We start from the raw sequence: 72089 nt of genomic DNA on the forward strand, positions 1-72089 counted from the left end.
GAGTGATCATCAGGCTACCACCTTTTATTTAGAACTCTTGGTATGACATATACATTGAAAAATATATGAAAAAATGAGAGTATACAAAAATTAATCAGACACCAATAGAAGAAAAATTTTAAATTTTAAAATTAATTTAAATTAAAGAATAACACATAACTATTTTTATTAACTAATAAAAATTAAACAATTTTTGTCTCATTTGAAGAGACCTATATTTTTTCTATACCTGGAAAAAAATGTGGCACTTTTTCTTCCCTCAAAGATTATAAACATTTTGCTATGTCACCAGGCAAGCAATGATTAATTGATTTAAGTTCAACACTCCACTGTGGAATGCATTGTTGCATACATTAAAGCTGATTTTCTGTTACCTTGTAATTTATTGACTAATTCCTTCAATCAAGTCCATTTAAGGGCTTTACTAGATTTCTAGGGTAGTTTAATGATCTTTGCCAGTGCCCTCCTAGAATAGTACTTTTTTTAAAGCATCCTTTTAAAGCTTTATAATCATTAATTAGTTAGTCTTCACAATACTCCAATGAAGTTATATGAGAATTACTCCATTTTTATGCAAGACTTAGTGGAGTGACTCTCATAAAAGAGTGCACATCAAAATCACCAAGGTTACTTGTTAAAAGTGAAGATTCTTGGGCCCCATCCCCTAGAAAACTTTGATTCAATAGGTCTGATTGAGACTTAATACCCTGTAGTTTAAGTAAACAGACCTGATTTAGATGGTAGAGAGCAACATTTTGAAAAATACTATCTTAACCCACATATCTCTGGACAAGAACATCTATTGTTTTTCAAAATATGGCAGACTATCTACCTTGACTTCAACCTCACAAGATTACTTTCATGTTATATTGTTAAATAGCTTTAGTGCTGGCTAATACATAACACAACTTTTTTTTTTTTTTTTTTTTTTTGCAGTACGTGGGCCTCTCACTGCCGTGGCCTCTCCCGTTGCGGAGCACAGGCTCCGGACACGCAGGCTCAGCGGCCATGGCTCACAGGCCCAGCCGCTCCGCAGCATGTGGGATCTTCCCGGACCGGGGCACGAACCCGTGTCCCCTGCATCAGCAGGAGGACTCTCAACCACTGCGCCACCAGGGAGGCCCATAACACAACTTTTAAACACAGTAAGTCTGAGGAGAAGTTAAGGAATACCTAAAGGGCAGCACTCAAGAAAATGAGAACTGAAGAGGTAAATGAAGAACTGAAGCCAACATCCATCTTGAAAACCAGACCAGTGGATTTTATTCTCAGTTTTCACACCCTCAGGGAACACAAGACCCAGAGACAAAAACCAGGGCCTACCTAAGGTGGGAAATTTTTAAGAGACACCTCCCTTATGCTAGGATCTAAAGAGGCTATACTGTCAGTGCAAGGGTGAATCAGAAGTAAAACTGTCCTCACCCAGAGTGACTATGAGAAAAATTGCTGACTCACACTGGCTCTGGATGGAGAGGAGGGAAAAAACTACCCTGAAATTCATAACCACATGGTAGTTCTCACATGGATTTTCAGCCCAAATTCATACTACCTGTATAGTTTGAAAAATCTCAGACTTGGTCTTTTTAAAAATTAGGTCCTAGGGTCAATCTAACAAGAGGATCCAGTACTTGTAAATATTTATGCACCCAACACAGGAGCACCTAAATATATAAAGTAAATATTAGCAGAACTAAAGGAAGAAATAGACAGCAATACAATAATAGTAGGGGATTTAGCACCTCACCTCTATCAAGGGGTAGAGCATCCAGACAGCAAATCAATAAGGAAACATCAGACACATTAGATCACGAGACTTAACACACATATACAGAACAATCCATCCAAAAGAAACAGAATACACATTCTTCTCAAATACACATGGGACATTCTCCAGGATAGATCATATATTAGCCAACAAAACGTCTTAATAAATTAAGAAGACATATAAAATTAAGCATCTTTTCCAACTACAATGGTATAAAACCGGGAATCAGTTATAAGAAGAAAACTGGAAAATTGACAAATATGTGGAGATTAAACAACATGCTACTGAACAACCAGTGGGTCAAAGAAGAAATCAAAAGAGAATTAAAGAAATACCTTGAGACAAGTGAAAATGGAAATACAGCATACCAAAACATGGGATGCAGCAAAAGCAGTTCTAAGAAGGAAGTTTATAGCAATAAATGCCTACATCAAGAAGAAGGAAGATCTCAAATAAACAACCTAAATTTACACCTCAGGGAATTAGAAAAAGAGGAACAAACAAAGCCCAAATTTAGTAGTCATAAAGAAATAACAAACATCAAAGTAGAAATAAATTAAGACTAAAGACAATAGAAATGATCAATGAAAGTAAGAGATTTTTTTTGAAAAGATAAACAAAATAGACAAATCTTTAGCTAGAATCACCAAGAAAAAGAGAGGCCTCAAATAAATAAAATCAAAAATAAAAGAGGAGATGTTACAAGTGATACCACAGAAATGCAAAGTATTATAAGGCTACTACTAAGAACAATTATACACCAACAAATTGAACAACCTAAAATAAATGGATTCCTAGAAACATACAACCTACCAAAAGTGAATCATGAAGATATAGAAAATCTGAACAGACTGTTTACTAGTAAGGAGATTTAATCAGTAATCAAAAACTTCCCAAAAACAAAAGTCCAGGACCACACGGCTTCACTGGTGAATTCTGCCAAACATTTAAAGAAGAATTAATACCAATACTTCTCAAACTCTTCCAAAAAAATAGAAGAGGTGGAAACACTTCCAAATTCATTTTATGAGGCCAACATTACCCTGACACCGAAACCAGACAAGGACACTACAAGGAAAGACAATTATATACCAATATCCCTGGTGAACATAAATGCAAAAATCCTCAACAAAATATTAGCATATCAAATTCAACAATATATTAAAAGGATCACACACCATAATCAAGTGGGATTTATTCCAGAGATGCAAGGATGGTTCATATATGCAAACAAATAAATGTGATATACCACATTAACAAAATGAAGAATGAAAATCGTATGATTATCCCAGTAGATACAGAAAAAATATTTGACAAAATTTAACATCAATTTATGATTAAAAAAAAAACCTCGTAACAAAGTGGGTATAGAAGTAACATACCTCACCAACATCAAAGGCCATTTATGAAAAGACCAGAACCAATATCCTACTCAATGGTGAAAAGCTGAAAGCTTTTTCTTTAAGATCAGGAACAAGAAAAGGATGCCCACTTTAGCCACTTTTATTTAACATAGTATGGGAAGTCCTAGCCAGAGCATTTAGGCAAGAAGAAGAAATAAAGGCACCCAAATAAGAAAGGAAGAAGTAAATCTGTCTCTATTTATAGATGACATATTAAATATAGAAAACACTAAAGGCTCCATCAAAAAACTGTTAGAATAAACACATTCAGTAAGGTTGAAGCATACAAAATCACTATATAAAAATTGGTTGGGTTTCTATATGCTAATAATGAACTATCAGAAAGAGAAATTAAGAAGACAATCCCATTTACAATTGCATCAAAAGGAATAAAATACTGTAAGTCCCCTACATATGAACAAGTTCCCTTCTGAGAGCACATTAGCAAGTCCAATTTGTAAGTCCAACAAAGTTAGCCTAGGTAGCCAATTAACACAATCAGCCATATAGTACTGTACTGTAATAGGTTTATAATATTTTTCACACAAATTATACATAAAAAACAAACACAAAAAATAAAGAAAACATTTTTAATCTTACAGTACAGTCCCTTGAAAAGTACAGTAGAGCAGTACAACAGCTGGTGTCCAGGGGCTGGCATCGAGTGAACAGGCAAGAAGAGTTCCTGACTGGAGGAGGGAGAGGAGGTGGGAGATGGTAGAGCTGAAGGATCGTCAGCAATAGGAGATGGAAGGCAAGCTGCAATTTCACTCACGCCTGACGTTGATGGCACATGTTCTGGTTCCTTGATGGATTCAATTCTACCTACCCTCTTGAAGAAATGATCCAGTGATGCCTGGGTAGTAGCTCTTTTTTTCTTGTCATAGATGACATGGTAGCACTGGATTGCATTCTGAATGGTTGCATTTGTGTACTGTTCTACATTCAGGTCCTGTGCCTCAAAGACTAACAGTGCCTCCTCAAATAAAGAAAATGCCTTTGCCATTCCCTGTGTTGTGAATCTCTTCAGTTCTTCAGTTACTTCTTCTTCCTCTTGTCACTCCACTCTCTCAAAATTATTATTATTATTATTATTATTATTATTATTTTGGCTGCATTGGGTCTTCATTGCTATATGCAGGCTTTCTCTAGCTGTGGCGAGCAGGGACTACTCTTCATTGCAGTGCACGGGCTTCTCATTACAGTGGCTTCTCTTGTTGCAGAGCACAGGCCCTAGAGCAAGAGGGCTTCAGTAGTTGTGGCTCGAGGGCTCTAGAGCGCAGACTCAGTAGTTGTGGTGCAAGGGCCTAGTTGCTCCGTGGCATGTGGTATCTTCCTGGACCAGGGATTGAACTCATGTCCTCTGCATTCACAGGTGGATTCTCAACCACTGCGCCACCAGGGAAGTCCCCCACTCTCTCAATTATTTTCACTTTTGTTTCCATCGTTATCACTTGGTACTTCTTAGCATAACAGTACCAACTACATCACCGCTGCTTTTATGCTTGCTTCCAGACATCCTGGGCTTGAAATAAAGATACTGTACTACTGTACTCTGTACAGTACTCTACAGTAAAGTACACAAAAGCACAACCACTTGTAGAGGATGCACACATGTGCAAGGTACACCAGACACATGAACTAACATGTGATTGGACATGCAAATGCACGTTCGCATCTTTGAAAGTTTGAAACGTGAAGGTTCGTATGAGGGGACTTACTGCACCTAGGAATATTTAATCAATGAGTTGAAAGCCCTTTACACTAAAAACTATAAGACATTGATGAAACAAATTGAAGAAGACACAAATAAATGGAAAGATACTCTTTGTTCATGGATTGGAAGAAATAATATTGTTAAAATGTCTATACTACCCAAAACAGTCTACAGATTCAATGCAATTCCTAACAAAATTTCAATGACATTTTTCACGGAAATAGAAGAAACAATCCTAAAATTTGTATGGAACACAAGAGACCCCAAATAGTGAAATCTTGAGAATCTTGAGATAGAAGAACAAAGCTGGAAACATGACACGTTCTGATTTCAAACTATATTACAAAGCTATAATAATCAAAACACTATAGTATTGACATACAGATACATAAATCAATGGAACAGAATTGGGTGCCCAGCATAGATGGACCTAGAGATGATCATACTAAGTGAAGTAAGCCAGACAGAGAAAGACAAATATTTTATGATATAGCTTATATGTGGAATCTGAAAAAAAAAGATACAAATGAACTTATTTACAGAACAGAAATAGACCCACAGACATAGAAAACAAACTTATAGTTACCGAAGGGGAAGGGGTGGGAGGGATAAATTAGGACAATGGTATTAACATATACAAACTACTATATATAAAATAGATAAACAACAAGGGACTACATCAAACTAAAAAGTTTCTGCACAGCAAAGGAAATGATCAACAAAATGAAGAGGCAACCTACCAAATGGGAGAAACTATTTGCAAATCATATGTGTGATAAGTAGTTAATATCCAAAATACACACACACAAAACTCATACAACTTAATCTGACTTAGAAATGGGCAGAGGATCTGAACAGACGTTTTTCCAAGAAGAAATACAAAGGGCCAGCGAGTATATGAAATGATGCTCAACATCATTAATCAGCAGGGAATTACAAATACAAACCACAGTGTTAGAATGGCTATTATCAAAAAGACAAGAAATAATAAGTGTTGGCAAAAATGTGGAGAAAAAGGAACACTTGTGCACTGTTGATGGGAATGTGAATTGGTGCAGCCACTATGGAAAACAGTATGGACTTTCCTCAAAAAATTAAAAATAGAGCTACCATATGATCCAGCAATTTTGCTACCGGGTATTTATCCAAAGGAAACAAAATCACTATTTTGCCAGATTTATGCCTCCCCCACCATGTTGACTGCAGCATTATCTACAATAGCCAAGACATGGAAGCAACCTGTGTCCATCAATGGATGGGTGAATGGATAAAGAAAATGTGAATATATATATATATATATATATATATATATATATATATATATATATATATATATATACACACATACACACACACACACACACACACACACAACACATTCAGCCATAAAAAAGAAGGGAATCTTGCCATTCACAACAACATGGATGGACCTGGAAGGCATTATGCTAAGTGAAATCAGTCAGACAGAAAAAGACAAATGATGAATGGTCTCACATATGCAGAATCTACAGAAAAGCAAAAAACAAAACAAAACAAATTCATAGGTACAAAGAATAGACTGGTGGTTGTCAGAGGCAGGGGGTGAGAGGTGGGCAAAACGGGTGAAGGGGGTCAAAAGGTATAAACTTCCAGTTGTAAAATAAGTAAGTCCTGGGCACGTGATGTACAGCACAACCACTATAGTTAATAAGACTGTGCTGTGTATTTGAAAGCTGCTAAGAGATAGAAAAGCTTTCATCACATGAAAAAAGAAATTTATAATTGTGGTGAAGGATGTTAACTAGACTTATTGTGGTGATCATTTCACAATATATATGCATACCAAATCATTATGTTGTCTACCTAAAACTAATATAATGTTATATGTCAATTATTTCTCAATTAAAATAAAAAAAGGTTCTGAGTTGATAGTACCCCCAGGCAACTGACAGATACAAACCCTTCCTGGAGAAAACCACTTTCAAAGGAAGACTCAAAGAATTTCCACTGCTAAAATCCATCATTTATGAGGTCACAATAAAAATACCATTTAATACCAAGGAAATAATTCTCCATGAGACAGATCCAGGAAGAAAACAAATAGCAGAATCAGGTTCATAAAAACTTGTAAAATTGGAATGTTTATTAGACACAGAATATAAAAGCATATATATAATATGTTTAAAGAATAAATATTTTGTATGACCAAGGTTTAGAAAATCTAAAAATACAATAATTGAAATTTAAAACTCCATGTTGAGTTTAACAGCAGATGGGATACAGATGAAGAGGAAATTATAGAATGGAAAATAAACCTGAAGACAGTATGTAAAATGAGGTATAAAGAACAAATATAGAAAATTTAAAAGAAAGATTAAGAGAAAGGTTAAAAGAGTGAGAAGGACTGACAAATGTATATTGGAATTCCAGAAGAAGAAACAGAAATAGATTCAGAGGCAGTATTCAAAGTAACAGTAGCTGAGAATTTCTAAAACTTATAAAAGATAAAAATCCTTAGATTCAAGAATCCCAAAGAATCCTAAGCAGGATTCTTAGACATGTCAAAGTAAAATTGCAAAATACCATATACTCAGGGTCAGCAAACTTTTTCTGAATAGGATTAGTTAGTAAAAATTTTAGGTTTTACAAGCCAAACTCTTGGTGTTACCACTATTCAATTCTGCTATTGTGGAGTGGAAGCAGCTACAGTACGTAAATGAGTGAGCCAGGCTGTATTCCAATAAAACTTTATTTACAAAAACTACTGGTGTGTCAGATTTGGCATGCAGGCAGAGTTTGTTGACTCCTGACATAGACTAAAAGATCTTAAAAGGAACTAGAGAGAAAAGACAAGTTGCCTACAAAGGAATGACAATTAGATTTGCATCTGACTTCTCAATAGCAAAAATGAAGACAGTGGAATAATGTCCTCAGCATGCTGAGAGAAAAACCACCAACCCAAAATTATACCAGTCAAAATAACTTTCACAGATGGAAGAGGTAAAAATGTTATTTCTTACAAATAAAAATTGAAGTTAGTCACAAACAGACCCTTACTTCAGAAACAAATTCTGATGGATGTATTTCAAGCACCAGGAAAGTCATCCCAGATGGAAGGTCTAACAGAAAAAAAAAAAGAAATGATGAGAAGCAAAGTTGAAAAAAAAATGGTGAGCAGTATGACGAGATTTGTTAGATGGCTTAGCATATGATCTATTTTAACAAAATTTTCTTGGGCAATTGAAAAGAATTCATATTCTGCTTTTATTAGGTGGAGTAGGCTATATGCACAACCTAGGTCAAATCTTAGGTAGTTGTATTATATATTGTTGCATGACAAATTATCCCCCCAAAAATAAAGTTTCTGAGAATCAGGAATCTAGGAGTGGCTTAGCTAGGTAGTTCTGGCTGAGGGTCTCTTACGGGGTTGCAGCCAAGCTGTTGGCCAGAGTTTCTGAAGACTTGGTTGCAGCTGAAGGATTCAGTCCCGAGCTCCATCACAAGGCCATTGGCAGAAGGCCTCACTCCTTTCCATGCAGGTCTCTCTACAGGGCTGTTCACACACTGGCTTCCCTCAGGGCGAGTAGACCAAGAGAGGGAATGTGAGCCACAAGACAGAAGCCACAGTCTTTTATAACCTAACCTTAGACGTGACATGTCACCTCCTCTGCCATGTGACATAGGTCTCAGATCAACATTGCATGATGTGGATGGGGGCTACCCAGAGGTGTAAATACCAGAAAGCAGGGACCAGATCTCAGAATTGTGTTGTTCAAGTTTCCAGACCTGTACCATTTTGTTATGGTGGTGGTTGCTTGCTACTGGTTCTACCAATTACTGGGAGAGGAATGTTGGCATTTCCAACTATGATTGTGAATATGACTCTCTCTCCTTTCAGTTCTATCCTTTTTTGTTTTATGCATTTTGGAGCTGTGTTGTCAGATGCATACACACTTAGAACGATTACATCTTCTTAAGATACTGACCCCTTTGTTATTATAAAGTCTCTCCTTAACCCTGGTGAAACTCCTGGCTTGGAAATTGGCTTTGTCTGATAATAATATAATCACTCCTGGGCTTCCCTGGTGGCACAGTGGTTGAGAGTCCGCCTGTCGATGCAGGGGACACTGGTTCGTGCCCCGGTCCTGGAGGATCCCACGTGCTGCGGAGCAGCTGGGCCCGTGAGCCGTGGCCGCTGAGCCTGAGCGTCCGGGGCCTGTGCTCCGCAACGGGAGAGGCCACAACAGAGAGAGGCCCACGTACTGCAAAAAAAAAAAAAAAAAAATATATATATATATATATATATATATATATATATATATATATATATATATATATAAAATCACTCCTGCTTTCTTTTGTTGACTGTTCTTATCCATTGACTTTCATCCTAGAAATGACTTGATATTTAAAGTGGGGTCACCCACATTCCCTGGCTTGTGATTCCCTCCTCCGTTTTCAAAGCCAGCAACAAGGGGCAGAGTCTCTCTCATGCTGCCATTTCTCTGCAGCCAGGAAAGGCTCTCCACGTTTATGGACTTGTGTGATTACACTGGGCCCACCTGGATAATCCAGCATCAGTCTCCCCATTGCAAGGCCCTTAACCCTGAGGACTTTCATCCCTTCAAGGAGCTTTACGTGTGACTGATACTCTCACCTTCGATCTGTCTGAGGAACTAGCAAACAGTTGTACAGCTGCTGCCTCCATTTACCCACATTTGGAAGTCAACAGCCTCAGCTCTAGGTAGGCCTTTAAAAAGTTATAATGTTGCACATTATCTGGATTTTTCTCATGAGGGTAGGAGCAACTTGGTCTTGCAGCTTTCTGCATCCTAAGTAGCGGTGAAAACTCTACTTAACATTTAATAAAGTATTTAACTAAATATTTAATAAAAACATTTTTAGGGAAACAAGGAAAAAAAAAGAAATGACATTACTGATGGTGAGATAAGCCAGGGTAAATGCTAATCACATAACTGAGAAGGTGGTTACAAGACATCCAAATGCATAAGGGAAAAAGATTAGGCCTGCAGTAATTTTCTTTTGATTTAAACAATTTCAGGCTAATACACAAAGATATAATTTCTGGTTAAGCCATCCCAATGCCCTCTCAAAGACTGGCATATTTGATACCATCTAGTGAGCAAGATAAATGTTCTCTGGAGTACACTTAGCTCAGTGGACCTTCATTATCAGAATTAGCAATGGTATGATCATAGATTAACACACAGCACATCCTTCCACCCCCATCCCAAGGTGGGAGACAAAGTGACTTCAGCATTTACAATAAAGGACAGTACATGCTGGCAGCCAGCCACATCTATCCTGATGGGAACCAAAGAATCTACCTCCCCTGAATCCTGATTCTTGCCCCTGAAAGCAGATAAAATATAACTTTATAACCTAGAAAGGGCAGATATTTCTGTCACAGAAATAGAGTTAGAAGGCACCCCAAATATAGCTCCCTCCCCCAAGCAAAGCCAGCATAAATTGGTTTGCAGACTTATCAAGACAGGGAACAGTGCTTTCTATACATACAGAAACAGTGAATTTGGTCCTCCTTTGAGTCTGGGATGAGTATGTGTGTGGGGAAAACTATTCATTTTTATGGCATCTTTTCCTGTTATTTTTCAACATATTTAATGGAAATAAGTAAGACTTCTATAAAAGATTTCAGTTATTACGTGACCTCAAGTCATTTCTACATGGTGGGGACTTTTTTCTTTTAGAACTTCTGAGACACTGTTGGGTCAAGACAAGGAACAAAGAAACAGCATAAAAAATTAAAGAGGGAGTTTAATCTCTTCCAAGCACACTTCTTTCATACAAGTCACAATCAGGGGGCCCAGCTGTCCTGAAACCCATAAGTGGTTCTCTCTCACTGGTGTGGAAATTGTTTATTTCCCTGGCATTTATGCTCCTGGAGAAACCATGTAGCAAAGTTCTCTGGGGGATAAGCGTTCTGAGCGTGTGTGTGTGTGTGTGTGCGCACGTTTACAAACTTGAGGTCAGCCAAGGATGGGGGTATTAGAGGTCATTTGTGTTTGTGCACAGTAATAATGGGAGGATGTGTTTGGTTCCACAGTTTTGCCTGTTGGTCTGGCCTTGCATGGGAGTCTCAGAGGAGCAAAAAAAAAAAAAAAAAAAGGCAAGAAGATACAAAAAACAACATTGCATCATTACATCCATGCGCTGCTGCTGTCCAGTGTGCTTTGCCTTAGCTATTTGACTCCCTGTGACTACCACATGTGGTCCAGGGCTGTGGAAAGGATGTGTCCATGTGGATGAGTAAATGCAGAGCGCCAGAGCTGCCCGCTCCATGCCAGGCACCATGCAAGGTCCAGACGTGTCTGAACTATATTCTAACTCAACCCAGCAAGAGTTACATTGTATCCCCACTGGATCAATGCAGAGGCCAGCTCAGAGAGGGTAAGTAACTTGTACAAGGTTGCACACCTAGTAAGCGGCCAAACCAGGATTCAACCCTGTTAAAGCCCTGCCTCCCTTCAAGGGCACCAAGTGCTTCCATCCTGAAGAAGTACATTTCCACTTGCACCCCAGGAAGCAGCTCTATCTGGCAGGGAGGAAAGCTGCATATAATCCTGGATCAGCCTCACTGGGCAGGCCAGATTTTGCCAGGGCTAGTTTTTGGGTTCTCTAATTATGGTCTTCATCTGCCCTGTTTGAGACACCCTGTCAGTCAATGATTCTTCAGAACACGTGAAGTGCCAGCTTTGTCCAAACTCTCAATTAAGAAGTGAGGTTTGAACGCTTTGCCCAAGGTCACCCTGCTTTCACTGAGAGCCCTGCCTGGGACCGAGACACCTGAGCCCTCAACACAGCTCCTTCTGTGCGCACGCGGCCCATCTGAGGACAGTCAGAGGCTCAGCATGGGGCTGACTCCCAAAGGATGTTGAGTGTCCATCCCAGACTGAGTTAGAAAACAATGTCCCTTCCAACTGGAGACATTGCATGGTCCCCGCTGGGAAGTTCTCCGCTGTGGTCGAGCTGCCTGGAGGCTGGGGTCAGGGGTGGCCAGGGCTGCCGACCCAGGACTGTGCCTCCCCTCCGGGAGTGGGGAGTGGGTGTGTCAGCGGCACCCATCTCCACAGCATGGACCAAACTCCGGGGCTGACTAGGGGAAGCCTCTCCCAGTCTCTCCGCCTACCTGAATCCTGCCCCTCCTTCAGGCCAGGGTCAAGTTTTGCCCCCTCCTGATGTCCTTGTGGATTAGCTGGGATTTTTCAGAGTGCATCCTCCGTCCTCTGAAATGGACACACCCTCCTGGTAGCTACCATCCATGTGACAATACATCAGGCCCTTCCGTGGTTGCCATGGCTCTGTTCCCATCACCTGAGACTGCTAGGTGGTCACAGCATCCCTTCTTTTTTTTTTTTTTTTTTTTTACATCTTTATTGGAGTATAATTGCTTTACAATGGTGTGTTAGTTTCTGCTTTATAACAAAATCAGTTATACATATACATATGTTCCCATGTCTCTTCCCTCTTGCGTCTCCCTCCCTCCCACCCTCCCTATCCCACCCCTCTAGGTGGTCACAAAGCACCGAGCTGATCTCCCTGTGCTATGCGGCTGCTTCCCACTAGCTATCTATTTTACGTTTGGTAGTGTATATATGTCCATGCCTCTCTCTCACTTTGTCACAGCTTCCCCTTCCCCCTCCCCATATCCTCAAGTCCATTCTCTAGTAGTTCTGTGTCTAGTGAGGGTCACGGTTACGCATTTGGGCCCTGCCGTTCCTCACACACGGCTCCCACGGGGAAGCCCTTGCTTACCAGCTCCTCACCATTTCACTTGGGCACCTAATCCAATACATCAGCTCCCAAACATCAGGCGTAAGAGGAAGGGTGAACGGTGGCATGAGGCTTTGGCGTGGCTCCCCCAGCTGAGGATCTGTTATGTCCTTAGAGCCAGTGGCTTGGCCAGGTTGGGAGGGGCAGGGCGTGGTGAGGATGAGTCCAGCTCTGGCTCTCTGGCTGCGCAACTTTGGGACAAGGCCTCCTTTTCGTGTCCTCATGTGTAGGCTGTCGATACCCACATGCCCACCTCACAGGCCTTTCAGGGGTTGAAGGAGGTCATGCATGGACGTGACCTGCACAGAGCAGGTTAGCTGCTTTGATTTTCCTTCCTGGTACTTGTCATCATTTGCTGTTGAATATTCATGTGTGTGATTACTTGACTAAGAAGTGTCTGCTCCACTAAAAGACACGCTCAGCAAAGCCAGAAGCTCTGTCTGTTCTGCTCGTCTCTGCACCTCAATGACTCCCAGCCCCCTCTATAGCACACAGCACATAACTGATAAACGTTTGGTGGATATGTGAATGTACAAGTGAATAGAAGGCACTGAATAAGGGTTTGTTGGATCATAAAAGAGCAAGGTGTGCCTGGAAGGGCTGCTAATGTTGTTTCTTGACCTGGGTGCTAGTGACGTCCACTGGCAATAAACCCGAGTTTCAAAATGTAGGTTTTAGGGGGCTTCCCTGATGGCGCAGTTGTTGAGAGTCCACCTGCCGATGCAGGGGACACAGGTTCGTGCCCCGGTCCGGGAAGATCCCACATGCCGCAGAGCGGCTGGACCCGTGAGCCATGGCCGCTGAGCCTGCACATCCGGAGCCTGTGCTCCGCAACAGGAGAGGCCACAGCAGTGAGAGGCCCGCGTACAGCAAAAAAAAAAAAAAAAATGTAGGTTTTCGTATCATTCAGATGCGGCCAATACAACAGATCAGGAGACGACTGCTATCGGAAAGATAGTTTGCTAGTCACAGTCCCAAGAGGAAAGAGCAGACTGTGCCATGGCGGGGGGCGGGGGCAGGCATGGGAGGAGGGCACCAGGGGGGTCAGGAGAGAGGGGGAAACGCAGGCAGGTGCCTGGATTGTGGCTTCCCTGAGAATGAACAGATGAGGTAGGGCCAACAGGATCAGGACTGGCCAGTCAGAGTAATTTCAGGGCTCTGGGTGTAGGGTCGTCCTTAGTTGTCTGGTACCTGACCCTGGGTCATTAGGGCAGGGGGACAGTGGCCCCAAGTGACAGCCCCATAGAGGAGGTGGTGGGATGTGGGCTCTGGGTTGATTGGTTCGTATACGAAAGGCAGGCTAGCAGACGAGTTGTTTCCTATCTTTAGGAATCAGCTAGTCCTGGGGGGGGGCGGCGGGCAGGCCCTCCAAGGTCATCAGGGCTCCAAGATGTCAAAACATCAGAAATATAGAAAATAAAAAGGCAGGATGGGGCTTCCCTGGTGGCGCAGTGGTTGAGAGTCCGCCTGCCAATGCAGGGGACACGGGTTCATGCCCCAGTCCAGGAAGATCCCACATGCCGCAGAGCGGCTGGGCCTGTGAGCCAAGGCCGCTGAGCCTGCGCGTCCGGAGCCTGTGCTCTGCAACGGGAGAGGCCACGACAGTGAGATGCCCGCGTACAGCAAAAAAAAAAAAAAAAAAAAAAAAAGGCAGGATGGATATGACATACAATCTCGGCACCATCCTGCATGTATATTATACATCAATAAAAAGTGCACAACGTCAAATGAGTACGTTAGAGACTGTTTTTAAAGCCCCTCTGACATCCTCCATTTCTCAGGATCCCAAATGCACCGACAGGGCCAGCAGGGCTGCAATTTCTAGAGGGGAGAGAAGGGCGCCCTTGGCAGGGCTGGTGGCTGAGGCCGAGGTGGGTCCTGGAGGGGGCTTCTCACTCCTTATCGCAGGGAGGGGACCACTTTGCTGCCTCTTTTACAGCTCCAGTCTCCAGGCCCAGCCCCTCCGTCCCCATACCTGCTCCCTGCCACTGCCATCTTCCTGAGCTGCCTGCTTTGAGGGGCTCCGCCTGGGAGTGTGGACATGGCTGGGGTGTTGACCTAAAGCTATGCCTTCTCTGGAGGATGCTCTTCCCGGCCAAGACCAAAGCCCACCTGCCTTTGGCCTGCAGGGGTCTGAGCCATGGGGGGCCTCTTTCACTTGGGTGGGTTCCATACGTGCCTTATCACGGTCGAATCTGGCAAGGGAGCTGCAGCATCGCATTGGGGCCATGCAGCCACAGCTGAAGTCCTGGCTCTGCTGCTTGACCTTAGGATGAGTTTACTAACCCTGCTATGACCCAGCCTCCTCATCTATAAGTGCAAGTTATGATATTAAAATGAATAAGGCCTACCTTATAGGGTTACTGTGAGTCTCAAAGGAGTTATTGTATCTAAAACATGTCCAGAACGTAGAAAAGGTGGTGGAAATGTTTGTTATGCTTGTACAGCCCTTTATTGTACTGCCTAGTAATTAGGCAAAAATGACTATTAGTTAAAAAAACAATGGTTATAATTACTGTTAATTGCACACAAGCTGATCAGGTTCTTAGTTTTTCTTTCTTCTGTCTCAAACGTTCATCGTCAGACCCTTACTGAGCACCCCCCTCAGTGCCAGGACCTGAGCCAGTCTCTGGAGATTTCTAAACCAATGTGTCGGTAGGAGACAGCGGTGATCCTTCGTTGAAAGTTTGCTAAACGTCAGGTGGCATGTTAAACGCTTGGCACAGATGAGCTGACATAACCCTGCCACATCATCACAGGATGGATGTCATTGGTCCCATTTTACACACAAGGGACCTGGGGCTTGGGGGCACCGCACTTGCCCACATCGGGAGCCATGCGGTCTGACCGACCGCTGACCTGGGAACACACAGCACGGTGAACCCAGACGGGGAGAGAGCACCTGCAAGGTTTCCAGGAAACATGACTCCTGACCTGAGGTTTGAAGGGTGTGCAGCAGTTATCCCAGCCAGTGAGGATGAAGGTAGTCTGTGCAGAGAAGAACCATGCACACACAGTGGAAGTGCTGGGCAGGTGCACTCCTGGAAGACCCCAGTGTACCTGTGAGATGCGAGGGATGCTGCTGGAGAGGTGCCAGGGGCCAGGCCATTCTCTAGAAGGTTCCAGAAGAGTCCAGAATTCATTCTCAGAGGTCAAATTCTGTACACCCTGGCCATTTGAAATGGCCAAAATTCCAACCACAAACACATGAGACAATTTCCCATCACCTGTCCTTTCAGGTACCAGGGGTCAGATCTTGGAATAAGGCCTGCCTTTGGCTTAATGGAAAAATCCAAAGTGCTCTGTCTCTGTGGGACCAGTTGCTCATCAAATCTGACCGCCTCCCCCAGCTGCACTGCTCGCCAAGGGGCAGGGACAAAGGGAGGCAGGTGGCGGAGGTCACCCCGGCCCCCTCTCCTGCTGCAGATTAACCCAGGCATCACCATGCCTCTCACCGCCTGGGGCCGCCCTCAGCAGCTGCAGCCAGTTCATCGGGATGGCACCTCTGTCCTCCTGGGGCCCCCCGGTGTGACCAGCAAAGGGGCAGATGAGCGTGTGTCTGTGCCCGCCGGGCACGGTGGCTGGTGCTGCCCCTTCTTCCAGCTCTGCTTCATCATCCGCCTGGAATTGACGAGGGCCTGCCTTCCCTGAGCAGCGGAAGAAAGGGCTCCAGACAAGCTCTCAGCCCTGGCCACCCAGTATATCCTGGGAACTTCTGATTCTGAGAGACTGGGTGAGCCGTGCCCCTGGGTGTGCAAAGCTCCACCGCAATTGGAAGCACAGCCAAGACTGGGGTCCTGGACTCTCTCCAGCTGCCCTGCGCTTAGTCTCTGATAGGATGCCCAGGAGGGAAGCCAGCCCCTTCCAGCCCCTGTGAGCTAAATACAGCTCTTCACATATCTCAGGATGACGCACCTTATAGAAAGCAAGGCCAATGACAGTGACCACATTTTCATACTGGTCTAGACACACTCTCTCTAGCCTAACTCCAAATCCTAGGAAGAGACATTTGAGGACAAGTATTCACCCATAAATTCCTCAACTACGGCTTAAGTAAAGAACAGTAAGTGGCCTGTATTAGCTGCCTTTTCCTGGTCCAGTAACTGTAACCAGGGAGACATGATCACATACAGCAGAGGTAGCTACAGGAGCCCACCATGGCTACTGTGTGGATTTGAGGGACAAAATAGCAAAAAAACAAGAGATATCTGCTATGGTGAGTGTAAAGCATCAGAATATAATCGATAACACAGTGTACTAATGGTCGGTGGTAAACACAGAGGGCTACAAGACCCTGTAAGAGGGGCCCTAGCATCTACATAGTAGGGACAGAGAGGGAGACACCATATTGAATAAAGCAGCTACACACAAGCTTGGGCTATATTTTTGTTAGTTTATTTTCTAAAGCCAAAACCAAGACAGTCTTAGCAAGGTGGTGATGGGAAACTCAGGAGCTGAGGGCAGTCCAAGGGAGCCAGAAAGATTCACAGTTCAAGTTCACAGAACTACTAACTTGCAGGTTGAGTTCTGAGGCCAAGTCTATCCAATTCCAAAGCCCATGCTCTTTCCCCTACTCATCTCTACAGCTGTTCGGGTAGAAAAATATTTTGCCAGTCTAAGCAACTATGAAAGAAAAAGCTCATAAAGTTATTCATTTGTTTGTTTGCTGATATAATGACTTGGTTTTATAAAGTTTCTGAGAGGTGCATAAAAATACATAATTTTCAAAAATTACTTATTAAACATTTACCATGCGGCAAATACACGCTAAAGTTTTTACCTACACTATTGCATTTTATCTGCAATAACCCTTTACAGTAGGTAGTATTATTATCTCCATTTTGGGGGGTGAAAAAACTGGGATTTAGAGAGACTTCAATTTGCACAAAGTGATACAGTTAGTATGTGGTAAAGCTAGAATTCAAATCAGGTCCGAGGCCTTAAGGTCTTAACCGTTAGGAGAAATAGCTGAGAAGTCAAGGTAAAGGAAAAACATGATTAAGAAATTACAGCCTGACTACCCCCTAGAATTACATTCCATATCAGCCTGATTGGAAGTCAGGAATGAGTCAAAAATACTAAAGGTTCCTAGCAGACAAAGCAAAAAAGAAGAATACTAATTATGAGTCACAATATGCTTAAGATAAAAACTGGGAACTCCCTGGTGGTCCAGTGGTTAGGACTCCACTGCAGGGGGCCCAGGTTTAATCCCCGGTTGGGGAACTAAAGGTCCTGTAAGCCACCCGAGGTGGCCAAAAAAAAAAAAAAAAAAATTAGAATAGCCCCATTTTTTCTGATACTGCGAATTTTACCTGTGAGTCTTCACAAAGAGAATAAAACTGTGTGAAATCATGGATAATGTCCTAACCACGTCTTTACAATAAGTACAATGACAAGATTTATACGTCATACACTTGCAATTCACACGCTTCATCGCAATCAGGATAAAACAAAAGAATGTGTGAGTTTAAGAAATTCTGCGTGAGGCCAAACAAATGCAGTCCAATTCACAGCTCTCTGAGCAACTGATCTGAGCCAGGGTATGTGTGTGTGTGTGTGTACAGACTGTACTTCGTTCAGGGAATCCTCCATACATATTTGAATAGGAGTTATACAGGGAGCCCTAGTTGTCATTTCTGTTAAAATTGAGGAGCTAAGAAAGGTTTACCTGGGTGGATGGTCACCCGATCTACATGGAATAATTTGATTTTGATCAATATTATCACATAAATATTATTTTTCAATATCAATAGGTGGAATTCTATGAAATGCTATGTAAAATTATTCTAAGAACAATATGTGAAATACAAATTCATATGCCAATACTATTTTCTGTTCTCTCAATTGTTTTGAAAAGAAAAGCAATGATTCTTACTGTTTAATTCTAAATAGAAAAGGACTTTAATAATCAAATAAACAATGGCCAGTGTGCGCAGTTGGATTATAGATGGAAGCAAATGAGGGGGCTCCCTTTAAAGCACAGCTTTGATCATGTAGTAAAGAATTGTTGTTTGAAAGATTTTCCTCTCTTCTTTATAACGGAAATAAAGTGCCTTATAAATGAAGTTTTCATTAAGTATTGAAAGAAAGCAATGAGAACAGAAGGAACTTGGAATGAGCTGGAATTGGTGAGGAAGACGTATTAGTAGAAAGTACATCAAAATATATGAAGATGTCAAATAAAATATGACTTGGAATGTCAGCCAGGTAGTATTCAGCATACAGGTTAAAATTGGAAACAAAATATTCTGATGTTTCTATTTAAGTCTGGAATAAAATGAAAAACTAATAGGCCTAATACCATGAAGTGAAGAATTCACAATTTGGCTAATCAAAAAGGATTCTTGGATTTAAACATAAAAGAAAACTATTAAATTCACTTGAGAATCACCTGTGATAGTTTTTGCTCATGATGTGGTTTTCGTAACACAGACTGAAGTAAATGGTGGCTAAGATCCAGGGCCTCTGCAAAAAATGGATGGAGTGTAAATCTTAATGAGAAAAAAATGGGATGATGATTAGCGAAAATGGGCTGATGTCTTTATGACACCAGTTACAGAAACCAGAAGAAGTTCTCTGAAGAAAAATGTGGACCTGTACCAACTTTTTAAACATCTTTATTGCTGTGACATACAGTAAAGAAGTTATATGTTGATGTTTAAGTTAGGATTCAGATTTTAGGCAAATTCCTCCATTTTAGTTTTAACTAGAAGGAAAATAATTTGGTTAAAACACTTTCTTACAGCCTCTCTCACATATGCCTTTGCGATCACAGCTGAATGGTACGTTGCTGCCCGTTTGCATCACTGGGCAGACTTGTCTGTTCACTTCACTGTTATACCCACAGCACCTAGAACAGTGTGGCACACAATTACTGCCCAAGAAGTATTTGTTAAAAGAATGAATGCTTTTGAATGAATGAATGAATGTCATTTAGACACAGAAGTAAATGCCCCCTAAACTTGGAAATAAAGTTGCTTCTGGGAATGAAATTAATAATAAGATATACTAAAATACCATAGCTGTAAAAATAACCCCAAATATTGCCTATACATGTGAGAATGAGGAGATTTGGGACTCCTAAGTATAATCAAGTTATGGGGTGTAGTATTAGGGAGTTATGATATAACGTGATCACAACCAAGAAAATAAAAGACATTTTTATACGTTTCTGGAAAAACCTAAGTAACAGAATGGAATCTGGGAAATAAGGGATCAATGATTAAGAATTTTTAATTTCTCTGACTCCCTTACTAGTGAGAAAATAAGCTCCACGGGGGCAGAGACTTTTTTCTTTTTTGGTTTGGATGGGTGGATGGAGGGATGGATGGATGGATGGATGGATGGATGATGGATGGATGGATGGATGGGTGAATGGGTGGATGGATGGATGGATGGATGGATGAATGGGTGGATCGTGGGAGGGATGGATGCAGGGATGGATGGATGGGATGGATGGGTGGATGGATGGATGGATGGATGGATGGATGGATGGATGGATGTGTGGATGGAAGGATGGAAGGATGGATGGATGGATGGATGGATGGATGGATGAATGGGTGGATGGAAGGATGGATGAATGGGTGGATGGAGGGATGGATGGATGGATGGATGGGATGAATGGGTGGATGGATGGATGGATGGATGGATGGATGGATGGATGGATGTGTGGATGGAAGGATGGATGGATGGATGGATGGATGGATGAATGAATGGGGTGGGTGGGTGGATGGATAGATGGATGGATGGATGGATGAATGGGTGGATGGAAGGATGGATGGATGGGGTGGATGGGTGGATGGATGAATGGTTGGATGGATGGATGGATGGATGGGTGGGTTGATGAATGGGTGGATGGAGGGGTGGACAGATGATTCATTCATTCATTTATTCATGTAGTAAAGAATTGTCCGTGCTAATCCAAATGGTAAGTCTTAGACTCACTGCGTCTCAGGCCTCCTGTGGATCTGTTCCCCACACCTGCGTCTCCACCAGCTCCATCTGTGCTGGAGGAGAGACACAGAGGCTGGAAGGCTGAGCACAGATGTGTCTCGCTGCCAGGGAAAGGGGTGCATGAGGATGTGAGGTGAACTGTGACCCCTGGCTCTGCAAGCACAGATGGACACTCAAGTGCACCACCTAGCTCTTCTGCCTGGTCACCTGCTGGCCCCAGAGTATTTGCCTTGTCTACGTGGCTGCACTCGGGCAGCAGGAAAAAGAACCCATTCCCTCTCCTCCTGGAGAACGACAGGGCAGATGCGCACTTGACTTCCACTCGTGCCCCACTAGCCACGTGGCCACACCAGGTAGGCTGGGAGGCGTAGCCTTTATGCTCCGTGGCCACATCCTGGTGAATCTCTTCCTCGTCAAGGGGAGGACAGACACTGAAGGACAGCGTCTGTCCTTTGCTGCTGTGGTGGGGTCATTTGTAAGGTATTTGGGGGGTAATCGGACACCAGTAAAAGTTAAAGTATTGATGTTTGTAAATGAGCTGTTGCAATTTGCAAATTATATCTCTCCTTGACTGTCTTTCATTTCAATACCACTCTGAGTGAAAAGCAAGGCACAGAGCTTCGTCGGGCACAACTGCGTACATGAGCATGGCTTTGGTGGCCCCCAGACTTTATCAGGCAAGCATGTCACAGGGGGTGGGGGAGAAAGGCACAGACCACAGTGTAATTAGGGAGCTGAGAGTGCCGCAACCTGGGCTAGAAAGCCACGTGGGAGCCCTGCAGCAGGTCGGCATTGCCAGCATTTGAAGCTCGGGAGGAATGATGTGGAAAGACCCACGTGAGGTGTCCTTAGAACCCTGCAGATCCCTTTACACAAACATCATCCTCACCAAGCAAACCCCGATGAGAACCAGTTTCCCAAGGACTCTGAAACTGAGTAGGGGTGCCTTTGTTAATAGGTCAAATATGGCAGTCACCATCAATAGATCTTGTCCCCTGTAAACCTCTTTCAAGTTTGGGGATCATAACATTGTGAGTTAACTCAGAACCTAGCTGATGCTGGGCTCACTGATATGGTGAATGTTCCCAAACTAGTGCGTGAATGCAGGTCACCAGAACACAGGGACCCTGGGTGAGGGGCCCGGCCCATGGCGAGCACCCCCTCGGCGTTTCTATCACCGCATGACTCATGGCAACAGAATAAGCCCAACACCATGTATGTGGCGTCATGGCTTAAACATGCATGTTTACACCAGGATGACTGCCTGCCAACCAGAAGATGCAACAGGATGGCAGACCTGTCCCTACAGCCACCCATGTGAGACACAGGTGCTACTCTAGCCATCAAGAATCACAGAAACTGTCAGGGCAAATAAGCACAGAAATCCCTAAATGCCTTTTTCCCAGCACTAAAAAAATTAGACCATTCCAGTATTTCTGATTTAACATGGCTGATTTGAGATTCATATACAGGGGAAAAAAAAGGGACAGATCGCTTGCCAACTGCTACAATGGAAATAAAATAGCAAAACTTTACAAAAAGCCCAAATCAGAAATACATTGTAAATATAATCAAAGGTACATAATGCCCTGCCTATCAATTTGCGTAAGTGATCTTTTCATTTTCAGTGAAAATTATAGGCACAGCTATTCTCAATAAATGTGCAATTTGGATGGAGAAAAGCCCAGAGCAAGCGTAAAATTCATCTCTACCAGTGGGTGTTTAGCTGTTTCTAAAATGAAATAGAGCAGAAACAATCTCAAAGCTCCCAGAAAATGAGCGGGTCCAAAGAGGTAGCAAATAAAAAGGAAACACCTGCAAAGCCCACAGCGTCCAGCCACCTCGGAGGATGTTCTGATTCCAGTAGACTGGGTCCACTTTAGGAACCCAAATGTCTTTCTCTTTCTGTGTCAAAATATCCTTCATTGCCTAGAGCTAAGGATACCAATTCAAGTCTGTGACTCAAAAGGCAAGGACCACAAAGAGAATAATGGCTAAGGTCAAGGCTTTTCTTAAATTTCATTATGTATTTTATTTTTCTGGTTCTGTCATAAACCCCAATTTCCGATACTTCCGAGAGCAGCTTAAGTGTCCAAAAAGAAAACCCACCAAACCCTAACTTCACGCAAGGTGATCTCTCAACATAAAAGTCCTTTTCCTGTGCCTCTCTGTACCAGGGATGGGATGGATCTTGTCTGGTCACCTAGAGTTTCTCAAACCTCAGCATCTTAAAATGTCAGCATCCCAATTTCCAGTGGAATTCTGGAAGTGCCACATCTAGTAACAAGTGCCACATCTAGTAATAAACCCCTCTTAAGCTCCCTGAGTTGTCCTCATCATAAAAAGAGCATGGGGCTTCCCTGGTGGCGCAGTGGTTGAGAGTCCGCCTGCCGATGCAGGGGACACAGGTTCGTGCCCCCGTCCCGGAAGATCCCACATGCCGCGGAGCGGCTGGGCCCGTGAGCCGTGGCCGCTGAGCCTGTGCATCCGGAGCCTGTGCTCCGCAACGGGAGAGGCCACAACAGTGAGAGGCCCACGTACAGCAAAAAAAAAAAAAGAGCATGCCCTTCAACATCTAGTTCTTGCTTATCTTTAATAATAACAGTTCCTAAGACTGTCTCTTATGACATTTTGTCTGGTGATGGGGGCAGAGAGCTGTTTGGTTGCTTTTGTTGTGAGACCCAATCCAGGTTCAAGGAGTGCTTGTTTTACCTCAGTAGTTTCCTAATCTAGAACATCCTCTCACCTTTTTCTTTTTTTCATGACATTGACTTTTTTGAAGAGTTTTCTAGAATGTATCAAATTCTTGTTTTATCAGATTGTTTCCTCGCAGTGTCATTTACGTTGTTCCTCCATTCCTCAACTTTCTGAAAGTTAGGTCCGATAGAAGTATGGTGTGTGCCACATATGTGATTCTAAATTTTCTCATAGAAGCCCATGCACCTCAACAAAGACCAGCCCCCACTTGCCGCAACTAGAGAAAGCCCGCACACAGCAACAAAGACCCAACGCAGACAAAAATAAACAAGTTAATTAGTTAATTAATTAAAAAATAAAAAGTTAATTAACTAAAAAAATTTAAAAAATAATAAATTTTCTCATAGCCACATTAAAACATTTTTTAAAACAGGTGAAGTTAGTGTTAATAACATACTTTACATAACTCACTATACCTTAAATCTTATAATTTCAACACTTAATCAGTACTTCTTAAATTACTAATATTTCATATTATTTCTTCATATCAAGTCTTCAAAATTTGGAACATATTTTGTACTTAGAGCACATCTCAAGCACATACGGCTGGCTAGTGGCTACCATATTGAACAGTACAGGTCTGCAGGCTTGACTGATTACAGGTAGTCATTTTAGCACTTAGGTGATGATGTGTAAGCAGACCACTACGTAGTGGCAGTATGTTAACATGGCCAGATCTCTCTTTGGTAAAGACCCCTTCCTCCCTCTTTGTACTCAGCAAGTAGTCCTCGGGGTGATACTTTGGCATCATCAAATATTCTTCTTGGGATGACTGGAAAAATTTAAATATAGACTGACATTAAATGATTTTATGGAATTATTTTGACTTTTCTTAGGTGTGATAAGGGGATTGTGGTTATGTAGGAGAATGTCCTTATTATTAGGAGCAGGATAAAGTTTTAGGAGTGAAACATCGTGATGTTGGCAACTTCCTTTTACACTGTATTAGCAAAAGTTTTATGTATGTAGATATATAGATAGATAGATTGATATATTTACAGAGATAAAGCAAATATGTCAAAATATTTACAAGTTTTTTACCCAGGTGCAGAGTATATGGGTGTTTATTGTGCTACATTTTCAATCATTCTATAATTTTGAAAATTTTTACAATAAAAAGTTGAGGGGAGTTTTTTGAAATAATAATAATGGCATTTATCCTCTTCCAGGGACTGTGCTAAAATGTACAATACTAAAAGGCTTTCATCCATTATCACATTTAATCCCTGAAACAACTAGACAAGGTACGTGCTATTATTCTCCCACTTTTCCTGACAGGAGAACCAAGGAACAGAGAGGTTAGGTGATTTGCACAGTCACTCAGATAGTTTAATAAATGACAAGGAAGATTCGAATTGAGTACCTCTGACCTGGAGTCAATGTTCTGAATGAATCACAAAAGTGTATTGTCTCCTCAGAATTCAAAACAAAGAATCAAAGTTCAGAAGAGTCATTTTCCTAGGTTTTTATAAGCTCAATCTTTATTCTAAGGATCCAGCAGCAGTGGGATATGAACTCAGAGAAACTGGAAACTTGATTCAGGACTGTGACATTGACTGCAGCCAAGGGCAGACCTGCTCACAGGACTACACCTGCCGTGTCCTCTGACATCAACGGGCCTTTGCACTTGCTCGGTCTGTCGTCTCCAACAGCTATGATGACCTTCTCCAGTCACCCAGAGGCAAGGGCCAACACAAGTTAATTCAAACACCACTGGCTGTTCAGCAAGGTTAGATTTCAACTCATTTCTCTCTCATTGGTTATAGAATAATAATGATGAGAACAGCGACTGTTTATTGAACACTTGTTATGTGCCAGTCACTGTTCTAAATGCTCTCCATATGCTACCTAACTCAATCCTTCAATAGCTCTTTGAGGTGTGTTCTAGAAGGAAAATGAGGCACAGAAGCCACAGCAGTAAGTAGAGCCTTGCAGCATCATTCCAGAACATGTTTTTCACCACTGCAGAGCAGGGTGGGAGGTGCTGTACCCAGAGAGCTCATTACGTGGGAACAGGGTAAAGGCTGGGCTGGCTGTGAGCACCTTGGCGGCAGCCATGTCATCATATTGTCCTCTGGGGAGGAGAGGGAGGATTGGCAGGGGAGAACATCCACACCTGTTGAACTCCTTCTATGGCTGGTATTGGGTGAAGCCCTTTAAAATCCATTGCCTTGCTTAAAGGGCAGGACCCCTCTGGGGTAAATAATTATTACCTCCGTGTCACAGATGAGAAAAATGAAACCTGGAAAATTAAGTCACTACCCCAGAATCTCACCACTAAGACATGGTTCCTGCTACATAGTCAAAGTTAACAAATGTTTGCTAAATGAAAGCAAGAATATATAGTTCCATAAGTTAAAAATAAAAATACAGAGGCTGTCAGATTCCATAAGCAGATGTATTTGTTTGCCAGAGGACAACTATGGCCCAGTGCCCAAGGATCCTGACACGGGACACACTGAGGGCCTGGCTGAAGGAGGGGAAGGACCCAGGGCCAAATCCTCACATCTGACCAGGCACAGGAAGCCCAAGGCAACACCAAATGCCTCTGGGAAGCAGGGTCTGGAACCAAACTCAGGGCAGGTGGGGGAGGGACCCCATGAGCAGTGAGCACAGAGTCTGCTCATGAGGGGGTGTCTGAGCTGGGGCATAGGCCACAGCGGCACAGGTGGCATGGGGGACCCCACTGGTCACTTTGGGAAAGCAGGTGAGCAGTATTCCCTCAGAGCTGAGAGAAAAAGGCATTTGCCTCTGGGCAGGCACAGGTCCCTGGACACAAGGCTCAGCAAACAGAGTTCAGATCAGGAACTTTTGGGCACTGCACAAACCGTACACCTGTACACGGCAGCCCTGAAGGTAAGCAGGTAGCTGGAGAATCTGTATCAGAACCTCTGGACCCCAGACACCGCCTGTCTCCTGGTCCAGCTCCGTGTGGATTGTGACCTTCTGCCGACACAAGCAGGCCTCACCAAGCATCCTAACCCTCCGCTTCCCTGGACAGAGGCCTCCTCCCCATCTCCCACCTGAAGCCTAAACAATGCAGGTGCAGCCCACTGGGCAGGAGCAGGACATACCCTCCTTTCTAGGAGCTCTCTCTTCTCTGCTTCACGGCCCTGCCCTCACTCCTCTCCCTGGACCGTATTCCAGAAATAAAATAAGATCACACGTGTCCTCTGTCTCACACTCTGCTTTCTGGGGAGCAGAGGCAGATAGCTAAGAGAATAAATGGAAGCCCCCTCCCCAGAAAAATGCACATGCCAACAAACTGAGGCATGGCGTCTCCGTGGTTCGTGGCTCCCCTGAAGGCCAGGCTAAGACCTAGGTACGAGTTTCGGTTTTGAAGTAAATGCACATTGCTTTCTCTTATCTGTGAAGACACTCCAGCACTTCTGACCCCAGGAGAGCTCAAGAGCTGGTGGTGAGGAGCGGAGCTCAACATAGCACAGAGCAGCCTCAACACAGTCGCCAGAAGCTAACACCGGATGGGGGTGAGGCAGCTCTCAGAGGCTCCTGGAGACCTAGATGGGGGTTTGAAGTGGATTTGAGACAGGACAGGGTGTTTCCGCCACACTGCTCTGGCCCTTGACCAACCTCGGCTCACATGGTCTTTTCCCAAAACTCCCTTGTATCTTAGCAAGTAGCATCAGTGTTGTTCAATAAGATAAAAGGTTCATTACAAAACCTTCCATGGTCCAGAAGCCCACCGGGGGGAAGGGCTACCCACCCGGACTGCACTTCCTCCAGCCCTGCTGCCGTGGCCGCCCCACGTGTGCAGACACCTGAACCACTGCACTGCTCCCCCCGACACTCCTACCACCTGGAATTTTGGTGAGTTTCTGTTTGCCAGAGACCTTGAAAGACCTGAAGGTTCTCCCTCGTCTCCTCTAAGGAGGGAAGAAGCAGCCCCCTGGCCACGTGCCTGCACCTATGAGGAGGAACTCTGAAGGGGCTGGAGGAAACCACTAGCCATTGCTGGACACACAGCCAATGCACCAGCCTTGGACACTCACGCTAATCGGTTTGACAACCTGTCAACTGAAACCCAGCAGTGGCATCCAAATGCCACCCAGAGAACCCCCGAGAGGTAGGTAGGCATTTAGGTCTGCCTAGCACCCCTACTCTGTGCAAAGGTGCTGCAGACAGACAGACAGGCTGGCTGCTTTTAACCCACTCCAGCTGCTCTGAATACTTCCTCCTCTTCACACCCCCATTGCAAAGGGAGCCACCAGTCCCTGCATTTCCAGCGCTGCAAGCTGAGCCAGCGCCAGCAGCACAGTATGCGTGGCCAGGAGCATCCTCGGAATTCAAATCTGGTGGAGCTATCTTCTGCTTGGTCTCAAATCTGAAAGACGACCAAAACTAGGTGACTGGCAGACAGGTTCCCAAAATATCAGCCTCTGGTGTTAAAAGCACCCTCCTGACATGTGCCAGATTAGGGATGATGGATCTGGAAACTGCTACAATCAGGAAGCTAAAAAAATATTACAATGCTAGTATCACATTTCCAGTAAGCTGTGGGAGGGCGTTAAGTGGACGGAGGCCGCAATAACACTTCCGCGTGGTAAACAGTGACCTCAGAGGCTCAGGCCACACGGCACTGGCCTACTCACTCGTTCTCCTAAATATTTATTTTACGAAGACACATTCATTGACATTTGTGGAAGCAGGAGGGTGGAGAGCAGGTTTTCAAACTGCTCTGCTAAAAGCCCAGAGCTCCCAAGGGGCTTTCATTCAACGAGTATGAACCGAGCACCTACTACGTGCCGGCGCCGTTCCTGGTGCTGAAATACAGCAGCAAAGACCACAGTCCCTGTTCACATGGAGTTCAGATTCTACTGGGAGGGAGGACACCAGACAAAATTAATAAGTAAAGTACATATAAATTGAGAGCAATAAATACTGAGGAAAAGGGAATAAAGCAGGGAAGGGGTTAGGACAGCCAAAGCAGGAGGCTGGGGCTTTAGGTTCCCAGGGAAGGCTTCCGGGAGAAAGGGACATTCAAGTAAGGCTGTGAGAGAAAAGGAGACCCTGGTGGTCCACCAGGGTAGGGAGGGGGTCGGGGTGGGGAGGAGGCAGAGCCAGGAACGTTGTAAGGGAGGTAAGAGCCCAGGGGAGGGAGTGGGAGGGGAAGAAAGAGCTGGAGAGGGATGGGGGCTGGCCCGGAAAAAGCCAGGATCAGGAAGGGGAGGGAGGGCAGAGCGGGCTGTACCGGGGGACCAGATGCTTCAGTCATGGTAGCCCTATTTTCATCTGTTCAAAAAACACTGATGTTCTACATCAGATTTTGTTTCGGAAAATCACTCACTGCTAAAGTGGGGCTGGGCACAGTTTGAAAACGCCTTTCACCCGTGTGGTGTGAAAGGCTTTGTTTGATTCCCACGTCTGTCACGTGCGGCCTGTGTGTCCTGCAGCTCTGACTTGCAGCTGACCCTCCCTCTCTGCACACCCAGTGCAAGGAAACTTGGGGGAAAGAGCCCTTGGCACAGAGTCTGCAGCTTACCTGAGCTCAACGGACAGTTTCCCTGATCCTGTCTCCAGCACGGTCAGGCTGGGCTTGAGGGACACACAGGCCAGGACCCGCCTTCAAGGAACCACAGCCAGGAAGCAAGGTGAGATAGTGCACACAGGACATAGTGAGAGGCAGCCTCAGGCCACAGCCAAGCTAGAGGTTTTACCTCCAGAAGCCACTGTTTTGAGCTACAGGGGCCAGGAGGAGGTGATTCGTTAGGGAGGACATTGCAGGTGGAGGGGACGAGGCGCAGGCTTATCAAGCAGGGTGTGTTGGAAGATGCCAGGGAGACACTTTGGTGAAGGTCCATCCTTGACAGCTGGAAAGGCTGTCGATGAACCGTAGTCAGATCACAGAGAGCCTCCAGTGCCAGGATGAGAGGGTGGTTTTTAGAAGAAAATGGGTCCTTGGAGGTTTTAAAGGTGAGATACAACCATTAGGACCATTTAGACACAATGCATGGGATGGACGGCCAGAGGCAGCAGGAGACAGAGGGAAGACAGGGGCTGGGGTGCAACGCAGATGCAAGCGGCAGGAGCTCAGAGCCCTGGCGGGGCTTAGATAACAGTCTGGGCATCTGACTGAGTAAACCTGCCCTGTCCTCTCCCGTTGTCAACTCGAGAGACAAGGCCATTCAAGGCGTAGAAATTGGGAAGTTTAAGAGGGACTTTGCTCAGAGGTAACCGGTGATGTCGGAGGGGGAGGAGAGGAAGCAGGTCCAGAGACGACTGTCAGGGACTGACCCCTGGGGACACAGGGCCTGAGGGAGAGTGAGCTTCGGGGACACCCAGGACCCTGGAGATGGAAGAAGCAGAAAAGCCAAAGGTACCTGGATACAAGGAAGATGGAGGGCCAACCCAATAGCCCCGAAGCTGGGTGGTTCAAACTGGCCCCAGGATCTTTCTGAGGGCAGCTTCAAGGGGGAGGATATCAAGGTAAATAGGAATGACAAACGTAGACTACTCATATCTGGTCGGCGGTCAAGAGAAGGGGCTGGGGTGATTTGGGAGAATTATAGGATTGATATTCAAGTTTTTTTTAGATTAAAGATATTCTGTGTGCATCAGTAAACAGAAAGGAAAGTGATAGAGATTTGAGAGACCGAGGATGTGGTTAGAAGACTGGGAAAAGGCTATTTGACTCATTTAATCTGTGATAAAAGCCCAGAGGGTAGAGAAGATACCAGCACATGCCACCTGGCCAGAGAGCCAGGACACCAAGTGCTGTGCTCACCCACGTGTGCACAGACAAGGGCAATCACCCCAGTCCTGAAAGTGGCCTTGGTGGGCAGCTGAGTGTGGCCACATCCTGTACGCTGACTTGCGTGGCTGCCCTCCTGCTTCCTCTGGGGCTCATCACCACTGTGGCACCTGCCAGGCGCTCTCTGCTGGGATCTTCATGGTTCTGTTTCTCTGAATGTGTTTCTCGTCCCGACGCCTGTGGAGCCTGGTCCTGCTGCCTGCAGCGTGGTTGAGGCCCCCTTGCTGAGTCGCACCCCTCGGCCCTCCTTTGTAACGAGAACCCTTTCCCACTCGTCTCAGTTGCATTCACGATGGAGCATTTTGCAAACCTTTCTCTCATCCGTAACATTTACATTCTACCATCAGCTATAACCTCATGTAAAATCATTACAACAATCCAATCACCATGAATTCATAGCACCTCAAAGCCATGCTGCCTCGGCCATGCTTCTTCCTCTGAGGAAGAAAGAGATTTTCCTCCCCAGAGGTGGACCCAGCCGAGGAACGAGAACAGGACTTTGTGGAGAACCATAGTGATTCTGTTACTTCTCCGGCCACAGAGCTTCCTGCCCAGCCCGGGCGCAGGATAACCAGAGTGTGACAAAGTGACAAGAGCCAATGGAGGGGGATGCTCATGAGGCATGGCGGGCATGGTGTACGGAAGGACGAGGGGCAGGCCGAGACTGGGCAGTGCGGAGGGGAGGGGACACTGGGGAGGGCGCCTTGGAGCGAGCGGGCTCCCGCGGGAGGGCAAATGGCTAGCGGCTGGTGGCCGAGTGGGGACAGATGTGGGGACCGCGGGAAGGGGGCCAGGGGTGGGGCGGTCCTCGGCGTGGACGCCAAGGCTACAAAGAACGGAGGCAGGAAATGGGAGGGAACTGGACACAGAGCCACGGAACCAGCAAGCGGGAGGGGGCTGGGAGGCATGGGCAGGATGTCCACAGCGACACAGGTGACGAAAGTCCTCCGGCCCAGTGCCCAGGATGACACCTGTGACACCCATCAGGCCGGGGAGGAGACAGACAGAGGGGCTTGAGACCCTCCGAAAGGAAAGTGAAACGAGAAAGAGAAAAGAGAGCGCCAGGAACACACGGGAAGGAACGAAGAATCGAAAGTGACACAGCCGACGCCTCTGCAGGGATTTCGTGGGACTTGAAGCATAAAGGTTGAGAGCTGATTAGACAAAAGAGGAAGGGGCATAGCTGAATTATTTTGAAGACGAAATGAGAAACCAGGCAAATGAAAACTTTCAGCCCGAATCCCTCCCAGGCACGCACGAGCCCTCCTTGGTCGGAGCCTGGGAAGCTGCGGAGAGGGAAGACAGGCCACGAAGGCCCGGCTGCTCTGGTCCATGGGGGGCGGTCAGGATGGCCAGGGCAGCCCCCGCAGGCACAACCCAGAGCCCCACATTAATTCTTCTCGCCCCCCAACTTCCAGCACATATGTCCTGCCCTTCGGGTGCCCGTCCTTGGCCAAAACCAGGGTGACAAGCGATGTCCGTGCAGCCTGACTGAAGGCCCCTGGGGACTCCTGGTCATCCGGGCAGGTCTCAGCTCAGATATCACCTCCCCAGGACGGCCTCGCCCTCGCCCAGCGCCTGCACTGGGGCCCCCTGCCATGATCCTGCTTACCTGTCGGCGGGTCACGGTCGGTGTCCCCGGCAGGAAGCCAGCTCCGCGAGGCCCAGCACCGCCCTGCACAGAGGGACTGATGTCAGCATGTCAGATGCAGGAACCACACAGGCCTCCAGTGCAGAGGCTGGGGCCACACACATCACAGGGGGGTCACTGTCACCCCGGGACGCCCCACTGCCACGCAGAGAGCAGCCGGGGCCACCTCTCTGCCCGGAAGTTCTAGTCTGATAAAGTATTAAAAATGAGCACTGCCGAGCTCCCATGATTACCACTAAAAAAATGGTTTCCGCTTCCCTATTAACCACCAAAACAGAGTGGAAAAATTATTCTCCCCTAGGAAGGTTTAGCGTTCAAGCAGAGATGTCTGCAGGGACGGCCCGGATCCACAGGCCCCTCATCCCCTCCCTCCCAGGCTGCAGGCACCTCTGAGTCCTGAGCAAGGAGCGCAGCCCTGCATTGCCACCACCAGGACGCCCGAGGAACTGCTCCGGGCCTGCACCCTGGGAAGGGTCCCAAGGCAGGGGGATTCCTGAACTTCTGGCAGAGGAAAAAACAGGCGCCAATCTGTGAGGGCCTCAGAAACCAGTGAGCCTCCTGTCGGGGCACTTGACCAAGAGGGTAAAGCTAAGAACATGGTTTTCATTCCAGCTTTGTTCATAATCTGCGTCTGTAAGGTCCCCTGCGGGCTCCAGCACAGCATCTCCAGGTGTGAAAAAGGAACATCAACCCCGCAGAGGATGCTGCAGGGAACTGGGCACGGGGACAGGATTCCGCCAACGCAGAGCATTAGGCAAAAGATGTCTGACCCCCGGATCCATTTCTGGTTACCAGAGTTTAGAAAGCTTCTACACACAAATGTCTAGACAGAGGGTAGGAAAACGGATAAAACATGTAGAATGCAAAGCAGAACTATCTCCCAGACTCGGTCAGCCAATGCAAGAAATACAATCAAATCTTGAGGCATGAAAAATGGGGTATTTCTCTTAGGTTGCCAAAAAATCCATTTTATATTGTCTGCTACAATAACACGTGCTTGAAAAGTTAGGATTAAAAAAAAAAAACACCACCTTTTGCTTAGGGATGATCCTTCAAACAATTTGTCTATATTTTGACTGACTAAAAAAGGGCTATCAAGAGAATTCCAACGTAAATTCCACAAAGATAATGAGTAAGAAAAAAAGCAAATATCCCAACTGAGAAACAGGCTAATATTACATAAGAAACATAACTGTATAAACATAATTTTTATAAGAAATAAAAATGGTAAGTATAAAAAATGAAAAATCTCAGTAATTAGAGAAATTCAAAACAAAATAACATTTCTCTATCAAGGAGGCATTAAAACAAAGAAAATCAATAACATTAAAGTTGATTCACTGAAAGGAAAATAAATTTGTATACCTTCTGGAGGGCAGTTTGGCAATATTTACATAAATCCTTAAAAACCGACAGGATTTTTTGACAGATAATACAACTTATGGGAATTTATCTTATAGAAATAATTATAGCAGGAAAGAGTTGCCTGCAAGCATCATCTGTAAAAGGAAATTTGTAAAGAATCTGATGTCTACCACGAAGATTTATTAAATAAAACAGCTGTGTCTACTCAGCAGACAACTATGCAGCCATTACAGTGTGTCTAGTATCTGTATAGTCCCCAAGATGTTATTGAAATATTACAGAGGAAAAAAAGTTGGGTAACTAAAACAAACAAAAAAATGCACTTATGATCCAATTTGGCAACTCTATATACATTTATTTAAATACTCATCTACATATATATATGCAAAGGGACAGAAACAAGGCCCTCCCAGATGACGGTGGCTGTTTGGACAGCTGAGACTGGGGGTATTTTTAAATTTTTTCCCTTTTATTTTCTGAGGTTGCTACAATGAAATATATTACTTAGGCAATACAAAAAAAAACAAGAGTATTTCTTAATATTAAATTAAATTTAAAAAAAGAGGAAAATAAAATTCCAAAATGAACTCCCGAGAGTGGAAGCAGGAAGGAAGAGCAGGCAGGACACGGAGCCCCAGGCCCAGCACCTTCCCGCCGAGCGTCCACCCGCACAGCAGGGGCCACCATCCCCGCCCGGAGCGGCCATCCAGCCGACACCGAGTCCCCATGTTCTGACTTGCCCAGCTCCATCGGAAGATGCGCTCAGAGGGAGGGCAGAAAAGCAGTGTTTCAGAATACGTCCCATGTTTCTTGAAGAACGTAAAAGGCAAAGATATTTCAATTGGGCTTCATTACACACCCATGTACCTGAAGTGAAAGAAACAAGTTCTACATAGTTCCTAGTGGGGAGAGGGGACCCCAAACCACTGGACCGAGACAAGAACCACATTTGGAATGGCTACAAGGGAGATCTGGCAAATTTTATTGAATTCGGGATCTATTTTCAGGATTCTATTGCAATACTTACTGCATTAAAAAAATGTTAAGAAATAGTGTGAAAAAATAACTGTAAAATGCAATACATATTATACAAACTCCAAAGGATTTTCCACGTGTTTCAATGCCACGAATTCAAGCATCTGAAGTCCTGCATCCTCCAGCTCTCTTGGACCTGGGGCCACGGCTGCACGTCCGTGCGCAGCTTAGACGGTGTATCTTCTCTCTCCCTCGTGCTTTGCCTTGTGGTACTTCACATAATCACTGTGCAGCTCCTTAAAGACGTCTCGCACCCCCGGCTGCAGCGAGGCCCGCAGGAACTGGATGTCGGACTCGATGCACAGGTCCAGGATGAGGTAGATGCCCTCCTGCAGGAGGTCTTTCACCGCCGGATACAAGGTGACCTGAGAGAGGGGGACACACTTCTCTGTGAGCACAAACAGGCAGGTGCCAGACCCTTGAGGCTCTGACGAGGGATTCCAGCTTCTGCCACCAACTTGAGAAAAGACATTCCTTTTAAAATGCCATTTTGCATGTAAGTTAAACAACTGACTATTCATAAACTTCTAAGTTTATATTTGGGGGAAACAGAGGCCAACTCAAGCAAACAAAAACCTGAGATGGAGTAAAACATTATGAAATCACAGGGGTAGCTTTGCTATTCAGTGAATGATGCCTCCGCACTTACCAGAGGCATTTAAAAACTTGAATCTTTAGATTTAAAAAATCTTATGGTAGCACTTCCCTGGTGGCACAGTGGTTTAGAACCCGCCTGCCAATGCAGGGGACACAAGTTCGAGCCCTGGTCCAGGAAGGTTCCACATGCTGCGGGGCAACTAAGCCCGTGCGCCACAACTACTGAGCCTGTACTCTAGAGCCCACGAGCCACAAGTACTGAGCCCAAGTGCCACAACTACTGAGCCCACATGCCACAACTACTGAAGCCCGCATGCCTAGAGCCTGTACTCCGTAACAAGAGAAGCCACCACAATAAGAAGCCCGCACACCGCAATGAAGGGTAGCCCCCGCTCACCGCAACTAGAGAAAGCCCCTGCGCAGCAACAAAGACCCAACACAGCCTAAATAAATAAATAAATAAATAAATTCATGGGGAAAAAAAATCTTACAGTAAGAGCCACCTGAACACTGTGTCATATTTTTCCTCGTGGCCAATCACGTTGGAAGCTCTACTAACTATGGGATGAGGGTAGCAATGTTGCCACCTCCCCTCAGAGCAGGGCAGGTAGGCAGTGGCTCTGACACTCTCCAATCGGATCCCTGATAGATCCCGTCACATGGCTCAGGGTCAGACGTGACTTATAATTACCACTTCATAGATATTTTTACTTCTTTCAACAATAACACAATGGGCCCTAAGTCCCTAACTGCCCCAGAATGGTTTAATCGGTCCCTGTGTCCAAAGATGCAAGCCTTCCTAAAAATCTGGGTTAACCAAAATCTGGGCCACAGCAGGAGGAGTGGCAGCCCAGCTCTGGCGTGGCTACATCGGCTACTGGCACAAACTTTCCAGATCAGAGATTCAGGCTGGTATGTGGACAAAGAGGCCAGGATGGCAGGCACTACTTACCCTGCCAGAGATGTCCAGGCTACAGCCGGACCCGGGCAGGGCAGAGTTTGCCCACTGCAGCAGCTGCAGCCAGAAAGCAGCAGCAAGGTTCTGGCCGACAGGCCTGGGGTGTGGCCAGTTCTTCACTAGCATCCTGATGACCTAGGAGTTCATGCCTCTCTGCAGACATGCAGCTTCTAGAGAGGATACATTTTATTAACTAGGAGAAGCATGACTCACCAAGGCAACCTCCAGGAGACAAGAGTCCTAAAGAGGCAATTTGTTTCTGCCCCTAAGATGATGTTGTTGTTCACAGATATGGTTATTTTCACACAATAGCTCAAAAAGCATTTGACAGATGATCATCTTAATTAAATTTTACTGTTTTATAGATGATAAGAATATTCAAGGGCCACAGGAGGAATGGGCTGTCTGTGATTCCATACTAAGGTATTAGAAAGGGAAAGAAAAAACGGACAAACTGAAAACAGAAGAAGTCCTTAACCTCACTGGCTGGGTGAGGGCTTGCTCATTCATTCACTGAATCACCACTCACTAAACATATAGTTCCGTTTCCAAAGGCAAAAAGAGACACAGTAATTTCCCCAGTGGCAGGACTGAGGTCTGAACTGGGCACCTGAGTCCAGATGTCACAGCCCTTTAGCTGGTGTGTCTCCTTGTGAAGTACAGCCCGGAGCATGGGGAGCGGGGAATGGGACAGCAAGGCGGGTGGGTGGTATCAGGACAACACAATCCCTCCGCATCTTTATGTTATAGACAGCTTATTTGGAAAACGGGGAAAAAGTCAATTTCTACAACGTTACGGTCACTGGCCAACGAATGGAAACATCTCTAAGTTAACCTAAAAGGACCTTAGACTAGGGGAGTAGTTCAAACTATTTACTCTAAGCTATTGATATAGAGGGATAGTTGTAAATCTGATCTACGGGTAAAAGAGAAGATAAAAGTGACCGTAACTTCCCTGACACGTCTCCAGGGTGACACATCTCTGCACAGAAGGAACAAGGTCTGGAGGAGCGGCTGCCCCTCCTGCCCGAGGCCGTCTCACTGTCATCGGCTCCAACCACCGAAAGACCTTTACTTACGCTGCCCGCTGCTGAAACACTTGCCATCTAGCCTGTAATTAAACTTCAACATGTCTTCCTGGTCTAGAAAGATTTATGGTTCTCTCAGTAGAAGCCTCTAATACATATGGAATACCTTCTTCATTCCCGATTTTAAAAACAAGTAAGAGTTAAAACGTAGACTGTCCTGCCAGTGGATTCTGGGATGGAACAGCCTCAGATAATTCCCAATGCCTTTGGCCTTCAAGATTAAAATTAAAAAATAACAGATAAGCATAAATTAGACACGAATAATGAGGCTGGCAAACCAGAGACTTTTCATAAAGTAAATCTCAGAAGAATAGTCAGTGACTTCAGGGTTCAAATCACAGCCTCCGCTCTTGGCCCTTGGGTAAGTGACATTGCTGTGTCTCATTTTGTTCTTCAGTGAAACAAAAAATCATGCCAGCTCGGACTTCCCTGGTGGCACAGTGGTTAAGAATCCGCCTGCCAATGCAGGGGACATGGGTTCGAGCCCTGGTCCGGGAAGATCCCACATGCCGTGGAGCAACTAAGCCCGTGCGCCACAACTACTGAGCCTGTATGCCACAACTACTGAAGCCCGTGTACCTAGAGGTGTGCTCCACAGCAAGAGAAGCCACCACAATGAGAAGCCCACGCACTGCAGCGAAGAGTAGTCCCCGTTCACCACAACTGGAGAAAGCCTGTGCACAGCAAAGACCCAACCAGCCATAAATAAATTAAATTTATTAAAAAAAAATCATGCCAGCTCATAGTCCAGCAAAAGCTCACACATTACTGACCTGACTGCTTGGGAAACAAGAAGATTTTATTAAAATGTTAAATAATTACAAGGAAACCAACCCCCAAGCCCATATCTCATTCAAAGGACGACCTGCAGGGGCCCTTGTATGCGGCCCCAGCTCCTACACACCCGCCCCCCGACCCGGCCAACCGTCTGCCCACGTGACGGGCATCTCCACTGGCTAAGGGATTGGGGCTGGGGCTGTGGAAACAACCTGAAGCGGGGTCAGGATGGAAGCTGAGGCCACACCAGGCTTTCTAAGGAAGCCCATTCAGACGACCCTCCCTTGAGAAACGCCAGCACCTCTAATGGAACACATTTAACCAGTGGCTCACCACTATTCTTATGAGATTTACAAAGGGGGGTATTCTATTGAGAGCAAGATAAATGATGTAACTGTATATCTATACCTGCACAGGAGGCAGATAATACACCTGAACACACTACTTTAAGAGTGTGACATTCCATTTAAACAAGTAAGACATGAAGTCTTGTAACGAACTTACTACACAGGTCACGCGGGGTCTTGTGGAATTGTGAAAATAGTACACTGACACTCTGAAGTGAGATCACTGTTGAAGAATGAATGAATTATCCAGAATACTAAGGCCAAAAGTCAGATTAATTGGGACCAGAGCGTTTAATCCAGTTGAACAAGTCTACCGTGATCTCCCCCAGGCCATCCGCCTGAGCGTCGGAGAGCAGCCCCACGAACCCCGGCACTGAGGGACCCCGGGATCCCTCTTTCTGCCTCCTGCTCTTGGACCGGGGTAACATTTCACCTCCCTCATGACCCCAGAGACTGAGCAAAACAGGCCCAGGGTTTGTGCCAGTGCAAGAAGAGACCTACCGGTGGCTGAGAGCCCCTGCGACCCAGGAACCGCCAGCGCCCTGCGCCTTCGTGCAGCCTGCACGGGGACCCTGCAGGGGCTGCAGCACACACGGGACAGCCGCCACCGCACAGGACCGCCAGGCCCCATGGGTCGCTGGCTGCACAGCTGGGGGGCCCTGCGACCGAGGACTGTGGGCTTACCTTCTGCGCCTCCATCACATACTGGGCCACCATAAAGGGGGAAAACACCCTGAACTCCTCGGCCCGCAGTGCCATGTGGCTGTACATCCTTTCCACGAGGCGGGCACACTCCAGCACCACTGGCAGGTCCTCTGCGCTTCCTACAGAAGCAAAGAGTTTCCAAACCGATTAGCTCAAAAGCCATGCGTTTTAACTCTTCCAATTTTACACTTTCAACATAGCCCCAATTATTCAAACCTTCCGTTATTTTTTTCCCACAGACTCTTTGATTGGCTCAATTTGAAGACAGAATTAGGGAGACAGGATGTGTCCAAATATTGATCTATATTACAGAAGGAAGGGCACTTACAATCCTCAACAGTCCATGGTTTTTTTAAGGGTCGGACTAGAATAACCAAGATTTTAGGGTGAAATCTAGGATTGCTATTGTATTTAGAAAGGAAAATATGATTCTAAAGATAAGATGGCCTAATTATGTCTTTGCCTCATTAAGTTTCAGAAACCATCTAGGATTTCTCCTTTATAGACAGGTATGAGACTCAACTATCATTACTAGACCTCTTGCTGCTTCCCAGGTTTATTTCTGACTCCTAGTTCCTCCCACCCTAAAGTGCCAGGATCATCCAGGCCTTAACACACGCCTCTCCCAGGGATTCTAACAGCCTGAAGTATCCCTGGAACCCAGGTTACATGCGCCCCGGCCCCCTCCAGCCAGGCCGTCACAGCAGTTGGGGAGGGACCCCAACTCAGCAAAGCAACCTCCCTGGTTTTCACTCAGCATAGTAATACACCGTTTTTATAAGATTCCAGAAAATGCAAACAAGCCTACGGTGACAAAAAACACATCAGTGGCTCCCTGGGGCTGGGGCTGGACCCCAAGAGGGCTCTTTCGGGGATGATGCAAATGCTCTGTGTTTTCACTGTTGGTGCTTCCCCGCATGAATTTACCCATCAAAACTCATTAAAGTATATACTTTAAACAGATGCAGTTTGTTACACATATGTTAGGCGTCAATGAACTTGACTTTTGGAATGCACGGTATAATATGCAAATTTCTAAATAATGAGACTCTACCCCGAATTAGAAATTTAGCAAGAATCAACAAACCTCCAGGCTGGAAAACAAGCTGTACACATAATTTATGTGATTGTCATATGGCAGCTTGTTTCATTGGTAAACAAACACAACCTTGCTGAGATGCAGCAGGAACAGTGAGCTGCAGGAACTCTGCCCCCATATACGATGAGCAATAAGCTGGCTCTACCACTGCCTGTTCCTCCTTAATCTCCCCATTAAACTATGAGCTCTGTAAGGGCAAGAATGGAATTGTAGACGCTTTTATATCCCCAGTAAATGAGAGTAAATATTTCCTGAATCTAGATACTTTTTTTTCTCCAGAAAAGAACTATTTCAATTAGGGGATGTCAAATGCATTCACTGCTGTGGATATAGTTAAAAAATGTCACAGTCTGAAATTTTTAAAATTGTTTTACGTGTTCATTTGATGAACACTCAACTGTGTGGTTTTATCTTCCGTAACATATGTGGCCAGAGACACCTGTAAAATAAACACATTTGAAATCTGTATCTGATACTGTTACTCTGAATTACCTTTGTCTTTCTGCCGCCCTTCGCGTATAACTGAACACACCAATCTATGAAAACAGTTCAAGAAAGAAGGGATGGCTTTCAGCATTACCTGCAATGACAGAAAAAAGAATATGAAAACATGTAGGCAACTGTTTATGTCAAGATCTACTTTAAAGGAGTTCACGTTTATTTCCTTCTTAACCGTATCTATCAGGACACTCAAAACAGTGTGGCAACTCCTCTTTGCCAGGATTTTCTAGGGAAATGCTCACCCTACTCACTTAACTCTTTTACATCCGTTTTCATGGTTCGGGGTGGGGCTTCCATGCTGCGTAACTTTAGGAATCTAATGAAGCAATCCTAGTTTAGAATTTGCTGAATCTGTCTTTTACTCTGTTAATGGTGCATTCTGGAAATGGGTAGAAATAAATAACAAAACGTACAGTAGCCAGTGTATTCAAGTATAATTGCCACTAGAGAAAAAGATTACATAAAGCAAATCCATTTAAAATGAGAAACAAAACTTCTCATTTTTTAGCAATGAAAAGGTCTGGCTGAGACTTTATCTTGAAAAATGATATGAAAGTTATAAAACAGGCTTCTTTTTTTTTTTTTTTTGCGGTACGCGGGCCTCTCACTGTCGTGGCCTCTCCCATTGCGGAGCACAGGCTCCGGACGCACAGGCTCAGCGATCATGGCTCACAGGCCCAGCCGCTCCGCGGCATGGGGGATCCTCCCAGACCGGGGCACGAACCCGCGTCCCCTGCATCGGTAGGCGGACTCTCAACCACTGTGCCATCAGGGAAGCCCAAACAGGCTTCCTTTATACTCAACCATTCTCAGATCATGATCAAAGCAATGCCCTGTCCAATAAGGCAGCCATGAGCCACATGTGGCCACTGAAATGTTAATTAATTAAAGTTAAAATTCAGTTCCTAGTCATACAATTCCACATTTTACGTAGTCAAGACACGTGTGGCCAATGGTTCCTGTGCTGGGTGGTGCAGATACGGAACATGCCTGGCCCAGGAGAAGTTCTACTGGGCGGCACTGCTCTAAGGCTCAGGGTGAACGAGGAGTGAATCAAGTGTTGGGACTCTTTTCTTTGGTACAGTTTATCCAAGCAAAGCCTGGAGAGCATAACACCACATTCTTTATGTCAAGTTATCAGCTTCAGCAACATGTTCAGAAAGAGGTCATTTTTGCCAAAGTATTCCAGGGCGTCATCACAATTCCAGAGGCCCCATCTTCCTCCTCTGCTATCACAGTGATTAAATGCACACAAATCCAGGGCCAGCCCATCTGAGTTCACACCCTGGCTTAATATGCAATCCCGGACAGAACACTGAACCTTTCTGTGCCTATTTCCTCATTTGCAAAGTGAGGATAATAACAGGTTGTCGTGAGGGTTAAATAAGTTAAAACATGTCAAGAGCTCAGAATGGCACCAGCTGCGGATCGCCCTGCCGGGGACCCTGGCTGGCTTCACTCTGTGCTGCTCCCTTCACATTTACCCCAGCCGATTCCAGCCGGGGGCCTGTATCAACCCCCATCCACCGCCCACACGGCCCAACGCGTGGGCCCCGCTCCCCTGAGTCTGCCCCGCGGGCAGTGAGTGTGAGCTGCCGTCGTAAGTCACATCCTTCTTTACTGCAATACCATGTCATTATCCTTGTCAATTCTCTCCTTTCATTAAATGGTCTAATTCTGCTCAATGGTCATTCCTCACTGGTTTTGCAGGAGATGCACACAGTTTTCCATCACTTTCATCAACTGCATGAAATCCTGAATCTTTTGCAAGATCTGCGGTGTCAGTTTATAATTGATTGATATTGCATTTACATTCTACGGTCACACAAAAATCTAAGAATCAGCAGAGATCTAACAACAAAGAACCTCACAAGATAGGCAGGGCCGAAGGCGATTCTTAAGTGGGGAGGACATTGGATGGAATGCTTAGTTTACCAGAGAATAATTTTTTTAAAAACTGCACTGCTGGCAGGTCTCCAACCTTAGAACGTTAAAACACTTAAAAATATTTGAACGTGCCTATGTGTATGTGTATCTGTCCTATTTATAAGTTCCCACGCTTCACACGTCTAGCAGAGGCACAAATGAACACCCGCCAAGGAAATCCAGTCTTGTAGCTAAAATTCAGACTCAGCTGGGTGACACTGGTCAAATCATTCAGCAGCTCTGAGCGTCAGTTTCTCTACCAATGAAATGGGATTGCCGCCGACTACACAGACTTGCTGTAGGGGTGAAAGGAGACACACAGCAAACGTTCAATAAATGGTGGCTAAACTGGAATCTTTTCTACGGGGCATTTGCTCCTAGTCTTATTTTATTTAAAAAGCAGCACACTGTAAAACCGGAACTCAGGATGGCTCACTCCCTATATGCAACTGAATTATAAACCCGAGAAGAGATCTAAGCCAGTGAGTGACATTTAAATATATGATCTGCAAAAACAGAATAATTTCTAATGGGCTTCCAGAAACACCCAGTACACAGGTATGTTCAAAGTGTCAGGTCCAACACAACCTGATGTGAAGGTCACATACTTCTGTACTTGAGAAACCACCTGGGCCCTAGAAATTACTTGAAGCCAAAAGTTTGCTTCGCAAATCATTGTTTTTCCCACACTGCTGCTCTTCTGAAGGATGCGTTTCCCTGCCCAGCAGGCGCCCTGCCCTCCTCACCTTTGGGTGACACTGCAGGATTGAGAAGAGCACGTTGTGGACCCGCGGGAAGATGCGCCCATAGTCGGGGGGCCTCAGGGCATCCAAGGGCACGGCCAGCAGGACACCGAAGGCCAGGCCAACGTGGTGTGGGTTGCTGATGGTCCCCTCCCCCTGCCTCAGCAGCGCAGCCAGGACGTCCAAGACGGGCCCGACCAGTGCCGGCGCCACGGGCTGTTCCCGACAAGCCTCTCGGGTCTGCAGCTACAGAGCGAGGAACGAGGGACAGAAGATGAAGGCGATTCTCCAGAGAAACAGCCCCAAACCCAAAATGACAGAGGGAAGAACGTCCAGACTCCAAAATGACCTGAGTGGTCACTGGGCAGTTCAAAGAGACAAGGAGACCAGCGTTCAACCCCCTGGGAGGGCACCTACTAGGGACGTTGCCATCTTGGTCCACACCCTCTGACAGATGCGCCTACCATGAAGAGAAGTAATTTCTCATAGAAGAGTTGATTCATCTACTTTCTCAGAATAAAAAAACTTCACATCACACACGTAACAATATTCTCCCAAAAAGATCCTTGGTTCTAAAATGTCTATAATTTTACTCCATTTGTTACATTTCATAAAGAACAGCTCTAGTTCAAGACATTCAATTATTGTTCTAAAGAATAAAGAAAAGAGACTGAAGTTGAGGGGTGGCCCGAAGTCTTACCTGGGTACCCTGGGCAAGCCCACCTGTGACAGCCCTCCTCACACGGCCAGCTGTAAACAGCACCCCAGCTGAGGCCGTCTGGGGCCTCTCACAGTGATCATCTTTTCTGGGTGCCCTGGCTGTGCTGACGCTGTGCTATCCCCTTTAGAGCGACCTAAACGCCTAGCCTGGTGTTTATATCCACGTGGCCCTACTATGCGCTCGGCCAACACTGACCAGGCACTGCTCTGGGCCCTATTCCCCCCTCCCCACCCTTCCTCCTGATGTTCCCCCTACACACCTAAGTACAAATGGGCTTTGTCCACTAATGCAGATTCCCAGGGAAACAACAAAGCAACAAAACAAAAGATCAGAGAAGAAAGCAATGTCTATTCTCTAGACCCTTTTGCCCTGAGAATATGCTAACCCAAGGCAATGCTCTCACGTAGCACAAGCTATAATCAGGGCTGATAATGATGGTCAAATAGGCACTGCTCTTCCGAACCCAAGTCTGGGAATACTGACACCAGACTTTTTTTTTTTGTGGTATGCAGGCCTCTAACTGCTGTGGCCTCTCCCGTTGTGGAGCACAGGCTCCAGACGCGCAGACTCAGCGGCCATGGCTCACGGGCCCAGCCGCTCTGTGGCATGTGGGATCTTCCCGGACTGGGGCACGAACCCGTGTCGCCTGCATCGGCAGGCGGACTCTCAACCACTGCGCCACCAGGGAAGCCCCCCCACCCTTTTTTTTTTGACACCAGACTCTTTTGAGGGCAGGAACACAGACAGTGCCCACCGGAACCAGGCTTTTGTTCTAATGAAACAAAAAGTCACGTGACCACTGTGTATGTGCACACGTGCCAAAATTTAACGTCTGCATGGGATTAACAATCGTCTATCTGCAACGTTACTATCCTAGACCCATTTTTTTTCTCACTGAATCGTCACTTAAACACACATATTCCTACACGTGAATGAATGCACTGAACTGCCCACAGAATTTCGTGTGGACACAGAGAGGCCCGGGACTCCTTCTCCTGGCACCTAATTTAAATGGAAGCCTGCTGTGGGCACCACGTTTCTTCCATTACGGACCACGAATGCTTTCTGACACCCAAGGGCCTTCATATCACATCTACTGATGACACTACGTGTGCAGCCAGACAGAGGTGCTGCCTGGACACCCAGACAGAACAGCAATGTGGTGATAGCCTTCTTCAGGACACGGCCCCCGGAAACACACTCTGCATAATCAAACCAGAGCGTGACAGAAGCAGAAGTGCTGCCCCGTCTGCACGTGAAAGGCAGGGGCAGGGGGACGCACAACCCAGAGGTACTCACCATTAGAGCCACGACCATCTGTGGGCACGCACGCCAGAACAAACTGGCCTTCTCGCCACCAAATGGGCAGTTCAAGAGCAACTTGACCAACGTCAGAGCCGACAAAACAGCCTAGGGGACAAGGGAAAACACTCAACAGCGAGAGGAACCAGCTGTCTCGGGAAGCCCAGCTCGGGAAGCAGGCTGGTCACTGGTGCTGCGACAAAGCAGAGCCCGTTAGAGCCCCGTGCTGGGGCAGGGACGAGGCCCAGCTTGGGACAAGTCCCGAGGGTGGTGCCCTTCACGTCACCTGCGGGAAGAAATGAGCAAGGTGAGCAGACTGCGGCAAAGGAGGGGCCTTCTCTGTAGCGTCTCACTAAGCCGAACACGTAAATGTGCCAGGATGGTGAAACACAAGAGGCCACGGCGATCTAATCAGAGGCCCATCTCGTCAAGGTGGCATCGCAAGAGGAGGATGCTGTAACTCACCCGTGAGAACCGCACGTGTGTAGGGGTGAAAGGAAACACGGACAACGTGCAACAATTAGACCGGGTGCCGGGATGACAGGTGACGGTTTCCGACCATGGGAAGGGAGGGGAAGGGACTCAGTGACCCGTGCTGGGCATCTCTCAGCATCCGCTTCATCCACCGGCCCCTTCCTCTTGCCCCTAACGCTGCAGAGCCCACACCACGAAATCCTGGCTTCTGCCCTTTGCTCCCTCTGACCACACCCCCCACCCCCAGCAGGAGCTCCGTGTGTCTCCCAACCAGGGTCTGCTGGCTGGCGCCCCCATCCCCCCATCTCCTGGCACTCACCTGCGCTTGCGCTGTGCACGCACTACCCCCTCCCTGTCCACCCAAAGCCTCTCCACCTCTGACCTCAGCTCAGCCTCACCTCCTCCACGACTCTCCTCTGACCATCTGACGGCTTACGTAGAAGTTTATGGTTCGTCTCCCCTGGCTTGCTGAAGGGAAGCCCAGAGGCCTTCTCGAAGCTGAGCCCATCGTGCTGCACACGCACAGTGAAAACTTCCAGAGGCAGGAGGGTGGCAGCAGAGATGGGCCTCGTGCTCACACGGAGGAGATGTGAGTCCTCCCTGCTGCCCCCAGTCTGCCCTCTCCAGCTCTCCTCCCACCCAAAGCAAAACCCAGCTCCTGGGTGCCGATATTTACCAGCAATCAAGAAGCCACGCGTATGGCAGAGAAAGCTCAGAACCAAAAGGCCTGGGCCGCCACCCTGGGCCCAGACAGTGAGCTCCCAGCCTTCCTCCACCTGTGCAAGCAGGGACAGCCTCTGGCCGGTCCAGCTTTCAAGGCCATTCAGGGGACCAAACTCGAGCACATCAGCTCTGCACAGAGGCTCCCAGACACACAGGCCGAGTGACAGTGAGGGGCTTCGTTAGCAACTACCAAACAGACTAGGGGGCTAAGGACCAAAGGGCAGCTCGTCACCTTCAAAGAGCCTCAAATGGGACCCAGGCTATGTGACCAAACCAAGTAAAATCAGAAGTACGACGTGAGAGGTCTCACACAATGGATGTGAATGTAACTTTTTACGTGTCAGTATAGGAGTACGGATTGATTTTGCACGTTTGTTTAGTTTCAGCGCTGACACCGCATGGCAAGTAACTTTTCCCATTGAAGCCCATATCACTTACGTGCTGCCACGCAAGAGAGAAAGGAGCAACCCACCTGCAGATCTGCTCTCCACATGTTACTGACGTCCAGTCCCTGGAGGATACTCTGCAGCGCCATCCGGAAGTCCTCTGTCGTCCCAACCTCTAACATTTGGGTGAACAAGGCTACCAAATGAGGCTCTATCTCCTCAACTGCCTGAACCGGAATCGCAGGATCTGCAAGGAAAACAAAACTGCTCTGATAGACAAGGGGCAGGTGAAATGGTGTGCAGCTGCTAAACGTCAGCATCTCAGGGACGCAGAAACGGTGATGGTGCAGGTCAAAACTGCAGGGCACATTCACAGCATGACACCACCCTCTCACACCCAGCACCTGTGCCCTGCCCATGGCACCTGTGCCCTGCCCGCAGTACCTGTGCCCTGCCCGTGGCACCTGTGCTCTGCCCGCGGCAACTGTGCCCTGCCCGTGGCACCTGTGCCCTGCCTGCGGTACCTGTACCCTGCCCATGGCACCCGTGCCCTGCACCCAGCACCTGTGCCCTGCCAACAGCACCTGTGCCCCGCCCACAGCACCTGTGCCCCGCACCCAGCCCGGAGAAAAGCCCAAGAGAATGAGGAGGAGGACGACGATGTCTATCAGGGCTTATCTCTGGACCATGGGAGACAGGTGACTAGCACTTTCTTTATACTCTTTTTCTACTTTGCTTATATTCTTTTATAAAATCAATAGGGGCACAGGGGTGGGCTGGTGCTTTTACACAGATGGGGATGTTCAAGAGATGGAAAGAACCCCAAGCTTGCGGGGACTGCCCGCTGCAGTCACCCAGCTGTTCCCACTTAATGCAGGACAGCCTTCTGAAGTAAACCCAGTGTCCCCAGGTTTCATCAGAGAGCCCACGGTTAGGGAGTTCAAGTCCCTTTACAATCTGACTCCAGAGTAACTTTCCAGCCCCGTTCCAGCCAGCAGACTATCCCACACTGCAGAAAACACTCCTACGCCCCAGTCTTTGCTTACGGGGGGCGGGCGGGACCAAGGTTTCGAGAGAGAACATCTAGGTCCAAGTGTTCCACAAACTGTAAGATCCTGGATGCAGGACCTCTCTGGGCCTCAACTCCCTCATCCGTGAAATGGGTAGAACAGCACCAACTCCTGCGGTTGGCAAATCAAAGAAAGGGCACCGCAGACTCCCAGCCCTGGAAAGCTGAGCGTCAGCACTGCCACCTTACCCGCCCTCCCTCCACCCACCTCCCATGGCCGAAGCCTCGCCTGCCTGCACAATCCACCGTTCTGGTCATTTCAGAGCCTTTCCTCACCCTGTGACTCAGGTAACTTGTGTGAATGTCTGTTTACTAAATTAGACAAGTCCAAATCAACAGCTCATTCATCTCCAGAGGAGGACGCAGTTCCACATATATACGAAGCGCTTTTAAAACTGATGGGTTCTTATAATTGAACTGAGGCAGCTGATTCTCCTGTCAGAGAGCATTTCTTACAAATGCTCATTCTTCTGAGCTGAAACCTACCTGCATCACCCCCGAGGACCCAGATGGTCACCTTAACCCTCCCTCTCCCAGCCCAAAGCCTTGGGCCACTCCCCCCTTGGCCTTTGCTCCAGACCTCCCACCACCCTGGTCCCTTCTCTAGGCCCAGTCTAGCAGCTCAGGTGCCTGAGGCCTGGGCCCTGGGGCAGTGCTCAGGCCTGCGGTCTGGGGGAGCAGTGGGGTGGCTGGCCTCACCCCCGACCGTGGCTCTGCCCCCAAAGTCAAAGGTACCACCAGTCCAAGGACACACAGTTAGGACTTAGGGGCCACCTGCACTGCAGGGATAAAGGCGGACACTGCATTCTGTCTAACGAAGGGGCAGGGGGGTCAGAGCTTCGGACCACCGGGGGCCATATCTCAGGACGTTCGTTTAGAATGCTCTAACCAGTGTTAACAGAGGACTGAATTTCAGCCCCCGTTACGAAGGTGACGCCATTCCCTAAGACGGCAGCTGACAAGGTGAGACAGAACACGTGAGACCGAAGCCTTTCAGTCAATCCACAACCAGGGCTGATCAGAAAGGGGGGCAGCAGAGTGTCCTTCGGGCTACAGCACCCCAGCCCTGGCCTTGGCCCAGGCGGCCTTGCTTCCTACAGGAGCCCAGTGAACACCTGTGTATGCTGTGATGGCTGGGCGGCTGGCAGACTCCCCAGCCCCAGCTCAGAGGACTACCCTAACTAGCCTCCACCGCAGTACCAACCAGACAAGAAGAAAATGGACCCACGCCAACTGGGAACAGTGCCACCTTGATGAGCTCAAGTTAGGGACGGACCCTAGCCTGCTAACCTCTGACCTCAGGGACAGCAGGTAGTGACTGTCCTGCTGGAGAGAATGAAGACGCCGGCTAGGTTTTCAGTCCTGATGAGCTGGCCTGCAAGGGTGACATCCGAGTACAACACTGCAATGACATCACAGGCTGAGCCTCTGTCCAATCAGCACCCACGGCCCCACGACGCCCCGTACCACTGACACCTGCGGGACGATGTCCTGCCCTCAGGGAATTTTATGAGGTTCCCTATAAGTTAAGTCACTTGGAGTTTTGAAAAGTTGGCAGATTTTATCTTTCTGAAGTCCACTGATGGCGCTGAAGATCTGATACTGAAGGGCCTACGAATAAAGATGAAACTATCTATGTTGACCTCTGGGGCCAGGACAGAAAAAGGCTAAAACAGAGAGGAGTGGTTCAAAACTATAAACTAGAACAATCTCCAAAATAAGTGACAAACTGAAGTGCAAAACAATATACCTAGAAGGCTGCTGTTTGTCTAAAAAGCAGGTAAAACAACTGTGAAGGTAACTGCTTACAGGTGCAGAGAAGGCAGACGCCAGAAACGAACTCCGGGGAGGGAGAGTTTCTCCCAGCTCATCGTGTGGTACCTTCGGAAATGCAGACCTGCTCCAAAAAGGAGGGGGAGCAACTCACCTGGCTGCCGCTTAGCGACCTCTCACCAAAAGCTCTACAGTACAGAACTAGCTCAAGAGAAAACGTCTCACCTGCAAGGACTTTTCTCACAGATTGAAACACGGAGGTAAACACAGACTCCTTCTGGGGGTGCAGTTCTGGGGCTAACAAGAACAGAGTCAAAAACTGCACAGCTGCCTGGAGAGATGGGGTGTCTCCTGCTAGAGCTGGGAACTCCGACAGGGTCTGAGAGTAGACAGCCTGGTAGAGGGCGGCATGGGGCAGCAGCATGTGGTCCTTCCCTCCGGGAACTTCCGTCCCGCCATGCCCGGAGCACAGGGCCACCTCGGCCTCCAAGAGCGAGGCGACCGACGAGAGGATGAGGGGCGGGAGGCGGCGGCCCCAGGCCCCGCAGAGCTGGAGCACGGCCCCCGCCTGCAGCACGGCCGCCTGCAACAGCTCGCGCGGTGCTTCCAGGGCCTCGTGCTGCTTCTGCTCCTTGACCAAAGGCCCCAGCACTTGGCACAGCTTGGTTAAGGACACCAGAAGGAGCTGCTGGCCCAGAGGTGTCTGATCTTCCGACCCTCTGCCTGGAGTTGCTTCAGGGCGCGGTTGGGACCTTGAGAGGAACGTGAGGATTTTCCCAAAATTGAGCCCCGGGCTGAGGTTCCTCTGGAGGAGCATCTGCAGCGGCTGTTCTAAGAATGTCCCCACCACCTGGAGGAATTCCAGCCAAGAGGGGTCATCTACATCCACAAGAAACCTCCTACTGGCTTTGAACAAGGAGGTCAGCGTGATCTCAAAGATGTCGCTAACGTACATGACCCTGAGCACCGACTGGGCGCTCTTCCCTCTCTGCAGGTAACCGAGAAGCCGGTAGCACGTCATCAAGAACCTGAGGGTCAGCGAGGGGGAGCAAGAACTGCCCAGCATGGTGCTGGCCACGGACAGCAGCAGGAGAACACAATGCACGTGGTGGGGGGGCGGGAGGCTGTCCAGCTGCAGAGCAGAAAGAACCTCCAAAAGCTGAAGGATGCTCTCTAGCTGCTCTCCTTCCAGCTGGACGGGGGAGTCCCCCCTGGCCAAGGAGAGGAAGTTTTGGGCGATTCCTCCCCTTGGCTCTACACCTTCAGATCCGACCTCTGGAAATCTGCTTTCCCCGTGAGCCACGACCACATCATCCCCTTCAAAAAGCCAGGGCAGCTGCTGGCGGAGAAGCGCAGGGCCCCTCTGGGCGCCGGCACACAGGATGCCGGCGCAGCTCGTGGTCACACGCAGTAAGAGCGCAGAGTGGAGGGACTGCATTTCAGGGAGGACAGGGCTGTGCAGGACGGCCTTCGATATTTCTTCAAGTGTGATGTCTGGCTCCTCCGCCGCCGGGCCTTCCTGGGCTTTGCTCATTGGCAAAGTTCTCAGCAGGACGCCGGCCAGGTACCGCAGGTCGTCTGGACAAAGATAGGATGCTAAGATCGTGAGATTGGACACGACCAAGTGCCAGTGGGCGACGGGGTAGGTGAGCGCACTCACTGTCCCCACCTGGCCGTCCCAGGAGGCCGTCGTCCCCCGGGTCAGGCTCACTCTCCCGGAGCCCAGGATGTAGGCGGCATCGTGCCTCAGAGCGAGGAGCGCTTCTTCAGACTGGACGCTCACTTGCAGCAAGGTGTTTTTCATCCTCTGCAGGTGGAGCTGCTCCAAGCAGTACCTGCCGAGGGAGTCGGACTGAGCCGCAAACTCCTCTATCTCCTTCCACTGCCTGGCCTCCACGCCCGGGAGCAGCGGGGGGAGGCTTGAGGTCTCCGGGGCGGTGCCCGCGAGGGCCCCGGGCTCAGAGTGATACAGGTCGCAGCTCAAGCCCAGCACGGTGTCCACCTGGGCCCAGGTGTGGGCGAGCAGGAGCGCAGAGTCACTGACCCTCTGTCGCCAGGGCTCGGGCACCGAGGGCTGGGGCTTGCAGAGGAGGTCCAGCAGGGGCTTCACGAGGCCCCGCAGCGTCTCGTCCATGGTGCGCCACGTGCGCCTGACCACGGGCAGGGGCGAGTCGCCATCCAGGCTCCGCGCGTGGACCATGACGCAGTGCAGCAGTGAGCTCAGTGACAGGGACTTCAGGGCCATGTCCATGTCACCCTGCAAATCAGGCAGGACCAGAGACTGGAACCTCTCCAGGATGAGGGCCCAGGCGTCCAGGACCTGGTTCGGGGGCAGATCTGGGAGGCACTCGCGGAGCACAGCAGCGGGGCCCGCAGACAGCACGGGCAGTCTGAGCGCCTCGGCCGCGGGGCGACAGATCACCTCCAGCACCTCCTTGAACAGCCGGGGCACCTGCCGGAGCTTGGCGAATGTCTGGAAGAGCGTGTGGATCAGCGCCTCCTGGGCTTTCTGGGTCCGCAACTCTGTGACTTCTGCATCGATCCAAGCTGAAGCCAACAGGTCATCCAGGTCTGGCTCCAGAATCAAATGATTCAGAGACAGCAAAACCTTGAGGCAGCGGAACCAGGCTGGCACAGGGGCCTGCGGATGGTTTAGCAGCATCTCGGCCAGACGGCGGTAGAAGTGGAACTGAGTCTCCCCGTGGCGAATTCGGTCAGTGGCAATGTTGTAGATGGTACTACCGGCCACTGAATTTAGCAGCTGTTCCAAGGCCAGGAGTTCCATGGTCCAATCAGATGCAGACAGGGCCTGCAGCTGCTCCTCTCGCAGGTGGGAAATCCTTAAGCAACCAAACAGCCGAGGGAGCACCTTGAAGCAGAGCAGCCGGTTCCCCTCCTTGAGGTAAGAATCTACAAAGAGCTTGTACAGCAAGGCCACGGAGTTGGCCACCACAGCAGCCTGAAGGGACGGTTCACAGTAGCCGGCATCCACCAGCCTGGCCATCACGGTGCCCAGGGGTGCTAGGAGATTCTTCATGGCCCCCATCTTCGTGTCACCTTGCTGCTGGTCCAAGAGCTCCTCTTTGTAGGAAGGGAGCAGCTCGGCCTGAAAAGCTCCACCTCGAAGCACGGCCTCAATCTGACTCCTAATGTCCCGGCTTAGCGCCGGCCGCAGCTGGCCCTGGCCAGCCTGGGTCCATGTGCCTGCCAAGAGTAAGTGTCTCAGGACCAGGCAGGGCTGGAGCAAGTGTGTGGTCACCTCCCCAAAGGCGCGTCTCGGGTTGACCTGCTGCCGCTGAATCGAGAGGTAAAGGCCGAGGGTCAGGTGAAGAACCTCGAACAACTGGGGCATCACGGCTCCCGGCTGCCTACAGGCCGACCAGCACAGCTGGCTCAGCAGGTCAACCGTCAGCTCCTGCCTGGCCGTGTACATGACAGCAAGGGCGGGCGTCGAGAGGATACCCTGGCAGCAGCTCAGCACAACACAGATGCTCCTCTGAGATCCCAAGAGAGCGAACTCAGCCATCCTCTCATTGATGATCTGAGCATTAAGAAAGAAAGAAAACTCATCACTGACCCTAAACCCACACGTACACACAAAAAATACAACACGATCAGTGAACTCACTCCTTGCCCTCATCTGAATGAGAAAGAAATGCCCAGATTCGCACATTTAAATGAACTTGGCATTTCCTTAGCGCACCAAAGGAAGGCAGAGGACCTGTCTTAACTCCTACACATCCATCTCCTACCAGTATAAACTTGGGAGGGGCTCAGTGCCTTTGTAAATTTGCTGTCCTTTTTTAAAGAGCAGAGTTTTATAAGGCTTAAACTCCAAAGATTTCACTTTTTCTTAGATCCTAAACCTATAATTCAACTTAGATGCTACAGGTAGATGGACAGTGGCCTTGGGTTATGATCCTGTGGTCCAAAACACATTTTTATAATCAGTCATACTGTTTGTATTTAAAAAGCCAAAGCAAAAGGCATTCTTAAAAGAGGAAAATAAACACTGCCAGTTACTACTTAACATACAGCAAACCCACAGTCTATTGCTTCCAAAATTCTGAAATTCACAAACACCAGAAATTATGAGGGCCAGACAGGTTCCAAAGTTCACTTATAGGCTAAGTGACTTGCTCCCAGCCTTACGGCATCTGAGAATCAAATTTATCCTAGGTGTTAAGTTAGCAGTAGCCCAAGGACACAGGTGTGTTTATTTCCATCCGAGTAACTGCTGGCTCTGGAAAAGCCGAAACAAAGATATCACATACTTAAATGCCAGCACACTTACTACAGTGATCTCCAAATTTTTCTGATTATACAACTTTTTCCACACTTATACCTGATAAGGTTATAAATTATATGTATGCACTATAGTACTAGTATCTTATATAATTATAAAGCATACATAGAAATTAAAGTGACTTTTTAAAAAACATATAGAGATGTAAGATTTTCTTCCCACACTCCCAAAGAACCATTCAGAATAACCCACTTTGGTGACCACTGGTCTATCATTTTAAAAAGTGACATAATTTAGAGCATAATTTCAAGAACCACTAAAGCCTATGAACCATCAGGCATCAACCATTTAATTCTTCTGTTCCCAGCCTCTACTGCTTTTCTCCTCCTGCCCACACGCTCTTGTGGGTGAGGCTGCAGCATAGAGCGCAGGCTCTGCCATCAGACAGATGGAGGTTCAAATCCCAGTTCTGCCACGTACTTGTTGTGTGACTTTCGGCAGGTTACCTGGCCCACGCTCAGTGCTCATTATTCGCGCTTTTTATTGTCACCAGCTATTCTCACAGTATTTCAAAATACTCAGTATTGACAGTGAAGTTCAAAATCCCGACCTGAGACTTCAAAATCACTGAGTCAAAAACCTTTGAGGAAATTCTCATCCAGATTTTGGCCTTTGACCTTCCCCCAGTCCAGCAGAACGGTGAAAAAAAAAAAAGTCATAAAGTAGCATCATTTGCTGGCTACCTTTTCCAACTAAAAAGGTAATTAACCACTTTACGAAAAAGTTCTAAGCTTTTCATAATATAAAGTGCTTACCATGGTGTAGAGCATATGATATGCATTCAATAAATATCAGTCATTATTATAACTCTAAAAATACTATTTCTTTCTCCTCCCCTACTTTGATATTTTCTGTATTTTCATATAATTAACCATAAGACAAATAAGCCTCCAGCATTAACAGGAAATCAATAGAGATACATGCAACACTTATAGGATAACACAGGAAACTGTTAATTACCTTGATGAGGGAAATCTGAAGGTTAATTGTCTTTCCATTCTTGAGGAGATTCTGCAATTTTCTGCTATGTAGAATGTTATCCATATAGATCCAAAGCCTTTCAACAATGTCTTCCTTCAGTTCAAGTTTTTTCTTATAAAACGCAACCAATGACTGTCGTGCCCAATCAAGTAATACCTGAATTTGGAATATACTTTAAAAATAAACGAATTTCTTTACCAAGAAAGAAAGACACTGGACATTTATAGGGACATCCCATGCATAACCAAATACAATTGCCAGGGGGGGAAAACTCTCCTTTAAAACTTATCTTTGGTAACATTATATTACGTTTTGGTGTCTTAAAATATTTATTATTAAAGAACCAATCACAAAAACTAAGCGTGTCTTCATCTGGGGCCAATAAAAAGTTTCAAGAGAAACGGTTTCTTCTAACTAATTGCTTCTAAAATTTAGAAGTTAAAAGCACAACAACAATTGCTCAGAATGGCCACAAAAGGAATGACACACAAAAGCAAAAATGCAGAGTCAGAAGACCAGGGTTTGTGTCCTGGCTTCTCGAGTTAACTGCAGCTTCATCCCTAAACCTATCTACCCTGTTCAGAAGACAGAGAGTCTTCTATGAAATGATTCACAAGTGCTGTATTAAAAGGAGGGCTGGACATAAACAGTTTCCATTATTGTGACGTGTTTCCTTATTCATAAACACAAGGAAAGGTGGTGAGGCTTCAGCTCAGGACACCAGAACTGTCAACAGCAGCATGAATAGTGACAAATGCTAAAAGGAAAAAACTCTCTCTGGAGAAGGGTAGTGGAAACCTTGATGAAATTGCCTGCCACGGCTGCCAGGTCAAGCAGCCAAAATGATTCTCAGGTGCAGCCAGATTGAGAAACTACTCGCTCTGCTAGTGCTCTATATACTGGATCTCATCATTTCAATGGCTGTAATCCACCTGACACATTTTGTGCTGCTTAATACTAGCAAATGAGTGTCTAACTGCATGAGCTCATCGTCCTGGTGTCTCCATTGTATTAACTGTTTTTCTTAGTCAGATAAGCTTGAGAAATGTTAACAAAGATCTATGTCTTTCTCGGTTCCTAATCCGTTTCTAATCTATCGGTTTCTAATCTATTTCCCCTCAGTTTATTACAAATGCCAAAGCTTCTCTACTTCCAGCCTTCGATTCATCAAGTTCCAAAGACGTTTAACAAAGCACCAACAAGAATTGCTTATGGAGCATCACTTAGGATTTACAAACAAATGAAGCTGCCAACAGACTCAGAACTTAACTTCTGTAACCTAAATCCTAATTTGCTCACTGATGCACATACTTAATTCGGAATATAAGAGATGTCTCCAAACATAAAGGAAATGCTGAGGTTTTGTAACAGAAAAACTTTGTTAATGTAATACCTAACTACATACTTTTTCTCACTGATAGGACTTTTAACTTTCTAACCATGTTTCCTTCCCCAACCTTTTCACTAATCTTTTAAAATTTTAACTAAATGTCAATATGCAATTTACATAAGTGATCATTAGTTTAGGTTGTAGAAATGTAACTTTCACATTAAACTTACTTGTTCTTTATTTGGAAGAACACACTGATGGGAAATCCAAGCAAAGTGAGCTAGTTTTAGTTTATCTTCCCAGGAAGTTGTCTTGCTTTTAAGTTTTAGAGAAATGCCAGAATAAACAGCAGCCATTGCTGCGCTTTACCTACAATTTAAAGCAATGGAAAAAATTTATATTTTTTTAATATAAAGGACCAAAATATTAAGGTCAAACTTAATAGGCAGCAAAAAATGAACACTATGTACCTTATTGTCTACATAACTTATACTCCTTTAAAAATATTTTTCTAATGAATTAAACACTGTTGGGCAGAAGTTTATACATAAGATGCTTGAGTCCATGAGTTTCTTGGAGGAAATTCAAACAGAAGATGGATTACACACACACGTACAAGTATTCCTCCTGTGATCAAACATCACATCCTCAGAGGTCAGTGCGCAGGAATTCAATGGAACAAAACCCAAAGTGTTCAAATTACTTGTGAAAAGATTCGTTCACACATGGTTTTAGATTGAAAGAGTTGTTTCTGCAAAAATATTCTAATACATACTATAGAGTATATACTAGGACCCACCCCCACTGAACAGTTTAAAAAGATAAACAGGGTTTCCCTGGTGGCGCAGTGGTTGAGAATCTGCCTGCTAATGCAGGGGACATGGGTTCGAGCCCTGGTCTGGGAGGATCCCACATGCCGCGGAGCAACTAGGCCCGTGAGCCACAACTACTGAGCCTCCGCGTCTGGAGCCTGTGCTCCGCAACAAGAGAGGCCGCGATAGTGAGAGGCCCGCGCACCACGATGAAGAGTGGCCCCCGCTTGCCACAACTAGAGAAAGCCCTTGCACAGAAACGAAGACCCAACACAGCAAAAATAAATTAATTAATTAATAAACTCCTACCCCCAACAACTTCTTTAAAAAAGATAAATAAGCAGTATTTGGAAACAGTAATATTTCTCCAAGTACAAAAGAAATACAGTATAAACCCAGTCCCAGCAGATACAATGTTTTTTCAGCTGCAACAGTAACTTCATAAACTTACCAACACACACTGCTTCTAAGACTCTACAGAATATAGTTACACGATTAACGCTGATAGAATACAATTACGAATAAAGAAGGAACACAAACATACCAACCACCTATAATCCTATAAAACTGAGGTAAATGTAGCTTTGAGTTTCCTAAAAGCCATAGTAAAAAGGGGAGAACGTATCAGGTTAAGTCATTTTCATTACATAAAAGTAAACAAGTCAGTTCCTCAAGAGAGAAAGTTTTTCATGATACTTAACACTGAAATAAAATTATAGTAAATAACAACAAAATAGGACCGATAAAATACCGAGAAAAGATCGCAGCCCCGTGATTCCAATTTAAATACTGTCAAACCAAAACAATTTGCTATCCTGAGAACTGGATCGCTGGATTTTTAAAATCTAAGGGTTCTGAAATCCTACAGACCTACCCTCAGAACTAATTCTCAATAGGGATCTTTACAGGGAATGAGCGAACATCGGATGAAAGACAGTTAGGTTCCGCACGGTACCCTTCACTCTATTACAGAGGCCAGAACAGTCAAATGCTGTCAGTCTTCCTCTTTGTCAAAACGTCCAATATCCATTCAACAGCTACTAATTTAACTTCTAAATTCAATGTTATACACCCATCGCGACAGCGACAAAGTACTTTAAAAGTATCTGCAGAACTGGCTACAAAGACGCCCCATACACCCTCCCGGATCTGTCAACCTTGGGCCCTCGGTGCCCGCAGCGATCCCTGCGAGCGGGCGTGGAAAGCCCGGTGCGGACCGCAAAGCCGCGTCCGTCCTCGCGCGGCCACGCTAAACCCTGCGGAACAGAAGGAGGCGAGCAGCCAGGAGCGAGGCGAGAGGCCGCCGGAGGAGCAAGCCAGCGTGGGAGGGCCGTGCCCAGGTAGGGAGCTCACCTGGAGGTACCTGGTCACCTGGGAGGGACCGCGGGCGGGGCGGAGGGCCGGCTGGGAGGGGGCTCACCTGCAGGCCGCCCCCAGGTGAGGAATTCACGCAGACCCCGCCGTGAGGGGCGGCGGGCGGGGCGCAGGGCAGTCACCAGGTGGGGAGCTCTCCCGGCGGCCAGCCCCGGATGGGGACCGCGCGGGGACGAACGGCCGCAGCGGCGGCGGGACCGACTCCGAGGCCACCACGTGGGGGTTCGCCCTCCTTCCTCCGGACTCCGGCTGCGCGGGGAGCTGCGGGGCGGCGCTGGACCGGGCGGAAGGAACGTGGGGCGGGGCGGCTCGCACGCCAGGCATCGCCAGCCGAGCGCCGAGGCGCCGCGCCCATTGGCGGAGACGGTCGCGCGTCGAGGCCCGAGCGGCCCGGCCCAGCCCAGCCCGCGGCGGCTCCGCGTCAATCAGTCATGGGGCTGCAGCCCAGAGCCGCCGCGGGGGCGGCGGGGCACTGGGCGCGGGGGCCCGGCTGAGCCGGCCGCGGAGCGCGAGCCTGCCGCGGAGACGACGGAGGCGGACGCGGGGCGACCCCGGCGGCGGCGGGGGGAGCGGGAGCCGCCTGGGATGTTCAGTGAGTGCGGGCGGCGGGCCGAGGGCGCGGGCGGCAGCGCGGGCGGCAGCGCGGCCTGGGCGGTGGGGGCGGGGCGAGCGGGCGGCACCGCCTGGAGGCCCGGAGCGCGGGCCCGGCCTCTCCTTCATTTACGGGAGAGGGAAGTGTCTGTGGGCCGAAGTCGGGATGAAACTTGGCACCTGGTGGCGGGGAGGACGCGGGCGAGCGCGACGATGCCCACCTGCAAGGGCGCCCGCGAGGCGGCCGCGCCCCTGACAGCCGCGTACGGGGTGCGCGCCGCGGAGCCCCGAGGCCCTGAGCGCCCGGGCGCGACGTGGGCGGGGAGCCGAGGGTGAGGGACCGGGTGTCCTCGGAGGCTCAGCGGAAGTGCTGCCCTCCCGACAGCGGTGAGAGCGCCCTGGGCCCGTGCCCCGCGGCGGCAGGCTGGAAGCGCTGATCTCTGACCTTGCAGGTGGAGGTCTAGGAAGGGAGACCCAGCTGGCAGGAATCGGGGCTGCGCTGGGAGGGGCGCGCGGGCGGGGGCCGTCTACTCTTAGGTGACCTAGCGCTGCGGGGTCGGGCGGACACGGTGGCCGCCCCGGTCTGGGTACCAGCTCTGCTTGAGGGTGGGAGTAGGAAGAGGAGTTTGGGGCCGTAGCTTTACACTCGGAGAAGCTTCATGCAGCGGAGGGGGCTTGGTGACTACATCGGCCTCAGGTCGAAACCATGTAATTATCTGTAACCTCTCGGAGCCTTCGTTTCCTCTTCTGTAAAATGCGGTAATGACTGACAAACTGGACCTTTTAAAGGATACCCACAAAAGGATTAATGAATGTGAAAATGCCTGAAAAATGGGAAGTGTTCTGTAAATACTAGTTATTACAATTTCTTTTTTTGGCAGAGAACACTTTCTAGGTTCCTCGTAGGCCTAAATTTTTTGCGTTAAATGTAATTTTGATTTTTGTCAATTATAAATCATTCCTGCCTTAAAAATCAGTGTTAAATTGGCAAACCAAAAAATGGGCTTGCCTTGACCATTTTTTTGTTTGTTTTCTGTCATCAACAGTAAAGCAGATTCGTGTGTTTTGAAATAGTTTTGTTGCTTCTCCCTCTGAATGTGTGAAGTTTGTTTGGTTCTATCACTGTGGAACTAGGTAAAGGCCCCTCTTAACTATTCAGTCACTGGTTTTTTGGTTTTACTTCCGCAAACAGATGTCCTTCATAGTACCTATGAAGGATATCTCTGGAGAAAGGGTTGTTGTTTGTTTGTTTTGTTTATTTGATGATTCGTTTTAGCTGGAAGGGAGCCCCAGGGGCGCTCTGTTAAACCAGCATTACCCAGTGGACAGTGCTAGAAACCGTTTCTAGCCTCTCCATGTGACAGACAGCCAGCTTCTCAGGTAGTAACTGTTGTGATCACTCTCTCAGCAAGGATTTGGTAAGCTTTCACTGTTGTGTTTCCCAAGAGAAGCCTTTGAGCAGCAAGACACTGTAAAGGGTAAGAGTTCAGACCATACAGCCAGGTGGTCCAAGCTCCCCTCCTGGCACTGTGGACCCTTGGGCACCTGTCTGACTTCTCTGAGCCTCAGCTTTCTTATCTGAAGAATGCTCCCTAGCTTATAGGGTTCTCGGGAGGCATAAACGAGATAGTCTACGTAAAGCACTTAAAATAGTATCTTACCTGTGATGTACACTCAGCAAGTGCCAGGTATTAGTAGTGATGGTGTAGGAAACAAATAGTATGGTGATTCCTGTGATAGAGGTTTGTTCCTGGGTTTGGTGGGTGGAAGGAATCAGGCTCAAGGAAGCTTTGGGGAGGAAGAAGTGGCCAAGCTAGGCTGTGAAGCATGAGTGGGAGTTAGCTAAACCAGCTAGGAGTGCCATTTGGGGTGTTTCTACAGTTAATGGAGGAGCCTTGACCAAAGCCCCTAAGGCGAGAAGGGCTTGTGGTACCCACCTGTTTTGTAAACAAAAGCAGATAAGAGTACCCTCAAGGTGACACAGTGGAGACTGGATTTTTTTTTATCCTCCACACTGGTGAAGGAAGGAGAAAGTTTTTAAGCTGAGCACAGATGGCATCAGATTAGCTGTTTGGAAAGATTGTGCCTGTAGTGGTGTGGGATTAAAAGTAGGGAAGGCCCAGCCACTTGTCCTGGCAGCTTTGTGTCTGCCTGTGACTCCAAAAGGAAAATGACTGCTTAGCAGAGGCAGGCATTTTAATCCAAATCTGGCCAGCCTAAAGAGCACTTTGAGAAGGCATGAAGAAACCAGATCATTCCAGGCAACCTTCTCTCTTAAAAAGCATCTTCAAGGATGTACTGTATATGCCTGACTACAAGGCAGGATTCCCCCCAAAGTACCCCTCTGAAAAGTGGGTGGTACCACATGTTTCTCTCCTATTACAGGCACTGTAATTACCCTTTCCAACAACAAGGTGCCATTTGGGAAATACATGTTGGACTGAAATAATCTCAGTCATTGCTAGTTTGGGATATTTATACGACCAATGTGTCAACAGTAAGTGATAAATTTAAAAAGTTCTGCCCACCTGAATGGGTATTGATAGCTTGCGTTGAGATTTCCAGCGAGAGCATCAAGTGCTGTATCATAGATGATTTGGTAGGTGCGAAGGTGGTGTCTTCTGGAAAATGGAACTTGATGATTCAGAGTGGCTTAAGTGACTACAGAGACGCTGATGTTGAAGATGTAAGTGAATAGTTGGCGTAAAATTGTTTCATGAATTAATGTGTTGCCTTCTATATTTTAAAATACATGGAAGTTAATAAATGAAAGATTATAAGCAGACATTTGACTAATTGATCTACAGTCCTAAAGGTTTTTTTTCTAGTTTAAGTTAACCAGAAATTTTTCTTTTTTAATTTTCTCATTGCAGGGGTAAAGTTGTCTTAGGTTCGAGCTTGCCTTTTATGTGAACGCTTTACAGAAAGTAACTGCTGCTCTGTTTGTCAACTGAAACAGATTCCTTTTTCCCGTCTCATTTTTTAACTTTAAGAAGGTTTCAAGAATGTTGTGTACTGGCAAGTTTTAGAAAACACTATAGAAAACTTCCATTCATAAATCTTTGTTTAGCAGTCAAATAAGATATCTTTCTGGTAAGATGTATGTAAATGTATATGTATCTTAGTAACCTTACAGTGTTTGATAGTAATAAAAGGTAGCTCCATTTTTACTAACAAAATACTAATTTTTGGAGATTTGGCAATTTAGGAATCAGAAGTGTTTTGCAAGACTTTGTGCACTGCCATTTTTAAGTCAAGGCGCCGCTGCTTTAGCTTCACAGAGTAATGCCATGCTCTGGAATTGTGTTGTCCGATACAGAAAGCACTGGCCATGTGTGGTTGCTTACATTTAACTTGATGAAAATTAAAAATTCAATTCTTCAGCTGCGTTAGCCACATTTTAATTGCTAGATAGCCCTTTGTGGCTGGTGGCTACCACACTGAACAGTGCAGACCTAGAACATTTCCGTCATTGCAGGAAGTCCTATGGGCAGTACTACTCTAGAATAAAAAGTGATTCGGCTGCTCTGTGAGACACACACACACACAAAGGATTCAGTGTCATTAAAGCATCTCCAAAACCTCACTTGCTGCATTTGAATTCCATTTCAGGGAGAATGATAAACATAGGAAACCATATCCCCCTTATTCTGAGAGCACAACATCCTGTTTCTTCTGTCTACAGCGGTTGTAAATGGAGCACACGTGAAAGGTGTTCTTTATGACGTAAGACACAGTAAATGTAGGTAGCCGTTCTATAAATTGTGCCATACCTTCCATGTTAACAAGGTTTTGTATAGAAATAATTTTTCTGAGCCCTAAAATAGTTTTGAAGTAAGCATCAAATATTTGTGGCTTTCTTGGTTCATAAAAATCCAGAGAAATCTTGTGCCTAAAGTAAACCGTCAAGAATTCCAAGCAGAAGCTAGATGACACTCTCTTTACTTTTAATGTGAATTTCAAAGATAAAAGCCCTGTTCTAGGGAACTCTCCATCTGGAGGGGAACTAAAGAACAGTGATGGCAGGAGTAGGCAGTCTGCATGGGGTGCAGAGGACGATTTTAAGCATGGGAGTAGCATAGTCAGTCTTTTTGTCTGGCTGCATTCAAAAGGGTGTTTGAGGTTGGCCTAGAGTAGTAGAAGGACATTGGAATAGTCCAAGTGAGGGGTGATTTGTGCTGTCAGATCGCAGCAGTGAGGATATGGTAGCACAATGGCTCCAAGAGAGTCCTGTTTAGAATAAAGAGTTGATGGCCATTTAGAAGTGAGGGGGAGGGAGATAGAGAAAAGCGTCTTAAGATGACTAGTTTTCATTTGATTGGTTGGTTTTGGTTGTGGTTTTTTCTCTGTTGGTGGATGGTGACACCATTAAGCTGGCTGGGAAAACTAGGAAAAGGAAGAAGTATGGAAGGAAGAGAATTTGAGCACATCGAATTTCAGATGTTTGCAGCGTCCAGGTAGAGAAGTCTTTTAGACTTGAGCTCAGGAAGGTCTGACTAGAGACGGCACGAGTCTTGTGTCAGCAGGGAATGTGAAGGATGGCAGAGGGGAGCCAGACACCCGCCTGCTGGGGAGGCGGCGTGTTCAGCAGCCTAGAAGCCATGTAAGAGAGTGGGGAAAAGTGACTTAGATTTGACAAGAGTTGAGGAATCTCAAGTCTTAGTAAATAGCCCGCTGACATAGGAAACAGGGTCGCCTGGCTGAGTAAGGAGACTGGAGCAGATTTGGGGGTGGCTGCAGGTAGGAAGCTACAGGGAAAGGAAGTAGTTGACAAGAAAAGACTTCTGGGACTTTATGGAGGTCCCAGCTGATGTTAGTCAAGTTCTAGGGGCATCTGTCTGCCTGGCTGTATGATTTCTGCTCCACCCCCAACCCTCCTACCCAAATTAAACCCCCAGATTCTACATTGCATCCTGAGCCCCCAGCTGTGAGCCTTGTTCGTGTGCCGTTTATTTCTTAGGACACCATGGGAAAGAGCACAGGTTTTAGTTCAAGTGTATTCATGTTACGTCTGTGTCTGAGCAAAGCCTGAATATGAAAGGCCAACCTAACTTAAAAATTATATCATGTATGACTGAAACCGAGTTCATTTATTTTTCAGCTACGATTTTTATTTTCACAAGCATTTTATCACAGTGATTAATGCAAAAGCTTATTAGGTTTGTAGGTGCTACTTAGAATGACCTTTTGATGGATTTTATAAGCCCTTAGAATACTGCAAGGAAAGAGAAGAGAACTGATATATGAGCACCTAGTAGGCACTTTACATGACCTCTCAGTTAAGAAAAAATACAAAATAATTTTTATCTGTTTTTAAGCATAAATTTATAATTGGAAAAAATACACTTACTTTAAAAAACAACAACAACAGAAACACCTAACTACTGTCCGTATACTCAGTTGGGGAACTGATTTGAGGATAGTGGTGGTGAGTGTGCCTGGATTTGTTTTGCACTCATTCATCCTCAAAGCTGACACCTTATATCTGAGGGGCAGGGGGAGACACACTGTTCATATAGTACTCTATTGGCAGCTCATGGAATTGGGTAGCGCTTAGCCCATGAAGTGCTGGGCTGGGGGTGTCTCTCTGAGCACCCCTCCACCAACCATACACATTTGAACATAAGTGGGTGGGGTTAGGCTGCAGCGAAGAGTATTAAGAGAGTGGTTCTGGGGCCTCCCTGGTGGCGCAGTGGTTGAGAGTCCGCCTGCCGATGCAGGGGATACGGGTTCGTGCCCCGGTCTGGGAGGATCCCATATGCCGCGGAGCGGCTGGGCCCGTGAGCCATGGCTGCTGAGCCTGCGCATCCGGAGCCTGTGCTCCGCAACGGGAGAGGCCACAACAGTGAGAGGCCCGCGTACCACAAAAAAAAAAAAAAAAAAAAAAAAAAAAAAAAAGAGAGTGGTTCTTCCTGCACAGTTGTTACTTTAAGGCAGGAAAGTGATCATGTCCTGATTTTCTGTAGCAACTTTGGTAAAGTATTAAACAGTAGGCAACTATTAATGTATGAGAAATAGACACATATTGTGTCGGAATCCTCATGTTAATTTCCAGAAATACTAATAATGTGACATGAAAAGAAAGGTATGTGATCATCTATTTTTAACTTTAAAGTTAAAATATTTTCTGTCAATTGAAAATTAAGGGAAAACCTGAAATTTTTAACAAAGATGTAATTAGATAGAAGCTCAATTTAAATTTAAAAGATTTTATAATTACAGGAAAAGATAAACAGGTAACTTGGAATTGCAGTGTTAGTCTCATGTCTGAGTCTCTCAAAAGACAGGTCTGTTTTTAAGGAGGTTTGTGGGTTTTTTTTCCCATTCATGTGTCCATTTATGGGTATTAGTACTGTGGAAATCAGTCAAGGGAGGGGGACTGATTTCTCTGCAGAACTCTTTTCATTTATTATTTATTTCACTTGAAATATGTGTGCCCTGGAATCAGGGCAGTCAGTTGGATAATGTCTCTGGTATTTCAGTTGAGTGTGGCTGTAAAAGAGACTAATGCCCGCGTTCCTCCCCCTCAGACTCTTGGCCCTGCAGTTGGCTCACAGCCCACCCTCAGGGAAGGTCCTTGTCCTACATGGTGGTTTGGAGCCAGAAACTGCTGTTCCAGACAGCTAATTTGGGCAAATTCATTAGAATCAGTATTTACCAGCTAGTTTCTAGTAATCCCCAATATGGCCAGTTTTTTACTATTGTTCATTCTCACTGCTTTCTGTTCGCTCTCTCTTTTCCCCTCCTCTTCAGACATGCATATATACATTGTCCCACCTTGGGGACACTTGTCACTGCAGGGTCTGCTGTGTCAGTTTTCCCATGTCTTTTCCTATGCACATTTTTTTTTCCTGTTAGAGAGATGACCTCTTACTCCCATCTTATCTGAAACACTAAGGGACACACATTGATACAAGCATGCACTCCCATGGCAACAAGAGATGGGCAGTAGGAAGTCTGGAAAAGTTTTAGTCCCAACCAAAATACAAGGCATCAGGCTGCTTTGGAAGAGTTTGGAGACTAAGAACTCTTGAAGTTAGATTGAAAGCATCTTTAGCAAGCGGCGTAGGGTCGTGTGGTGGTGGGGCCGGGGGTGGGAGCCTGGTGGATTGCCTGCTTCTGACTTGGGTCCAAACTGGCAAAGGGTAGTACTCTCACAGTCTCTGTGTGCACTTAAATTTTTTTTCTCTAAATATAACATTGAATCAGAATCTCCAAGGCTGAAATTATTTATACACACACTCGCAGGAGATTCTTATGTGTAACCAGGTTAGAAAACCATAGAGAATCACTGAAATAGTCAAACTGGTACAGGAATGCTTATTAGTAACCACAAAGAAACAATTATCTGTCTTCATCAATGGACAGATGAATACTTAGAGCAGTGATCCCCACTCTCAAAGTCTCATAATTCTTGTATGAGCAATAGAAAAAAAAATCTTAATTAAAAAATAATCTGGGGACTTCTCTGGTGGTGCAGTGGCTAAGAATCCACCTGCCAGTGCAGGGGACATGGGTTCGAGTCCTGGTCCGGGAAGATCCCACATGCTGCGGAGCAACTAAGCCTGTGCACCACAACTACTGAGCCTGCGCTCTAGAGCCCACGAGCCACAACTACTGAGCCCATGTGCCACAACTACTGAAGCCCGCGCGCCTAGAGCCCGTGCTCCGCAACAAGAGAAGCCACCACAATGAAAAGCCCGCCTGCCTCAACGAAGAGTAGCCCCCACTTGCTGCAACTAGAGAAAGCCTGCACGCAGCAATGAAGACCCAACGTAGCCAAAAATTAAAAAAAAAAAAAAAATCTGAGTTGTCATACAGTGAAAGACTAACATACCATAACCAAGTGAGGCAAATTCCATAGTGAAAGGTGGTTCAGTATGAGGAAATTTATTACTGTTTCATTGTATCACTGAATCTCAGTCATTTCAGACCCAGTGCCCCTCCTTTCTAACAAATATTTGATACTGTCTTTGGTAATCCAGAAATGAAATGCATAGATAATATAATCATTCTTTACACCTGGTTTAAAATAATATATTTATGATATCTTAACATTTTATATTTGTATATAAATATATGTGTTTTTGTGTGTACATGTCTCCAGCCTTCACTGTTTGCTCTGTTGTGTGACTTTTAGGCAATTGAAAAGTCGATCTTCAGATTGTGTTTTAAAAGAGTTACTATGAATCAGTTTGGAAGGATTATTTATTTGCAGATGATTTTGGAACAACTTGTTTGCTGCAGTATCTGGGTAAAATAGTTGGTTATTCACCACATATTGTACACTGAAAGAAATTGCAATGGATAAAAATTAGATACAGATAAACTTTTTTTTAGTATGTAAAGAAAAAATAAATAACAGGTTTTGGGAATGGGGGGAATTTTAAAATTAAAAACGAATGGAGGAAATCACAAAGGAGAAGGCCAGTGCATGTAATTGAAACTGAAAATTTAAACACATCCAAATAAATTATCAAAAACACATCTTCTACACACAAAAAAATTAGAAGTCCTTGATTTAGAGAAAGTTACCCTGGTGGGGACCATCACATGTGTATGGATAATGTTGCATGCATTCCAAAATGGACACGATATTTTGATCCTGAAGAAGAAAATATTTTTTACATCACAGAAGTGAACCTAGAAAATTCATTCAGCTGTCACTGGTCATCTGGACTGCAGTATTCTTTACTCCAGGCAAAGGAGTGTTTGAGGCCCTTGGCAGTATCAGGGGTTCCTGTCATTCTTGATAATAAATTTAGCAGTCAGGGTAAATAGTCCTTTTGGAGGGGGAACCCCCAACTTAGCTTGAGTTATCAGAAGTTATTTACCCCTGTTGAGTGCATTTCCTTCCATATAAGAATTCATGAGACATTTTCTAACACATATACCTACCCTCTTACAATTCTGATGCTTTTCTGTACCTGGCATTACAAATAAAGCGTGAAAGAGGTAAACAGTATGATTGACATGAAAACACACTGCTCAAATCCTTGACTCAGCGCCAGCAGCCTTTTCCTGACTGCTAAGAAAAAACATAGCTCTCCCTTTCCCCATTATTAACTTCTCACTTTCTAACACCTCTTTACCTGGTTTCTGAATGTCTCAGAGCTCTGCTTTCATGCTGCCTCCTGCCTGCTTTCTGGCTGGCTCCCTGCTCCCTGACCCCTCTCCCTGAGCGGGGGGCGGCCGGGAACATGGGGCCCTGGAATTCCTCGGGGCAGATTGAAATCATGGTCCTAGATGGAGTTTGCCGGGGGTCTGTGGAGCTTTTTTGGGGGGGGGGCGCACCTTGCAACACGTAGGCATGTGAGATCTTAGTTCCCCAACCAGGGATCAACCCCATGTCCCCTACAGTGGAAGCACAGAGTGTTAACACTGGACTGCCAGGGAAGTCCCATGGGGCTTTATTATCTAGGCTATTCCCGTTTTCCATCATTGAAGTTGGCCGTGTTTTCATTGGGACAGTACATAAAGTGGAAGAGAAGGTGAGGTTGGTCTTAAGGCTCTCAAGTCAGCCAGGAGACTGGCCGCGTGGCCTCTACCCGCGCATGACGTCCAGCTGTCCCTGTGGTTCCCCCTCAGGTCATGAAACGGGTGCGCACCGAGCAGATTCAGATGGCCGTGTCCTGCTACCTCAAACGCCGGCAGTACGGGGACGCAGACGGCCCACTGAAGCAAGGCCTGCGGCTGTCGCAGAGCGCCGAGGAGATGGCCACCAGCCTCGCAGGTACCACCCACCCCCGTCCCGGAGGCAGCATCCAGCCCAAGTGCCTCTCTGAAAACCCCCAGCCCAACATGTCCTCCCGCAGGATCCCGGGGGCTGTGAGCTGTACCTGATGTCGTGTGCGACTTTCTCCTTCTGTGAGCTAGGGCCAGGGTCTCTGTCCCCTTCTTGCACGTGTCCCCTCCCCTGTTGCCTGGGCCTCACCATGGAAGGCATGTTCTCCAGGTGGATGTGTCCTTTGGGATCCGTGGGTGGAAATGTTGGCATCATATACGTGTTCCTGAGACTTTTAACATTTCTTTTTGCTTTTGCTGTTAGTTTTGAAATTGGATTTGGATTCTTTTTTAGAAAAACTTTGGAGAAATTTTTCTTGCCGTGCTGTCAGGGTGGCTATGAGCGTCTTTAAATGGCCGGGTGTGGGGAGCTTAAGGTTGCAGTGCCTTCTCCAGCTCAGCCTGGCTCCTCAGGGGAAGCCTCCTTCCCTTCAGTGTCAGACCCACTCATTCTCCCTCGCCTTCAGACTCTGCTGGGTTCCCCGACAAGGACAGGGCCAGGCGATGAACTTGGAATCGATTCATGAAAGCCTTAATGTTTCTAGTAGGACGGCCAGTGTACAGGACCAGAGTAATTCCTTCTAAACTCGCCGTCACAGCCTTTGATAAGCTCCCGCTGCCCTGTGTTCATTGGAACCTGTGCTGTTGCTGATAGACAGTAGGGCAAGCACTATTAAATTTGTGTTCTCAGTTGTCTTCTTTTCGATACGATGGCGTATTAGGAGAGTCAGTGTTCCTGGAAAACCACCAGGAAAAGCGAGAAGCTTCTAAAATGTGATTATTGTAAGATTTTGTCCTAGGTTTTTCTGTTGATTGAGTGATCTGAATACTTATATCTGCATTCAGCAGATGGTCGTGAGGTCTGCTGGTGGCCAGGTGCTGAGAAGTTCTCGAGAGAGCTAAGACTTGATTCTGGCTCTCGAGGAGCTCTTGTTACAGTCAGGAGGTGAGGCAGGCAGGTCAGCACACGTGGGCGGGCGTGACATAGTGAGTCCTGTGAGGGGTGCTCAGCCTCCATACAAACAAAGAAGATGGTGCTCTCAGGTCGGCCGGCAGGTCAGAAGGGCTTCCCAGAAGGTCTCATGGTTCCCAGCATATAGTCAGGGGTCAGTAAATCGTAGAAGGCATGAGCTGAGTTTCCAAAGAACCGTTAGGAGCTTATCGGGGGGCAAAGCTGGGGGAGGGTGTCCAGGTTATCAGATATGGGTCTTAGCAGGATGGCCGTGGTGGCTGTGTTGACGGGGGAAGGCCCGGATTGGCACCAGGGGAGCTAGTCAGAAGGCCGCAGTGTGATCCAGTGAGAGGTGAGGACAGCCTGAGCTAAAGGGTCATCATCGGAATGGCAAGGGGAGGATGCCTGTGAGGGCTTGTGACTGTAGGACTCGAGACTGGTTCCCTCACGGCGGGGCAGCAGGAGAGCCTGTTCGTGCGTGTGCAGCCTTCCAGTGTGTGTCCGAGTTCCCAGAGGGGCGCTGACTCTCTTCCCATCTGTCTCCCTGCCTCTCGATGCTCTCCGTTGCGTCTCCTTGGCCCTGCTGCATTAATTACATTCCTGCTTCCTCCTTCTCACGTGCATCCCACGCGCGTCGGTGTTCGTCCGGATTGTTGTTGAAGATGGCTTGTCAGTCCCCTGCCGCCTCTCCCCAGTTGTGAGGTCCCCCACCCCACCCCCAGCAGAAAGGCTAGGAGAATTTTGCTTTTCTTGTTAGAAAGCATGAACTCACAGAATGGCGATGAAGCGCATGTTTACATCCTGAGTATTGAGACTCCAGCCTCCTTCCTCCTCTCGCTGCCAAGAACACTGCCATCCAGGCACCTGCTGTCCAGGAAGGTGATTAAAAGCCTCGCCCCTGGTGAATCTGCCCTAACAAGAATGGACCTAAAGACATCGCCAGCGGGAAATTGCCCATCCAGGTCCTCTTGGGTGATAAGCGCATGCCCAGAGTTCTCATCAGCTCTGTGGTGCCTCACTTTCAGATAACTAGGGACTGTCAGATCCTGGAAGGAACTGATCTGCTTCATATGAAAAATGGAAGGAAACAGTGAGAAGCAACTTGAAGGAAGCAAACAGCAGAGAGAAGAAAAACTTTAAAAATACCATCATTGATAGCCTTGAAACAAGAAGAGACTGCTATTTTAAGAGAGGAAAACATTCAGATAAATACATGACAGTGAAGCTGAAAAATGATTCGGAGGGTTGAAAGTTGAGGCAGCCTCCCAGAAAGTAGAGCAGAAAGACAAAAAATGGAATCTGGGAGACATTAAAGGATCAGTTCCGGAGACCTACCGCGAAATTGTCGGCGTCCCAGAAAGAGAACACAGGAGAGAAAGCAAAAAAGTGATTCAAGAAAATTTCTCAGAACTGCAAGACGTGAATTTCCAGATTGAAATGGCCCACTGAATGCCCAGCACGGGGGTTGAAGATGGACCCATCCCAAGGCACACGATGGTACAGTGTCAGGTCCTGGGGTCAGATGCGTCCAGAGGAGTCTCTCGTGAGCCTGTGTGCCTCTCCTCTCTCATCCAGCTCGTGTACCCTGTGCTTTATACCTTTCGTTCCTCTGCTGTCACGTCACTGGGTGTCAGGAGTTGGTGGGGTAGGCATGTCGGTCATATTAACCAGAAGCCCCAACGTACTTTGAAAACGGGCTGAGATGTCGGATGCTACTGCTGCGCCTCCTTCAATCCAACCTGCCACGTTTCGGGCTGGCGATTGTCTTTGCCGTCCCATCTTATGTATCTTTTCCTCCTTAGTCCAATCAGAATCTGGTTGTGCCAACATAGTGTCTGCGGCCCCTTGCCAGGCAGAGCCCCAGCAATATGAAGTGCAGTTCGGACGGCTGCGGAATTTCCTCACCGGTAAGTACTCCGCACAACCCCCTTCTCTTGTTAAAAAAGGGCGCTGCGAATTTCCCTCAGAACCATCTGTGTTCCAGCTCTGGTGTTAGGTACCAGGGATTCAAAGGTGGTTGAAAGCAGGCCTTGCATTCACACTTACGGTCTATTGGAACTCCCAAGAGAGTCAAATCAGGAGATTAAAGTGTGCAAGGGCAGTGCTCTGGGTGCGTTACTCACTGTTTTGTCCGTTGCCTTCAGCACAGTGACTGTGGCTTGTGTTGAATAAGTAGAAGCTCAGTCAGCCGTGTAGGGAAACCTCCTTAAATGCAGCAGGTGTGAAATGGACGTTGATATCACTACCAGTGATACAGTACATCTCAAAATGCTTTTTTCCCCTTGTTTCCAAAAATGCAAGACAGTAATCCTCACGAATCAGCAACACCAAAACATTAGAAGTTGTAATTTGGTCCAGTTTGTGGGTGCTGTGAGAACCACAGACACACTGAATCAGTAGATGTGAGTTCTAATGAGTTTTCCTATTTCATTGTATGACTTTTTAAATTAATCACTCTAAAAATTGTAGTCATGTAGCCTTTCTGGGGCCTTTAGTTCCTCATATGTAAAGTGAAGAAGGCTCTTCAAAGGCAAAAACCAAGTGATTTCGTCTAGTCCTAAGATG

General features: G+C 46.8%; 2 protein-coding genes across 3 annotated transcripts in view; one reads left to right on the forward strand and one right to left on the reverse strand.

Moving 5' to 3' along the window:
- Window positions 1–34132: 34132 nt before the first annotated feature.
- Window positions 34133–56368, reverse strand: URB2 (URB2 ribosome biogenesis homolog; the record flags this gene model as incomplete). Its single annotated transcript, XM_079714130.1, has 9 exons — window positions 34133–34571; window positions 38658–38797; window positions 40270–40357; window positions 42951–43193; window positions 44968–45078; window positions 46640–46800; window positions 49621–52936; window positions 54662–54838; window positions 56243–56368. 9 exons carry the CDS (start codon window positions 56366–56368, stop codon window positions 34374–34376), a joined length of 4560 nt encoding a protein of 1519 aa, XP_079570256.1. The 3' UTR covers window positions 34133–34373.
- Window positions 56369–61340: 4972 nt separating this feature from the next.
- Window positions 61341–72089, forward strand: part of TAF5L (TATA-box binding protein associated factor 5 like) — a gene marked incomplete at both ends in the record, with an annotated part of 22794 nt that continues 12045 nt past the window's right edge. Inside the window, 3 exons of one of the 2 annotated variants that reach the window (XM_079697707.1) lie at window positions 61341–61475; window positions 68378–68522; window positions 71327–71431. In XM_079697707.1, coding sequence (XP_079553833.1) covers window positions 61428–61475; window positions 68378–68522; window positions 71327–71431 — 298 coding nt within the window. Of the gene's footprint in view, window positions 61476–68377; window positions 68523–71326; window positions 71432–72089 lie in introns of those variants that run through there. The other variant, XM_079697706.1, reaches the window with a different exon arrangement.

The sequence above is a fragment of the Hyperoodon ampullatus genome, assembly GCF_949752795.1.
Source record: "Hyperoodon ampullatus genome assembly, chromosome: 1".
Taxonomy (NCBI): domain Eukaryota; kingdom Metazoa; phylum Chordata; class Mammalia; order Artiodactyla; family Ziphiidae; genus Hyperoodon; species Hyperoodon ampullatus.